This window comes from Lepus europaeus, chromosome 13 (genome assembly GCF_033115175.1).
Source record: "Lepus europaeus isolate LE1 chromosome 13, mLepTim1.pri, whole genome shotgun sequence".
Lineage (NCBI taxonomy): Eukaryota > Metazoa > Chordata > Mammalia > Lagomorpha > Leporidae > Lepus > Lepus europaeus.
This window is the reverse complement of record NC_084839.1, coordinates 23,948,770-24,008,065: the sequence shown is the minus strand read 5'-3', so window position 1 is coordinate 24,008,065 and position 59,296 is coordinate 23,948,770. Positions and strand designations below refer to the sequence as shown.

The following is a 59,296-nucleotide window of genomic DNA, read 5'->3' as shown; positions in this document are numbered from 1 at the left end:
GGTGCATGGCCAGAGTACGTGTTGGATGAACAGTTCTGACAAGGCCAGGGTTCAACCAGGCCACCTTCCAGCCCAGGAGTGATTTTCCTCAGGCCTGGCACTGCACAGGACCCTTTGCAGAATAGTCAACAGGGCCACGTGCTGGCTCTTTGAGGTACAGGTGCAGGCACCCTATCTTGGGGCCAGGCTTTTCTAAGCAAAGGCAACTGTTGGTATTCCCACTGCCGGCCAGCCCCTTGCCCTTCCTGGCTGGCTTGGGGGTGGGCAGTGCCCGCGTCTGCCCCCACCCCCAGCACTCAGGGCTACCCTCCGGGAGCAGCAGCCTGCCGGGCAGGGACCTCCCGGAGGAAGCCATTGTTCTGCCCCTGTTGTCGTCATCGCTGGGACGTGCCGAGAAGCCAGTTTCTCCTGCGTAGGGCCTATCCTCCAGCCCTCCCTGGCCGCGGTACTCTCGTACTCTCACTCTGTGGCGCTGACTGGGAAGCCCCAGGCCCGACGCCGAGCTTAGAAGGCCGACAGCGCTGGGCGGGACGTGCCCAGTGCCCCGACATCGCCCAGCAGACGTCTGAGTGTCACCCTGGCTCAGACTCGGGTCCACAAGGTGACCTTGGATGGTGGCTTCCCCTCTCGCCGCCAGAGTTCGCTCCCTCTGGGATCCGAGGACAGCGCCGAGGCCCCACGCCCCTAGAAGAGGTTGGAGGGCGAAAGCGCCTCTCCGTCTCTCGTCCGGCTGGGCTTCGGCGGAGGGAAAGGGAGGCGGGCGAAAAAGGACAGGCTCAGCCCGGCGGGGCGTGGGCGGGGCGCGGCGCGGCGCAGACCCTGGCGTGCGTTTTCTGCCCGGCGCCGCCGCGCAGTGAGGTCCCTAGCACCTGCCGCCCGCGAACCTTGGCGCGGGCCCAGCGGCACTCTCCCCCGCCGGAACAGCCAGCCCGCCGCCCAGCTTGCCTAATCCGTTTAAGCCTCACCTCCTCCGCGAAGCTCTCCCGGGTTCCCCATCAACCACTCTATCTGGCACATGCTCTTTTTTTTTTTTTTTTGGACGTGCACATGCGATCTTATTGTTTGGAACAACAATGTCTAGGGTAGGTGTCTATTCGCAGGACACGCAGTGTGCTCTGAAGGATGCGGCCGCTGGGTTCTTTGCCTAGGCTCACTAACCACTCCCACCCTCCACGTTTCCCCTTGCCCGCTCCCTCTCTCCCCTCCTCCTACGGGCCTCCTCTTCACAGACTGTCACAGTTCAGATGCACAATCCAATTCTCACCCCCTCCATTCCACAGTGGCGGCAGGTGCTAGAGGCAGGAAGAAGCTTCCACTCACTCCGACTTTGCTGTGAGTCCTGGCGGTCCCCGGGCTTCGGTGAGGCTGAGCGAGGTGGCCCCAGGTCCCCGAGGGAAGGCGCTGCAGGTGCGGGAAGCAGGAATTACCTGCCGCTAAGCCGACTCAGCGTCCCTCCAGAAACAGGGGCTCGTGCCCCAGCCTGGGACCGGACCGTGCGGCGCCTCGGGCCGGGCCGGGAGGGAGGGAGGGGGGGGGACGGGGCTCCACTGCGGGCCGCCACGTCCTGTTCACGTCTTCCTGGGACTCAGTTTACTCACCCGGAAGGTACGAGCAACGATGGGTTGGAGGAGAGTAGGAAGCCTACTGTCGCTCAGCTCCTTGAATTAAAAATAAACGGTGATTGGCGGTACGGAGCGCGGCCGCGGAGTCTGCTGGTGCATTCGTACCCCAGACTCCACAGAGGCCCCGGAGTTCTCCCGGACGCGTCACCACGCACCCGCATTCTCTCTGGTTCCCGGCCGTCACCTGCTTCTGCCTCGGCGCGAAGGCTGTGGCCGCGGGAGACCGGGTGGCTGGGCGATGCCCCCGCGCAGGCCGGCGAGGGTGGGTGTCCCTTGGCCCAAGGTTGGTGGGGACATCCCCAGCCTGGAGGAGCTCCGCTTGTCACTGATGGGGGGAGCGGGGCGGAGGGCGAGACTAGTTCTCGGGGGGAGGGGCTACCGCCACGGGGCGTTTTCTAGAACCCGGGTAGTGGGGCGCTCCCGCCGTCCCCACCGGACTCGGGCGCCGGGCCATGGGGCTCGGGCCATGGGGGCGGGGCTCCCGGGGCGGGGCTTAGGCGTGGGAGGGAGGCCGGGGAGCTTGGAGGCGGGACTTGAGGAGCTCGCCCCACGCTGGGCGGGGCCCCGGCGGCCGCGGGACCTGCGGTTCGGAATCCGCGCGCCACAGTCGCCGCAGTTCCCTCCACACCGGTGGCCCCACGACCCTGCGGGGAGTTACGGGGGTCGGCGGGCCGCTCGGACTAGGCGCGGGGCCGGCCCCGCCTGTGCCCCCCTCGGTGGGGCCTGGACGGTCGCGGCAGCGGCGGGGACATGGAGCCCTCTCTGGCGGCAGGGGGCTCGGAGACCACTCGCCTGGTGAGCCCCCGGGACCGTGGCGGCGCGGGCGGCGGCCTACGCTTGAAGAGGTAGGGCAGCCCCGGGGCCACCTCCGCCATCCGCCCGTCTCGCTGTCTCCCCGGCGCCGGACCCCGCCGGCCGCCCCAATGCACCGCGTTTCCCTTGGCTTCGCGGCGCCGGACTCTGTCCCCTCCAGCCCCGACCCCCGCTCTCCTACCCCCACGGCCCGTTCCGCCTGCTCCTGGCCACCCCATTCCCTTCCAGTCCTTGGACTTACCAGGAGCGACTATCGCTCCGTCGGGCCGGAGCTCGAGCCGGCTGCCCCGATGTCCGCATTGCCCGGCCCCGGAGCGGGCGCACCTCGCCGCCGAGGCCCCCGGCCCTTCCCCGCGCGCGCCCGGGCTCCGGGCGCCCCTTCCAGCTGCAGCCAGCTGTGGGCACCCGGACCGGAGGGAGGGCCCGGCTCGGCCGCGGGTCTTCCGGGCGCCTGGGAGGCGGCGGCCGCGGGGAGGCGAGGGGGCGGCAGGGAAGGAGCAGGTGCGGTCTGGGCGGCGGGGGGTATTCCCGGCTCCGCACAGACGGGGCCGGGGGCGGCGAGGTGTGAAATGAGGCGCGAGCGGCGGGGACAGCGGGCCGGGGGCGGCCGCAGAACCGCCCGCGCGCCCCGCCGGCCGCCCTGCCCCTCGGAGCTGCCGCGCGGGGCCTCCCGGGCCACCTTCCACTGGCCATTTTGTGTATGGGGCCGACGGTCCGTGAGTCTCCGGAATTTGGCAGGGTCTTCGGCTTTTTTCCAATCTCCCCGTTTGTCTCGCCGCCGTTCTCCTTTTGTCTCTGACGTGGATTCCGATGTTTGGGTGGGGGGCCTTTAACCTGGGTGGGTGGGGGGAGCGGGAGAGAATTCTGCTTCCCGCAGGGGACTGCAGAGGTGGGCAGCTGTGGGGCTCGCCTGGCCCCAGGGTCTCTTCTCCGTATTCTTTGGTTGTGCTTCAGCCCCTCTCCCTCCCCACAACACCCCTCTCCCCCACACAGCATTGTTTGTTTGCTGGGGGTTTAGAGGGAGGAAGAGAGGGAGAGGGGGGAGAGAGAGAGGGAGAGAACAGGAGAGAGGAAGCCGCCTTTTCTCCTCTCTAAGCAGAATGTCCCCCCACTCACACACCCACACACCACCACCAAGCCTTCTTTAGTGCCCGATCTATGCAGAAAAAGGGGGCAGCCTGTTGATGGGTGGCTACCTTGATGACTGGCTGGGCTGTGTCTGCAAGGCCCGGGAGGGGGCTTGCCCGCTGCCCAGAGCTACCCAGAGCTACCCAGCCTCTGCCTGCTCTTCAGACCCGCGTCTGGGACTCCCATCCGGTCTCCATTCTCGTATGACCATTGGTCACCCAATCCTGCAGCATTTTCTGGAAGAGGCTCTCCCCGACTCCCCACCCCTCCTCTGAACCTCTGCGCAGGGAGCCTCCGGCCTGGTCTGGCCTAGACCCCTCCGTCTCCTCCCATCAGCAAGGTCATCTGAGGGCTGGGGAAATAGGTGCTGAGTCCACCACGCATCCGCCTTTGTGTCCCTCTGAGACGGTCATTTCCTCCTCGGCCCCTCCCCCTGAACCTCTCTGAAACCCTGGCTGCAAACCCTGTGGATGTTGCTTCCCGGGGGCCAGAGCACCTCCTCCACCGCGGCCTCAGCTTCTCCTCTGTGTGCACGTCTTCGCTGTCCAGTTGTTGCCCCCATTAGAGCTGGTCACTCCCTGCCCTGGGCCCCCCCCCCCCATCCTTTGTTCATAGCCTTCCTCGCACCAGCCTCTCGCTGTGTAGTCGGTCGTTCGCTGCACATCTGTCTCCCCCCACCCCTAGACCAGGCTGCATTGTGTGTGCCTCACCTGCCACACCTCACTGAATGAACGAGGTTGCGTTTCAAAGCCACCCTCATCTCCCCAGCCCCTCTGGAAGTACACCCCACATCGCAGCCAGTTCTGCCCCGGAACAGGAGCTTTTGAAATGGAAGAGATGAATCTACCTACTAGCACTTGGATTTTCCCTACTCACACCCCCCTCCAACCTGGGCTCACCTGGCTGGCAGCTTCTCCTGCTGGAGGGCCCCAGGCACCCCTCCCCCGCTCCACTGTGCTCGCCTTTCTACCTGGAGCCGTCGCTTTCACCCATGAGTGTTCTTGTCCCACCTCCAGCAGTATGTCAAGGGCGGTGTTTTCTGTTTAAGTTCTTTATTCTGTGAAAGAGGCTGTCTTAGCTGGGGCTCAAGTGGGACGGTTGTAGGGGTGAGAATTGGGCCAGAATGGACTTACAGCTCAGTCAGCCAGAGCTCAGCCTCTGGCCTCCCAGGTGAGGCCCCAGCTCTGTTCATTTGTCAAGGGAAGCTTAGAGTAGTTTGCAGTTGAGGTGGTAGCTGCTGGGTGCTTATGGTTAGACTGAGGTCCAGTTAGTGTCCACTGGACTCCAAACCCGGTGCTCCTACCACCATCAGCCCCAGCTGTTGAAGTCTGCACCCCCCCCCTCCCCATGGCAACCCCAGCTCTGGAACCTGGCCAGTTCTCTATACCAGGAATCTTGGGGCTTTCTGGGTCCCAGTATTCTACGCCCTGTTAAAGGGACGCATTTCAGCTGCGTGGCTAGAGAGGGAAGGGGTCTTGGCAAGAGGCTCACCAGGCCAGGCCCCTGTGCTGAGCCCACATGCTGTCATAGCACCTGCCCTCCAGGCTGCCTCCCTGGCACACCCACCTGCTCTTTATCAAAACCCTTCTCATTCCCTGACTTTCTGCATAGACTGAATCTCCAAGCCCCGAGGGCACTCACACTGCCCTGACCCATGTGCTGTAGGACTGGGGCACACGTGTGTCTTGTTCACTAGACGCTCCCAGACTGCTCCTTGTGCATTCCTTGTGCCTGTCGGAAGAGATCCCCTTGGTTGGGGTCTGGCCTCAGCTCTGCCACAGAAACTGCGTGGGCTCCCTAAGTCCACTCCCTGTCTCAGCCTCGCACTTGTCCTTTATTTGATGTCCAACTTCGCCGGCTGCAAGGTGGTTCCCAGCTGTGAGGTTCTCTGGCTGTGTGTGGAAGGAAGCTGGCCCCCATGTCTCGTGGGTCCTTTGTCCAAGCTCCCATGTAGGACCAGGCCTTGGGAAGGGTGCGAGATGCCCTGGGGGACTGAGCACCTGGGAGTGAGCAGGTCAGCCTGCTGACCAGGGCTGGGCCAGGCTGAAGCCAGGAGCCTGGAATTCCATCTGGGTCTCCGATGCTGAGCCATGTCGCCTGCCACAGTTTCTTCACAGAACCCTCAGAGCCCCTCCCCGAGGAGCCGAAAGCTGTGGAGATGGCCTTCCACCACTGCCACAGGGACCCCGGGCCGCCGCCGGGCCTCACCTCGGAGAGGCTGCAGGCGCGGAGGCAGCTGTACGCCGCCTGCGCCGTGTGCTTCGTCTTCATGGCCGGGGAGGTGGTAGGTAAGTCAGCCCCACCTTCCCGGCACCTGCCTTAGCCCCGAAGGCATTCCTGCGTGCCCAGGTCTCAGGAAGTAGGAGGCAGGGGCCGGCATTGTGGCACAGTAGGTTAAGGCACCACCTGTGATGTTGGCATCCCATGTGAGCACTGGTTCGAGTCCCGCCTGCTCTACTTCTGATCCAGCTCCCTGCTAAGGTGCCTGGAAAAAACAGCAGATGACAGCCCAGGTGCTTGGGCCACCACCACCTGCCTGAGAGACCCAGATGGAGTTCCAGGCTCCTGGCTTCCGCCTGGCCCAGCCCTGACCGTTGTGGTCATTTTGGAGAGTAAACCACCGGGATGGAGGATCTCTTGTTCTCTCTCTACCTCTCTCCCTAATTCTGTCTTTCAAATAAATAAACAAATCTTTTTTCTTTCTTTCTTTTCTTTTCTTTTCTTTTCTTTTTTTTTTAAAGCAAGTGGAAGGCAGTGAGGGACAGAACACAAAGACCCAGGCCTAGGCCTGGACCAGTGGATGGGGCTGACTTCTCACTGTTAACTGGTGTTTAAAAACCCCATTGTCTGGTTAGTAAAGTCAAACGTGTCATTGTGGAGAAACTAGACAATGCGGCTGAGTGAAAAGAAACTAGAACTGCCCATCCCCCGAGAGAGGCGCTGTTCACCTTTGGGTCCCTGCCCGTGCTGTGCTGTGTACTGTACACCTTACAGGTGGGTATTTGGCGCACAGCCTGGCCATTATGACTGACGCCGCCCACCTGCTGGCGGACGTGGGAAGCATGATGGGCAGCCTCTTCTCCCTCTGGCTCTCTACCCGCCCAGCCACCCGCACCATGACCTTCGGCTGGCACCGCTCAGGTAAGGCCCTGGCGTGACCCAGTGGCCGCCCCCATCTTGCCAGAGGGACCCTCTTGGGGTCCTGAGCAGGTCTCTAACAGCTCCTGTCCCCCTGCAGAGACTCTGGGGGCTCTGGCCTCTGTGGTCTCCCTCTGGATGGTCACTGGCATCCTCCTGTACCTGGCCTTCCTTCGCCTGCTGCACAGCGACTACCACATCGAGGGTGGCGCCATGCTGCTGACCGCCAGCATCGCAGTCTGTGCCAACCTGCTGTACGTTCTAGCATGGGGCCATGCTCTGTGCACCTCAGGGCAAGGGCTCCTCCTCCTGGGTGGGAAAGCTGGCTGCCTCCTCCCCATCAAACCTGGATCCACCCCACTGTGTGTCCTAGCATTGCGGGCAGGGGCTGGGATCGGCCCCTAGACTGAGAGCCCTCTGGGTATCGGGGCTGTCCTCACCCCCACCCCATGAAGGAGCAGCATCATCCCTTGTTGTCCATGCACGAAGTGGCTCCCGACGGGACACCAGGTGACTTGGCCGAGCCAGTTGGCTGTTGAAGTAGCAGGGCCAGGATCCGAATCCACGGCGCTGGCGCTATGGCCAGTCTTCTTTCTTCCAGGCTGCGCTATCTGTCTGTCTTGGACCATGCTGTTTTCTCCCTGGGACTGGGAAAATAGGTGGAGACAGGGCTACTGGGGAGGTGAGAGGAGGCGGCGTGGCAGGGGCAGAGGAGGCCAGGAGCCGGCCGCCTGCGCTGAGCTGCTCTGCCTGCCCCGCAGAATGGCCTTTGTGCTGCACCAGGCTGGCCCCCCCCACAGCCATGGGTCCCGGGGGCCAGAGTACGCGCCGCTGGAGGAGGAGTCTGCACAGCCCCTTCCCCTGGGGAACACCAGTGTCCGGGCAGCCTTTGTGCACGTGCTGGGGGACCTCCTGCAGAGCCTTGGGGTACTAGCTGCCTCCATCCTCATCTACTTCAAGGTACTGCCTGGGGCCTGCCCCAGCCTGCCTCCCAGCAGCTCCCATCCATCTTTCCCAGCACGGTTGGGCTGCCCCTCCCCACTCTGCTCCCACCTTCCAGCCCCCTGGACTCTCCCCGCCCTGGGGCAGGTGCCCTCTCCCCTCTGCAGGGTGCCCAGGGCCCCCCAGGTCCTCCTCTGAAGGGCCCGCTTCCTGAACTGAGGGCCCTCTCCGCAGCCTCAGTACAAGGCGGCTGACCCCATCAGCACCTTCCTCTTCTCCATCTGCGCCCTCGGCTCCACGGCACCCACCCTCCGAGATGTTCTCCGCATCCTCATGGAAGGTGAATCAGACGCCAGCGCTCCCCACCCCGGGGCCCCCTGACCTCACTCCACTTCAGGTCTCCAGAGAGAGTGTGAGGAAAAGGCCTGGGTTATGGGTCTATTGCGAGAGGAAGAATCCAAGCAGAGGGGGCTGGGGTGGGGGGTGTCCCAGGCTAAGTGAGCACACATGGGGAGGAGGAGTCTGGGGTGGGGCTGCCCTGGGAAGAGGGGCTCTGGCAGTAAGGCCTGGGGGTTTTGCTTGCAGGCACCCCCCGCAGCATTGGGTTTGAACCTGTGCGGGATACCCTGCTATCCGTGCCAGGAGTCCGGGCCACCCACGAACTGCACCTGTGGGCCCTGACGCTCACTTACCACGTTGCCTCTGCACACCTGGCCATCGGTGAGTCCGCAGCGGCCCCACCCCACTCCGACATGGGTCAGGAGCTTGGATTAGGAGGACTGGTTCAGTCTGTCTTGATCTTTCTGTCTGTCTCTGTGTCATACACACACACACACACACACACACAGGTTGGAGACCAAGGGGCCTGGGCACCCGTGTTCTGGGGAAGGTCACCCTCCCTGAGGCAGCACAGAGAACCCGCGACCCTTTAAGTGATTGCCAGTCCCTGCAGGTCAGGTGATGGGCGCACAGCACATCACTGCAGTGGGAATCGCATCCCTGTTGCAAGTGGTGATTATGAAATCTGTATGGCAACTAGGAAAAATGTTTGTGGCATAACGCTGAGAAAAAGCCCAATATAGAACGATATCCACATTACGATGCCACTGTTAAAATATCCGTGGTGACTCAGGAGCTGACAAAGGGTTTTTGAGTTTCTTCCAGATGCAAGAAGCAATCAGGGGCATACAGTTTGCGTGCCAAAAATACAGTCTGTGAGATATTTGCTGGTACCCAGAGGGGACCATGGGACAGAAAATGTAACATCTGGATTGTCCTGAGCAGTTGAGGTGGCGGCTGCTGTGGAGGGGTGCCGCAGGCAGAAAAGGAGAGGGAACTAGCCGGGTCGGGCGGGTCGGGCGGGGCGGGCTCAGCCTCAGTGTGTCAGCGTGGCTGGTCGGGCGAGCCCCTCCAAGCCCCTCCCACGCTGGCCTTGACAATTCCTGCCATTCATACCATGCAGCGAGAAAGCAAGCTCCCCATTCACGCCTGGCTTTCAGGCCGTGCAGCCCTTAGGCCCCTTCCCTCCGGCCTTATCTCGGCTGAAAAGGCGGCTGCCTGTGCTGGACTCTCCCCGGGGACCAATGCTGCCTCTTATCGCTCCCCCACAGACTCCGGGGCTGACCCTGAAGCCGTCCTGGCTGAAGCCTCATCCCGGCTCCACTCCCGGTTTGGATTCTCCAGCTGCACCCTGCAGGTGGAGCAGTACCGGCCTGAGATGGCCCAGTGTCTGCGGTGCCGGGAGCCCCCCCAAGCCTGAGCCGCGGTCCCGCCCTCACCCCACTGCCAGGCCCAGGACTCAGCCCCGGACTTGCAGCACCCATCTCCCTGATCACGGAGAAGGGGCTGAGCTGGGCCCATACCCCTTCCTCTCTCCCTCCTTCCACCTGCCAAACTCCCCGGCCCCAGCCCCAGCCCCAGGCCCAGTGGGCAAGACCAAAGTGTGCGCGTGGGGAGTGGGCCGGTGCCAGGCTGCACAGCTGGGGGTTCAGGAGCATGGAGGGAGGTGGAAGCCCCACAGTCCCTGCCCCCCAGGTCTCGGAGCCGTGAGCTGTGCAGTGCGCCTGTCCAGGTGGCAGGCTGGCCGGCTGGCCGGCTGGGGCTTCTGCCTGTCTGTGTGCTGTCCGTGTGCCTATGCCTAGGGGAGGTTAGCAGGGGCCCCCTCCCCACATGGCTCTCGCTCTGTCTATGCAGGGGCCCCAAAGCCTGCACTTTGTCCCTGTGTCAGCCCGTGGTTTTGTCTCTCTGTGTGTGTGTTTCTTGGTGCTGTGGCCTGTGTGTGTCTGTGCCTGTGTGGCTGTGCTATGGTGTCTATGGGTGTGCTCTGACCACATGTCCCTTTGGGGATGTCTGTCCATCCCTCCGTTGGTGCTGTGCCCTCAGCCGTCCCAGAGAGGGGGAGGACTCCGCTGCAGCTCCACCAATAAACTTGTATCTCACCACATCCTCCGCAGGGGGACGGGAGACCCAGTGTGTCATTTGGGAGCTGGAATGACCTTCCCAGCTTCCCTGCGGGACGGAGCCTGAGTGCTGGCCTCCAGGAGCGGCCCCTGTGCCCTGGGCTTGGTTGCAGGAGAGCCGGAAGGCAAGGAGCCAGGGTACCTTCACAGTCATTCCCGCCAAAGGCTCCAGCAGGCCAGGGTGCCTCGGGCTGGCTGGAGGGGAGCTGGGGCCTCTGGGGAGTGGTTGGACCCCAGTGCTCACGTGGGCTTGGTCCTCAGGCCTGGGAGTGGGGACGCCAACCCTGAGCCCAGGTGTGGGCTTGGGCCCCTGCGGGCCTCTTTTACACCCAGGTCCCCTTTGTCTTCAGAACCATGGATTTGGACAGATTGGTTCTTACGAACCAGTCTCATCAAGGAATTGTTGATTTTCTCTTTAAAAAAAATCAAGCCCTTTGTGCTTCGACTTCAGAGCCAGTGCTTTGGATGGGCAGGAGTTACCCGGCCTCCCCTCCCCGGGCTGCTGTCACTCCAGCCTGGAGCAGACACTGACAGACGTCTTCATGAGCCCATGTTTATGTCTGTGATGCCCCCTCCCAGCCCCGTCCCATAACAGAAATGTCTTTATTGTAAAATTATTTTGCTCATTTCGAGGGTCCGACAAAGGCAGCGTATATGAAGTAGCAAGTGTGTATGAAGGGGACAGCTTCCCCTGTCCCCTGCTCATCAGTGTCGCTGGCGTCTGTTCCTCCCCACCCCCACATCTTTGTGCACATCCCACCACTTCTGCACAGCAACATGATGAGATCACTTTATAGGTGAGGTCGTGTAACCTGCTTTTAGGCCCCAACTGTATGTCCTGGCCTCATCTTGCCAGGTCAGTACATGAAGACTGTACTGCTTTTCTTAAGGCCGATCGGCCCCATGACCTGTGCAGCCGGCAGCCTGGCCCGGTCAGGCTGGGCCCAGCGGCCCTGGCTGTGGTGAAGCCTGCGGGCTGCTCACTCAGGCCGGTGGCAGGCAAAGACACCCCAGCTGCTTGCCACGCTTTGCTAGTTCCTGATACTTTCTCATTTTCCGTCTCATTGATTACAGGCCCTGAGCGGCAGGGTGGGGGTGGGGAGAGTGAGGAGTGGAGGACAGGAAAGGAGGGTGGGGAAGAGGACGATGCGGGCAGTGGGCAGCTTCAGCCATGGCTCCGTCCTCTGCGCTGGCACTGGCCCCTTTTGCACTTGGGGAATGCTGGGAGATCAGGAGCCCCCGGCACATCCCATCGCCTTCGCCCCACAGCCCTGCCAGGTGAGCAACAGGAAGCTGAGGCCCCCGAGAAGGAAAGGAACTTCCTCAAGTCAGCCAGCAGTGACGGCTCAGCGCCGAGCCCGGCGCTCGCCCACGTGTGCCTCAGCAAACCTGAACTTGGCTCCTCTCCGGCACCTGCTGCACCTGCTCGCCCAGTGCCGGGGCTCGGGTCAGGCTCCCTGGTTCCGACTCTGCCTTCTGCTAATCCTGTGGTCTTAGCTCCCCCCCCTCTCTGCATCCCAGCTTTCTTATGGGCAAAGCCGTCGGAGTGACTGGCCTGGTGTATGGAGGGCAGGCATGAGAGCTAGCTTTGGGGTTGAATCCAGGGTGCGGGAGATTTCTGGGGAACGAGGGCCTAGTGCAGGGACAGCCACTGACGTTTAGGGAGCCCACAAGGGACTGTGGGGCAGGCAGTGGTAACTGCACCTTCCAGGTGAACGGGCCTACCTGCCCTGGTCACCCGAGCCCGGCAGTCAGTGGGTTCTGTCTTCGGGAACTTCCTGGCCCCTCGCCCTTGCCGCTTGCCCCTTGGCCCACCTCAGGCACTGCTCTGTCTGTTAGGGACAGGGGTGGGCAGGGGGATCAGGAGCACAGCCCCCTTGGGAGCCCAGGCACCTCTTATCTGCACAGCTGCCTGCCTCCCCCAGTGGCCCACAAGCCAGCCCCTCCACGCTTGCCCAGAGCCCCTGCCCTCTGGGATGATAAAATACGCCCGTGGGGGGAGGGGGAGGAAAAGGGCTGGGCGAAGGGGAGGGGACAAAGGGAGCCGTGGGAGGGCAAGGCAGGGCTGGGCATATCCTCTTGGCCTCTCCACAGCAGGTGAACTGGGGAGGAGCAGACCAGGAGGGGGCCAGAGGAGAGGCCAGCCACAGTGATGAGAGCCGGGGCTGTCCTGCCACCCACGCAGTTGGGGGAGTGGTCAAAGGGGCGCCTGAGGCCCAGGGCCAGATGGGAAAGGACAGGAGGGTGCAGATTCCAGGGCCTCCTGCTAGAGGCTGGGCCCTGCCTCCCCCATGGGCTGCTCCCGGGGGGAGTGCCAGAGGTGAAGGTGATGGACTAGGTGGGGCCCCCACTGGAAGCCACCAGGTGCCAGTGCTCTGTCCATCTCCTGCCCCTGCCTGGATTCAGGGCAGGCCCCACTGAAGGAGGAGCCGAGGGCCCTCTCTGACTGAGGGGAGCAGCGCCCTCCTGAGGCCTGTGCCATGGTAGCAGCCAAGGCAGCCAGAAGTCTGGAGGAATCTCAGGACCTAGGGCCTCTTTCCTGCAGATGCGGCCCCTCTGTGAGGAACTGTGTTTAAGGGTTTTATAGCTGAAGGGCTCCAACAGTTCCCAGGGACCCCCCTCTCCCCGGGCTGAGTGCCCCTGGCCATCCCATCAGCACCGGCTCAATGCCTCCAGTTGCTGGGCAGTTCCCACGCCAGTTCCCAGTGAGGCCGAGCCGGAGCTGCCCATTGCAGCCGTGAACACACGCGATCCTCCAAGTGGGCCCTGCTGCTGGGATGGCGAGGGAAGGTATGTGGGCAGAGGGGGTGGGGAGCAGGTCTCTGGTTGCGGGGGCCTGAGCCTCCCTTCCCTCTCCTGCTGCTGCCTGTGCGCTGACCCAGGCCCCTCATCCCAGTCAACCTGCACTCCAGCTACTACGGCAGCCCGAGGACAGGAGAGGCAGCCCACACCCAACTCCGTTCTGTTCCTTGTGACCCCAAAATGATGGGCTGTCAATCTGAAAAAGGATTCTAAGAACCTGGGGAGAAACACAAGGGAACCAAACCCAGAGAATAAAAAAGACAAGAAGGCGTACTAAAGGGAGCCGCTTCCAGCGTTGCAGCACAGGCTTGCTTGTCCCTGACCACGAAGTCGGCCTGCTTCTCGCCATCCCCCCTCCCTGTCCTGCCAGGCCAGGCCCGGGCCCCACAGGGCTTCTGGGAGGTGCAGCGGTGAGGCGGGGGCGCCCTGCTGAGGGCATACTCCTTGCCTCGGTTGCCTGTCCAGGCCCAGTGCGCAGCCGGGCACTGGGTAAAGGCCCTGCAGTGCTGCTGGTGAGGCATGAACGGACAGAAGGACGCGAGCAGATGGACGTGGGGCTGGCAGCCTGTCCTCGGCTGTTGGGTCAGTACAAAGCCGAGACATAGCCCTCCTTGGCCCCAGCACCCAGCAGTGGGCCAACAGACCGGCTTCTCAGACGCTGGCTTCCTGGGTGGCTCTGCGGCCGCACTCGATGGCTGAGCAGTCAGGGGCATCTCAGGGAGGCAGCTGCTGGGCTAAGGCTCTCAAGGGTGGCCGCCTGGACAGTGCCGCCTTGGCCCGCCACGCATTCACCATGCCGGGCTTCCTCCAGGGCCCTGCTTGGGATGCTGCCCTTACTCTGTGGGTTCACTCCGGCACTCCCCAACTTTCCTAGGCTCTTCCGGTCCCAGTCCCCACACTTCTGTCTTCCTTGCCTCCTGACAAATGGCTTCAGCCCCTAAAGTGACCCCGAGACACGTGGCAGCCACCTCCCTGCCACGAAGCATCGCACCGACAGCTACTGTGACCGCGTCCTTGCTTGGACTCCATCCTCTTCGGCCCGCTCCCAAGGGCTCCCCCGTACCTCACGCTCCCGAAATGCTGGGTCTGGGAGAGCCTTCTCCCGAGTTCTCCTGCGGCCTCTTCTGAGTCCGGCTTTAGCTCTCTCCTCATTTCTCCCCACTTCCATTCTCTAGGTGAGCTAATTAAGACACAAAGATTTTAAAAGCTCCAATTACTTTTCCATTGATTTGAGCTAACCAGTGTTTGCTGAGCACCTGCTATGCGCTCAACACTGCTCCAGGGCTTGGGATGCGGTGGTGATGGAGGGGCCCGTTCCGCACACATCGGTGCTTTTATTCAGCGATTCCGTACCCAGCTGCAGTCCCCTAGCTCCGTGACACCTCCGTAAAGGTGGCCCACAGCACCCGGTAGGAATCACGGGAAAATGAATCCATCATCCCCCACCCCAGATCGGCCTCTGGCCCACTGTCATCAGCCTCCATCCTCCCAATCTCAAGGCCCCACACCACGGACTCAGTTTCCACTCTCCTGGCCTTGGTATCTTGTCATCACCCAGAACCTCTTCACCCAGCTCCTGCATCTCCGCTGCGATTCCAGTCGGCTCCCCCAGGTGGCGCAATGCCTCCTGGCCTTGCTGTAGCCTTCCCTTCACTCATTTCATCCGGACTCAGACCGTTCCACTGTCTAGATTGCCACAGCATCACAGGCACCTGTCAACATGGGGAACCTAACCCTGCCCTTCCACCTGCAAGCCCTGAGGTGCACCGACCTGCCCTCACTTCCGTTCCCTTGGTGAATGAACAGACACAAAAAAGCTTCAACTACCTGTACGTGGATGCTTTAGTCGCCAGCCGTTTACTGAGCTGGCTGCAGCCGGTTAGCCATCGCAGGAGCAGCATGCAGGTGCAGAGCTCCAAGGGGCTGCCTAGTGCGAGGGAGTGTCCTCCTGCACTGGACGGCCAAGGGTTGGGGTGAAACAACTTTGCAGCAATGCTAAGCACCATCACGTGACCTCCCTCTTGGAAGTGTGCGAGTAGGGGAGTGGAATTAAAGGAAAGGGTCATCTAAAAATAAATGTCAAAGAATGCTACTACTTGTGCTTAGAACAGTGCTTGGCACATACTTAGAGCTGCTTTTTCTTTTTTTCTTAAAGAAATATATCAAATCTTACCTATCAGGAGGGAAGGAGATCAGGAGATTGTTAATAGTTAATGACAATCACACAGAACACAGGAAGCTATTCCTCGGTGGGTGCGATGCAGGCTGACACTGGTATCTTGTTTTACCAAAAGGACTGTTTCTGTTTTTATATTATTTATTTATTTGAAATAATTAGAGAAAAGGAGCATCCATCCGCTGGTTCACTCCTAAAATGGCTGGGGCCAGGAGCTTCTTCTGAGTCTCCCACGTGGGTATAGGAGCCCAAGCACTTGGGCCATCTTTACTGCTTTTCCCAGGCACATTAGCAGGAAGCAGGATTGGAAGTGGAGCAGCTGGGACTTGAGTTGTTGCCCATATGGGATGCTGGAGTCACAGGCGGCAGCTTTACCTATTATACCACAATGCCCGCCCCAAAAGGGCTATTTTTGTCTTTTGCAGACAGCTTTTATTTATCTTCAAATTAAAAAATATATATATTTGAAAATCAGAGGGGCCAGATCTTCTGTGCGCTGGTTCACTCCCCCAGTGCCCACAAAAGCTGGGGCAGTGCCAAGCTGAACTCAATCCAGTTTCCCCTGTGCATGGCAGAGCCAAGTACTTGCACCACCCCCTGCTGCCTCCCAGGCTGAAGCTAGAATTGGCAGCGGAGCCAGGACTCAAGCCCGTGTGCCCTGACAGGGGATGTGGGCATCCTAGGCAGTGACTAACTGCTGAGTCAAATGCCCGCCCCACTTCATTCTATTTCCCAATGTAATTAGCCAACTTCTGGTTGTAGGGGAAAGTTGATTCAACTTGGCGCTGTGTTATGATTAGGAGCGCCAACGACAGGATCAGGGCAGGAACACCTCCCACCACTTCACAAGCGAGGAGAACGCTTAGCTGCTGGCAGCAAACACGGCTCACGCTGGAGGACGGGGCTCTGAGTCCTGTGACAGACTCCCGAGTACGCACTGGGGAAAATAATCCCTGACACGTTCACGGAGCTGCAGCAGAGAATCTGCAGCTCTGGAAAGAAGCGTTCTCTAAGCGACTATTTTCCAGCTCATAAAGGCCCTCTGGTACCGGAGACAGAACCAGCCAGGATCGGGGTTTGCAGACTGCAAGGGGCTCATAGTGAGACTGGAGAGATCACAGCTCTGGCGGACTCGGCCTTCTGCCCAGCTCCCACCTGTGGCTATAAGTGAACACTGAAGTCCACATCCAGACCCTGGGGGTCTGACTCCCAATCCCAACAGAAGCACGTGGGAGCCCCTGCCGGGCCAGTGTCTCCTGACCCACACTCGTGATCCCGTCCTCAGGTTCATGCACCTGCCAAGCTCATCCTGCACTGCCTCCTGGGCGGACCGCTTCCCCACAGGGGACCGTACACTTAGCTTCTGCTGCTTAGCCTGGTTTCTGATGCTCTAAAGCCAGAAATGACCATTCCCTTTCCATTTTTAAAAGAAGGGTGGATTTGAAGCCAAGCTGTGCCGTGTACATCTCGCCAGCCACCCACTGGCTTCTCTGAGCGTCTCCTCTATCAGACGGCTGCAGGGTTGGGGTGCCTTGGAATCAGTGTGTACACAGAGCTCCTCCGCAGACCAGGCTGTCAGGAGTGGGCCTCCTTCTCCATCTCTACCATGGGAACAGTTCCCTGGGAAAAAGCCAGTTCTGGCTGAACGGTGCTGCAGCAGCACGGACCACTGGGAAGCAGTAGGTGTCTGGGAAGAAGTAGGTGTCACTGGATGCCCTTTTTTTTTTTTTTTTTTTAAAGGTTTATTTATTTATTTGAAAGAGTTACAGAGAGGCAGAGGCAGAGAGAGAGGTCTTCCATCCACTGGTTCACTCCCCAAATGGCCACAACAGCTGGAGCTGGGCTAATCCAAAGCCAGGAACCAAGAGCTTCTTCTGGGTTTCCCTTGCAGGTGCAGGGGCCCAAGCACTTGGGCCATCTGCTTTCCTAGGCCATAGTAGAAAGGTGGATCAGAAGTGGAGCAGCTGGGACTGGAACTGGCACCCATATAGGACGTTGTCACTGCAGGCAGTGGCTTTACCTGCTACGCCACAGCACCGGCCCCCACCGGATGCCTTTGACTTGAGGCTATGAACTGAGGGCGAGAATCACCTTGCTTGTTCTTAGACTCCCACTGCACAGGGTGCTTCGTACCCAGCAGGTGCTAAGTTCCAGTTTGCTGGAACAAGACAGATCTTCCTGTGCTACTGAAGATGAGGGAATGAAGAGCTGCTTGCTGACGTCCTCCCCACAGCCACAGGAGCTGCTCTGCACACGCTCCTCCCCAGGGCCCAAGCCGAAGTGCTCCTTAGTCCCAGCCAGGCAGAGGCTCCTGGGCATGGCGGCAGGAGGGCTCCACAGCGACAGTGGCTGGAGAACTCCAGGGTGAGGTGCTTTTAAAAAGTTATTTAAAAGGCAGAGGGACAAAGAGAGAGAGAGATCTTCCATCTGCTGGTTCACTCCCCAAATGCCCACAACAAGCACGGCTGGGTCAGCCCGAAGCCGGCACTCCACTGGGGTCTTTTAAGCAGGTGGCAGGAGTCCAGGCACTTGGGCCATCCTCCACTGCCTTCCAGGCACTTAGCAGGAAGCGGACCGGAAGCAGATGGGCGGCTGAATCCTTGAAACTCTGCTACGGGATGCAAGTGTCCCAGGTGCCTTAGCCTGCGGTGCCAACGCCCACAGGGCCAAGTTGAGGACACAATGGACAAGCGAGAAAGAGAGGCAGGAGGAAGGGCCGGAGCCCAGCGCTCAGCCTTCCTTCCACTGGGACCCGGGCGTCCTGCCAGCACCCGGGAAGAAGGCAGAGCTGTCTGCCAGGACTCCGCGTGCGACTTAACCGAGGGAGGAGGTTGGACCCTGGCTCTGATCTCAGTGTGACACGGGACCACATGTTCCTGCCTGAGTCCTAGGAGCCACAAACCAGCCCAGGCCTGCCCAGTGGGCCTGTGTGTAACCTGGGAATCCACTCTTGATTTCCTCACACAGAGCTCTGTCTACTGCACTCGGCACCCCACGCCCCTACTCACGAGGAAGCAGGACCCAGCGGCAGCTCAGCCATTTATTAATAAGTCAGTACAAAAGTGGCTGCACAGCGGGGTGCAGCTGCGGAAGCAGGGCCGGTGGGGCCCCCAGCGTCTGCGGTGCGCCCACACGAGGCAACTGCATGTGAGCTTCTGGATGCTCCAGACCATCTACCACGAGCGCTGCCCCCGTGGGGGGCACTGGGATTCCTTCGCCAGGCCTTAGAAACGGCCCAGCACGGTGGCTAACAGAGCCATGCGGATGTACATGCCGTTCTCGGCCTGGCGGAAGTAGGCCGCCCGGGGGTCCGAGTCCACCTCCACGCTGTAAGAGAAGCACGAGGGTTACAGTCCAGCCAGGCCCCGGCCCCCGGCCGGCCCCGTTGGTCACTGAGGGTCACCTTATCTCGTTGACTCGGGGCATGGGGTGCATCACCACCATCTTCTTCTTGGCCCGGGTCATGATGTGGGGAGTGAGGATGAACTGACCGAAGCACTGCAAGGCAGGGTGGGGTCCCTGTTAGCGCCTCAGGGCAGGGCTGGCCACAGAGGACCCAAGCCAGCTCCACAGGGCGCCCTCTTTGCCCACGCATGGCCCCGCCCAGCCTGTGCTCAGCCTCGTGGCACTCACAGATTCGTACTCCTGGGCGGAGCCGAACCGCTCCTTCTGGATCCGGGTCATGTAGAGCACGTCGGTGTCGGGCAGCGCCTCCTCGATGCTCTCAAACTCCTCCTGGGGGGGCACGGGGAGCCGGGTGAATGCAAGGATGGGCTCTGGCCGCCCGAAGCCTGGCCCCCAACCTCCGGGCTGCACCCCGAGGGTCTCACCTGATTTGTGCCGCGGGACGCCACAAAGTCCCACACGCTGGATGGCATGCGCAGGCTGGGGGGCGCCACGTAGCGCAGGCTGACGCGGTACTGGGTGAGCAGGCAGGCCAGGGAGTGCACAGTGCGTCCGTGCTTCAGGTCCCCCACCATGGTGATCTGGGGAGGAACCCAGTCAACAACAGGACCCCAGCCTGGGCAGCCCTGGCCCCCGGCTCAGAGCCCCCAGCAGGCCTTCCACTGGAGAAACCGGGCCCGCCCTCACCGTCATGCCATTGACAGTGCCCAGCTCCTCCCGGATGGTGAAGATGTCCAGCAGGGCCTGGGTGGGGTGCTCGCCAACCCCATCCCCAGCGTTGATCACCGGCCTCCGGCAGTGCTTGGCCGCCAGCTGTGGGAACGAGACGAGGAAGATGCTGGTGCCTGAGGCTCAGGCCTCTGCCTTACCCTTCCTGGTCCCCCCGCCTGCCCAGCCCAGTGAGATGTACGGTCACAGAAAAGCCTGGGCAGAACTGCCCCATGTCCCCATCTCGGGACCCGGGCTGGCCTCACCTCCACGGCGCCGGGCTGGGGGTGCCGGAGCACGACGACGTCCGCGTAGCAGCTCATGGTCTGCACCGAGTCGGCCAGCGACTCGCCCTTCTGCACGGAGGACGTGGCCTCCGAGAAGCTGAGCACCGCGCCCCCCAGGCGTGCCATGGCCGCGGCAAAGGAGCTGCTGGTCCGCGTGCTCACCTCGTAGAACATGGAGGCCATGACCTTCCCCTGGGGAGATGGCAGGTATGAGGGGGGGTGTGCGCGCCACCGCCGTCCCTGCCCCACCCAGGCCCCCCTGTGGTCTGCCGCGACCTTGGGGGTTCCACCACCGCTGCCTGACTCCCAAGAGCCCCTGACCTGGGAGCGGGGACACCACGGCGCTCTCCTGTAACTACACAGCACAGGCCAGATGGCCGCGCTCGTGGGCAGAGGGGCAGCTGCCCTAGTGAGGAGGGAGAACACAGGGAGTGTGTGGCAGAGCAGAGGGCCATGCTGATGGTGCAGGGTCTGCAGTCATGAGGGGACCTGACGGCAGGGCAGGAAGACCCACTCTGACTGCGGCATGGCCGTCCCTGTGGGGAACTCTGACCGCGGCACGGCTGTCCCCATGGGACGGCTGTCCCCAGCCCTAGGCCCTGACCCTGACCTTGAGGATGTCGAGGCTCCTCTCCTTCTGCACCATCATCCGCAGAGTGTGTGCCACGTTGAACAGGTGAGACATCTGTGAGAGACCCCGCGTCAGCCAGGGAGGCGGTGCGCGGCCCCCAAGGCCCTGCCCCAACTTCGCGAGTCCTCAAAGCTCTGGGTGCCGTCATTCTCCCTCCCCCAGCACCTGATCCTTGGTGAACTGCTTGACAGACAGGATATGTTGGCCCACTAGTGAGTGCAGCAGGGGTGAGGTCTGGGGGTGCAGCAGGCCGGGGGCCCCCAGGTTCTGGGGCGATGCCTGTCTGGGAACTGGTGGTGGAGGGTAGCAGGTGCCATCGGGGGTTCCCATCAGCTCTGCAGTGAGGGGTGGGGCAGGAGAGGCTGGTCAGAGGGCTCGCCCATCCTGGGCCAGATGGCAGGGCTCCTCGCGGGGAGCGCGTGTCAGGGGGCGTCTCTCACCTGGCTCGGCCGCTTTCCGAGAGGGCTTCTCCTTGGGATCCTCAGCTGCAAAGGGGCCAACAGGGCAGGGACGCGTTTGCGGCAGAGGTTTGGCACAGGCACAGCCCGGCAGTGCACGGGTTAACCCACCTCCCACCTCGGGAGCCATAGCGGGTTAGAGGAGGCCAGGAAGGACAGCAGTGGCTCTGGGGACAGACCCAGGATGCCCCCGGGGGCTGTGCTGTGTGGGAACACGGTGCCCTCCCAGGGCCTTCCCAGTTGGCAAAGGGGTGGTAGGCAAGAGAACAGCCAGGCTCACACCAAAACCAAAACCAGGGCTTTTTACCCCACACTCTGCAGCCCCGGGGGATCCCAGCTCCCAGGCGGAGGAACGTGGCTGCCCACAACAAAAAAGGGCCTGTGAGAAGCGGCGGCGGCTCATCCGGGCAAGGGCAGGGGGCAGGGGGCGGGGGGCGGGCCTAGGGTGGGGCCAGGGAGACAAGGCCAGGGTCACAGGCAGAGAGGAGGCGCCTGCCTCAGCGAGCCTGGATGCCGGGTGGGAGAGGACCGTCCCCAGGCTTCTGAGTCATGGGAACAGCGCTCCTACCTGGCAGCCCTGGGTCGGAGGCCCTGTGGATCCGGGGTGGCAGGTGGAAGCGGCTGTCGGGAAGCCCTTGGATGCCCCGTCGGGGCCTCTCCGGGGTCTGCAGGGGCAGTGTTGGCGCCATGTTTTGATGAGTCGCGGACCCAAGCCCACCTCAAATCCCGTCCCTCAGGGAAGGCCGCCGCCCCCGCGCCTGCCCTGTGGCTCCCAGTATCTCCCCCAGCGCCCATTTTCAGGGTGTTGTCTCAGGCGGTAAACTGCTCGGCCGGCGACAGCACCCCCAGAGCGACTTGGCTGCCTGGGCTGGGCGTGGCCGTGGGCTTGCATTTCTCAGGGGAGCCCCAACACCGGCAGCTACCCTCACACTGCACGGAGGCAGGTGGTAAGGAGTCCACTGTCAGGCTTGGAGCCTTCTGCCCCGGACCAGCAGTCACGGTGTTCAGCTGCCCCCCCGCCCCCCGTCTCCTCCAAGTGGCCCTGACCCAGAAGCAGTGCAATACCGTGGTTATCTCACTGGAGGCAGGGGCTGGGGGCTGGAGCTGGGGAGCAGCGCCCTGTGGCCACTTCCGAACGTCCTGTCCATAGCCCGGAGGCACCAGCACCTGCAGGCAGGGGGCAGGGCAGGTGAGTGCGGATGGAGCAGAGCGCGCTAGGTGCTCTGGGAGCAAGGCCCTGCAGATGTGCTGGGAAGGGAAGCAAAGGGCAGCGATGTGGAAGAAGCCGCTGAGGACCGGTGGTGTCACACACATACCTGCCCGTCGATGTAGGCCACCTCCCCTCGCAGCACCACACGGCGGACGGTGCCCTTCACCTTCTGCCCTTCAAAGGGAGTCCAGTGGGCCTTGGAGAAGGGCATGTGGCTGGGGACTGTCCATTCGTGCTCCAGGTCCACCTGCCCAGAGGGTCATGGGTTAGACTAGGGAAAGGCCATGCAAGGGAACAGACCCCGGGGCTGGAGAGGCCGGCTTGGGGCCCTCGTGCCGCACCTCCACATAGGTGTCCTCCTGGGGAGGCAGGTGGAAGATCCTCCGTGGATTGTGGTGCAGCCGCTGCAGCAGGTCGTCCAGGCTGAGCCGGCCCTCACTCACGGCTGTCAGCAGCAGTGGCAGCATGGTTTCCAGCCCTGGGAAGCCAGGGGGAGGCCTGGGCCCGCACTTCTCCTCCAGGGTGTGGGGGGCTAAGGGGAAGAGAGCATTACCTTGGGGCCGGGCACCTGCCCGTCGGGAAGCCATATTGCCTTAGCACTGCACTTCCGGCAACCTCCAAGCCCCTCGCTTGTGCTCCAGGGAGTGAGCTGCTGACCCTCGCTGGGGTCCATGGCTCCTGCCTGTTTTCTCTGGTTCATACTTGTGCTCTTCTGCCTGCCCACTCCCACCGGACCCTCCCCCCCGGTCACAGACCAGGCACCACATCCGAGCCTGGGGGCTCATGGGGCCCATCCTCTGGCAGGCGCTGCCCCGCGGCTTGAGCTGGGCAGAGCAGGTGCCCGCTGGACCCTCTCACCGTGGTCTGAGGCAAAGCAGTCGATGACAGCCATGTTCTCCCAGAGGGCCTCCACGTCCTGGCGGGAGCCAAGCTCGGGCCGCACCTCGCCCTTGCCAGGCCCCAGGCGTTCCAGGTCATCGCGGCTCAGGAACAGGTGATGTGGTGCCACCTCGCAGGTTACCGGCAGCCCTCGCGCTTTCGCAGCTTTGATCAGCAGGATCTGGGGGAGAGCGCGGAAGTCCAGAGGCGGCACCTTTCACCCACCCAGCCCTGCAGAGTCCCCATGGCCAGGATCCCTTCTGGGAGAGCTGCAGCCAGCGGGCCAGGGAGGCTGGCTCTACGTCCTCCTGCCCTCCCCTGCCCCGAGGACACCCTGACCTTCGGCATCACTGGGACCAGGACCCTGACGCATGCTCACCTCCTCCTTCCGTGCCACGTGACAAATGTGCACCGGGCGCTCGGTCAGCTGAGCCACCATGAGGACGGCGGCGACGCTCTGCCGCTCTGCGTGGGCCACGATGGGGAGGTGGGCAGGCCACGTCTCGAAGTGCTGGGTGTGGAGACAGACGGTGAGGGAGGCCCTGCTTCTCCGCACACCCAGGGCCGCCCGCCCTGGTCCTCCTGGGTGCATCCCCCACCTCCATCCACTGGGCCACGCTGTCCAGCCGCAGCTCAGAGAAGGTCTCGTTGAGGTAGAGCTTCAGCCCTGCGGCAGACCCAGCCACGGCGCCCAGGGTCCCTGCATTTTCGGATGAGGCTCCCAGGAACAGGGCAAAGTCACAGCGGGCGCCAGCCTCTGCCAGCTGGAGAGGACACACAGGAGAGGTCACTGGCAGCTAGGCCCACACAGACCACCCTGGCACCAGAAGCTCTGATGGCAGGAAGCAGGAGTGCTGCGGCTCACCTTCTGGGCCAAGGCCAGGGCAGGTGCATCGATGATGGGGGGCCGGGTATTCGGCATGGCGCACACCATGGTGACGCCCCCAGCCAGGGCAGCAGCGGTGCCCGACGCAAAGTCCTCCTTGTGCGTGCCTCCTGGCTCCCGCAGGTGCACATGGACATCGATCAGCCCTGGCAAGATTAGAGGCAGATTCAGAAACGGGAGGGACGCTCACCAGGCACTGAGTTGGGGTGGCAGGGAAGTTAGCGGCAACCAAGGTGGGGAGGGGGACAAGGCTGCTCACTCGAGGGCTCTGTGAACCGAGGAATGAGAAAGCTCAGAGCAAGGTGGGTTCTGGGCCTGAGTCTACACAGTCCAGTGTACAGAGCAGGCCCCACTGAGGGTGGCTGCACCTGCTGACCCCGGTGTCCAAGCCAAGCCCCCGCCAAAGCTGCCCTTACCAGGTAGGCGCACAAGCTTCTGGGAGGTCATGCAGTCAACGTGCACCTTCAGAGGAGGGGCGGGCCCGATCTGGCCCAGGGCCTGCAAGGGGAGGGCACGGCTGGCTCTGACGGAGGGGCAGGGTGATCCTGGGAGCCGTGGGTGGGGCCTGGCTTTCCCCTAACCCATGCCCCGCCTCTCTACACCCATGCATCTTCACCGTGAGCATGGCCGTCTCACTGGACACTTCCCGACCCCCAGGAGGTCATGCTCCCCACCCCCACCACCAGCGCAGGGCTCTCAGCTACCTCCACAAAGAGTTTGGTGCACTTGATGTCGATGATGAGGGGCACGGAGAAGTCAGCGGCCAGGCGGCGGGTGCGGTAGCCCTTGGTGACAAAGGAAGAGAGGCGCCGGCCGCCAGCCCCACGCATGGACAGGTTAATCACCAGCTCAAAGTGATTCTCGGCCAGCTGCTCCAAGATGCTTCGCTGCGGCGGGCACTCCCCATCCACGGCCTCCTCGAAGTGCCAGTCCACAGCTGTTACCTGCCAGCCGGGAGCCAAGGTCAGGGCCAACCTGAGCCTGGCAGGGATCAGGAAGACCGTCTGGAGGAGGGCAGCAGGCCCGAGAGCCCACGATGAGGAGACGCAGGACCCAGAAGTTAGGGACCGGGGGCTGCCTCTATTAGTTATGGGCAAAAGGTCATTGCTTGACAGCAGAGAATCTGGACTGCGTGAAATAGTAAGACAGGTTGTTGCAAGGACTGGGCAGCAGGAGCTCACACGCAAGTCCATGCAGACAAAATGCCAGAAGGAAAATAGCAGAATGTTAATAGCGGTGGAGCCTTCGCAAGGCACTGTATTTCTCTTAAAAAAAAAAAAGTTAATTTTTAAAATGTGTCTGAAGGGCAGAGAAACAGAGACAGAGACCTTGCATCCACTGGTTCCTCCCCAAATGCCCATAACAAAGTAGGCTGGGCCAGGCCAAAGCCAAGAGCTTGGAACTCGGGCTGGGTCTCTGACACAGGTGGCAGGGACTCGAGGACTTGAGTCCTCACCACTGCTGCCTCCCAGGGTGCACCTTAGCAAGCTGGAACTGGAAGCAGAGGTGGGTCTTAAACCCGGGCACCTGGACACTGGATATAGGTCTCCCAAGTGGCATCTTAGCTGCTGCACCAAATGCCCTCCCTCCTTCCGGTCTATCCTACTTGTTCACATTCAATACACATAGAACACATATCACACACACTCACACACACTCTCTCTCCCCCAGGACAAAGACAAACGCAGGGGCAGGCTGTCGGGGCCGTACCTTGACGCCGTGCTCCGTGTAGAAGTCAGCTGTGCCCAGGCTGGCGTAGAGGCTGTAGCCCAGACTCTCCAGCAGCCGCACGGTTGGGAGCAGCTCACTTTTGTTCTAAGACCAAGCGGGGCAGTGAGGAGCTTGTGCTTCTCCCGCCTCCCACCTCCAGGTCAGCCCCGGCCTGGGGAGCAGAGCCTCTGCCAGGGCCCCGGTACCTTGTAGCTGCCAATGGTGAGCAGGATGTTCTTCTTGGGGATCTTGAAGCCGGTGCTCAGCATGGCCTTCAGGTAGGCCTCGCAGCGGCTCTCCCCAAAGCAGGCCACCTCCCCAGTGCTGGTCATCTCCACACCCAGCACCACGTCTGCCCCCGCCAAGCGAGAGAAGGAGAACTGAGGCACCTGAGGGGCAGGCGAGAGACCGGGCCCAGTGTGAGGGGAACAGGCGCCCTCCCCCTGCTGCCGTGTGCTCCACTGCTTCCCTCAGCCTCTGCTCAGCCCCGCCCGCCCCTTCCCTGCAGCCCACTCCTTTAGCCCCTGGATTCTGTACGTTTATCACAGGCTGTTCCGTAACACAGTGAGCGGGAGCCCAACTGGAGAGGAAGCACTTATGGATCGTGTGCTTACCCGCAGGAACCCAGTTATCTGCGGGCTGTGAGCCGAGGGAACCCTCCCCAGGGTCTGTCCGCCTACACCGGGGGTTGGGCCTCCTCACCTTCACCCCCACGACTCCAGAGCCAGTCATGAGCCCCACAGGTTCCACCTTTTCTCCCATGATGACCCGTGTGGCCAGGGCTACTAGGTCCACACCCAGCGTCTTGGAGACAAAGGGGAAGGACCGGGAGACACGCACGTTGCATTCAATAACCTTCAGCTGGTCGTCCTGGGGCAGAGAAGGGCCGGTCAGACCTCTGGGCAACCGCTCCACCGGCCTGGACGCCCCCCTCGCTTGGGGTGACTGCCAATCTCACAGCACTGTGGGCGTCTCTGCCGCCCCTCCCTCCAGGCTCGGGAGACAGCAGGGGTCCTCAGGAGACACACACTGTGGGGTTTTGTGGCGCTGTGGCCAGCACTGAGCGTGAAGGAGCCGTGGCCTTCTCGCCCCTCTCTGGAGCCTGATTACCTTGGCGATGAGCTGCAGGTTGAAGGGTCCTGTGACCTGCAGCTCCTGCCCCACTGCATGCACGATGGCTTTGATCCGCTCCAGGGTTTTGGCGGTGATGTCCTGTGGGGGCGTCACCAGCGTGGCATCGCCCGAATGCACACCTGCGTTCTCCACGTGCTCAGAGATGGCGATGGCTGCCACCACACCATCACAGGCCACGGCGTCCACGTCAATCTCCTAGTGGGGGGACACACACAGTGTAGGGCAAGGCCATGTCTCCCTCCCTCCAGTGGCCCCAACACAACCCACCTTTCCAGTGCACGGCACCTGCAAACCCAGGACCACAGGGAGGGGGCTGCCCCGGGGCTCCTTTGTCTGCAGACTCTCACCTTGGCCTCCTGGATGAACTTGGAGATGACCACGGGGTGCTCCTTGGAGACGGCTGCTGCGCTGCTCAGGAAGCGCTCCAGGTCCCCATCGGTGTAGGCCACGTTCATGGCAGCCCCGCTCAGCACGTAGGAGGGGCGGACCACACAGGGGTACCCCACGGTCTGACAGAACTGGCGCGCCGACTGAGGGAGGCAGAGGGCTTAGCTGGCTGGCCACGCTCCTGCACCGACACCACCCGGCCGCCCACGAGGCCCGGGCCCCCGGCCCACCTCTAGATCGCTGAGCTCCCTCCACTGGGGCTGACTGATGCCAATGGTGTCGAGGAGCCGAGAGAACTTGAATCGGTTCTCAGCAGAGTCAATGGCTTCAGGGGAGGTGCCCAGCACCCGGCACTGCTGCCGGTGCAAAGCCATGGCCATGTTGTTGGGCAGCTGCCCGCCCATGGACAGGATCACACCTTCGGGGTTTTCTAGCTCATAGATGTCCATCACCACCTGTAGTGCGGCGGGGAGAAACAATGGCAACCAAAGGGGTCAGGGGTGTGCGCCTTCCTGTGCCCTGGCCCCTCACTCCAAGCTCCAAAAGACTCTTGGGTCAGGCAGCTTGGTCCTGGCCACCCAGGCTACAGGGCAGCCCCGGTCCTTCGCACCTCGAAAGAGATCTCGTCGAAGTACAGTCGATCGCACATGTCATAGTCGGTGCTAACGGTCTCCGGGTTGTAGTTCACCATGATGGTCTTGTAGCCCATCTGCAATAGCGGGGAGAAGACAGTCAGCAATGGGCGGTGGGGGGAGAGCCCGGAGGAACCCAGCCAGAGCCCCTGCTTCAGAGCGCCCACCCAGCTTCCTAGCTGGGGAGGGAGGAAGTCCAGGTGCTGGGGAGATGCAGCCCAGAGCTCTACGACAGAAGCAGTGCGGCCCGATGGGCGTCCGGCCAGTGCCAAGCACAGCTGCAGAGACGCTGGGGTGAAAGGTCAACCCCCAGACCTTTCGCAGCTGCTGGATGCAGCCCACGGCACACCAGTCGAACTCGACGCTGGAGCCGATCCGGTAGACGCCGGAGCCCAGGACGAGGACATGAGGCGTCTGGAAGGTGAGGTCGTGGCTGTTGCCCCAGTAGGTCAGGTACAGGTAATTCGTCTGGGCTGGCCACTCGGCTGCAACTGTGTCGATCTGTTTCACTGCTGGGCAGATCCCCAGCTCCTGACGCAGCTTGCGAACAGCCAGCTCTGTGCTAAAGGAGACGCAGGGTCAGGGACACGGGCCCTGGGGGCGAGGTCCCAGGGCAGGGATCAGGGAGGACAACACCCCAGGGATCGAGGCTGGCCGTCTCCGAACTCCCCACGCCCTCCCTCTCCCTACATTCTCAGCCCGAGGCCCTCACCGCCCTCTCTGACCTCAGAACGGCAAGGGCAATCTGCTTGTCTGAGAAGCCGAGGCACTTGGCCTGGTGCAGCAGGTTCGGCGGCAGAGGCTGCCCTCGGTGCTGCTCCAGCAGCTGGGCGTGTGCTATGATGCGCTTCATCCGGTGCAGGAACCAGCGGTCGATGCGGGTGAGCTCGTACAGGCGCTCCACCGAGTAACCCGCCCACAGGGCAGCGGCCACCACAAAGATCCGCTTATCTGTTGGCGTCTCTAGCTCCTGAAGGGGAGCAGACAGACAGGAGGACACAGAAAGAATTGTGCGGAGGTAGGAGGGGTCAGAAGGCTAAACAAGCGGTGGACGCTTGGCCCTGTGAAGACACCCGCCCCCCCTTGCTGGAGGGCCTGATGTCCACTCTAGACCGGGGCCTTACCCCAGCTCCTGCTAAAGCAGACCTGGGAGGCAGTGCCTGCAGCTCAAGTGCTTGGGTTCCTGCCACCCACGTGGGAGGACTGGGTTGAGTTCCCAATTTCTAGCTTTGACTCAGAGCAACTCCAGCCATTGCAGGCATCTGGAGAGGGAACCAGGGGATGGGAACTCTTCCTCCTTGTCTGTCTCTCATGAAAACAAAGAAATCCAGAAAAAAGAATGCTAAGCAAACACATTCCCACCACACTGTCATGGCAGCATGTTCAAAAGCCTGGGAGCTTGGGTGACTTCTACCGTAGTAGGAGAGGGAGGTTGTGTGCCGGAGCACAGGCTGTGCACTCAGAAACCTGGCAGACTGTGGCCCCTTGCTGGCTTTGAGCAACTTCCAGAACCTCTCCAAGCCTGCTGCCTTATTTGCAAAAACAAGTCTAATAGTCCATCCTCATGGTAACACAGAACTCTCAGCCAATGTCCAATGACAACTACTGCTACTCTCACTGGTAACCAGCTCCTGGCCCAGGGCACAGAAGCAGGGTGCGCTTGATGGGTGCTGCTCACCATGTCACTGACTGGCTTCACGGTGTGATCAAAACCCACACAGTTCTCATCCACCATGCGCAGGGCCTTCTGGAAGGCCTCCTCGAAGGAACGCCCAATGCCCATGACTTCACCTGGCGGAACAGGAGGGAAGGAACGAGGCCTGAAGACAACGAAGGAGGCGTGCGCTGCCCAGGGCACCCACGGTTGGTCACGTTTCTGGGAGGTTCTCACATCCAGCACCTGTCCTGTCCTTCCACACAGGGTGGGGAACTCGACCACAGGTGGAGTAAGGCCTGTGAAATCATTTGGCCCGCATGTGGCTCTCAAAATTCACTACTTCTATAGCAGGCCGGCTTTTAAGCCGGTAATTTTGTATGGTCCATGAATGATGTTCTATTCAAATGGCCCTTGGCAGAAAAATAAAGGTTCTCCATCTCACTTCAGAATTCTGAAGAACTCTGGCTCATAAGACGATCCCAGCTCCCTGATCCACCCAGAGCCAACTGTACTTAGAATAATTTGCTTTTCTCCCCGGACTTTCCCCATGTGCACTAAGCATCTTGCTTTCCTTGTCACCAGCACGTCCCCACGTTGCTGTGTGCCCTCACACAGCACCAGTCTAATTCCTGCACGGCTCCCCATGACTGGACTGCTGACTTGAAGAAGGACGGCCAGCTTTGCAGCGTGGGCCGGTACAGGGGAGGCCGTGGTGTTTTCCGAGGTTCGGAAGAAAGTTCCAGAAACACACAAGGGCGACAGGGAAGACAAACCTCACGGCCCTCGCTTTCTCTGTGCTCGACAACCCAGCCTTCTAAGACGTGGGCGTGATCATTCTGGGTGATTTTTGCTGATGGCAAGATCGTATTTTCCTTTGGCTAAACGCTTTCCTCATTTGTCAGTGATTCGTGTTTCTTACTTGTGTAATAAAACTTGCACAAAGCGAGGGCTCTCATCTGAAGAACACCTGAACGGATAACGACGCCTAGCTGTCTCTCGGCCCGGATTCGGTCTGTGGTTGTCCTGCCTGTGCCCCACCTCCTCTAGCCCTAATTCCATGATGGCTCCATTCCCATGTTTGTCTTCGTTGTCATGTAACAGAAATTCACTCCAGAAGGAACCACTTGGCAGTCTTGGAGGATTTCTGAAGATTCGGAAATAATTTCTGAGCGGAGACATCCTTGTTTAAAGGCCACCAAGCTTGCAGTGGAAACGAGCACACGATGAAATGCTCTACCCGTCAGGCTGGCCGCACCCCGTCTGGGACACCGACCTGCCTGCTTGGATTGCATTGCTGTAAAGGACAAACTACCACAAAGCAGCACGCTCACCCCACCCCCCCACGCTCTGCCGCCGCTGCCTGGATGACCGTTCACTGGCCCAGCTCTCTGAGGGCTTGCCCGGACCCTAACTCTATGTCAAAAAACATCTTGATCAGCGGACGACTGCGGAGGAAAGTGCCAGAGCAGCGGTGTCAGGAACGGCTGCCTACGGCCCTTGCTCAGATTGAGAAGGGCTCCCAGGAGAACGGCGGTGCCCGCTCCCCTGGAGCACCACTACTCACACCAACACAGCGAACGAAGTGTCCCTGGTGTCACAGGCAAGTGACGAGGCCACGGGGATAACGCCAGGAGCTATGGGAGGAGCTCTTAGGACTGTCTCCGAAGACAGGCAACGTGACGGGACAGAGGACACGCAGCAGGGAACCGAGGCTGGCTCTCAGTTCTTGGCTGTGCCACAACTCCCCTCTGGCCTGCGGTCAAGCCACTTTCTTCCTGTGAGCACCCCAGCACACCAATTTGTAACCCAGGAGAGGATAGGCGGTCAGAGCGCTGGCACCCCATTCCCGGGAAGTCCGTATTCCAGGGCAGACTGTGGAGGACTTCCACTGTCCTCCCTTGTAATGTCCCTGTTAGCTCCAAGAAACCCCTTCCGAGCGCCCAACGCGGGAGCTGGAAGGCCATGCCAGGGAGCTCTGACGGTCTCCCGCCTCGGCCCTGGGGCTCCCGGGGTGTGGTCTGGGCCCGGCTCTCACCAACACTCTTCATGCAGCTCCCGATCTTGGTGCTGACGCGCAGGAACTTGCTGAGGTCCCAGCGAGGAATCTTCACCACGCAGTAATCCAGGCTGGGCTCAAAGGCTGCCGTTCCCCCCGTCACGGAGTTCCTGGGGTGGTGGACGGGGTCAGCCTCGAGGCGGCCTCTCCACCCCCACAAACCTAAGCCAATGCCCTCTCCACACTCCCCGTCCCGTGAATACGTTCTTCCACTCCCCACTCTCTTACCACCAACGATTTCTCCCCCACCCCTGTACCTGAGCTCAGGCAGAGGAATGCCCAAAGCCAGCTTGGCTGCCACGTAGGCCAGTGGATAGCCCGTGGCCTTACTGGCCAGGGCGGAGCTGCGAGAGAGTCTGGCATTCACTTCGATAATGTAATACTGCAAAGAGAACAGAAAAAGGATCACCAGGTTCCTGGGCTGGAGGCTCTGCCTAGGAAAAGCAAGCCCTCCCCACCAGGATGGACGCCAAAGGGCCCTCCCGGAGGTCCCAGCCTACCACGGAGACCCAGCATCCACTCCAGGGTCCTCACAGCCTTGAGGAAGAGGCGACAACACAGCCGGGAGGCTCACCTGTTCAGACTCTGGGTTCAAGGCGTACTGCACGTTGCACTCCCCAACGATTCCCAGGTGCTGGGTCACCTTGATGGCTGTCTGCCGCAGCAGCTGATACTCCCTGTCGTTCAGCGTCTGGCTCGGGGCCACCACGATGGATTCCCCAGTGTGGATGCCCAGTGGGTCCAAGTTTTCCATGTTACACACCTGTGAATGAGAGCGAGCCCCAAAGGGTGGTCACTGCCAAGGGGAGGTGGGAGGCCGCACCCTGGGGGCCTATTATCTCTGGGGCTGCCCCTGGCCAGGGTCCGACCCCGAGTCCTAGAAGACCTCAGCCCTGGTCTCTGGATGCACCCCACTCCACCCCCAGCACTTACCGTGACACAGTTGCCGTAGGCGTCTCTCACCACCTCGTACTCAATCTCCTTCCAGCCCTTCAGGGATTTGTCTACCAGCACTTGGCTGGTATGGGCGAAAGCTGGGGCCACCAGAGCAGAGAGTTCCTCCTTATTGGAAGCGAAGCCAGAGCCCAGGCCACCCAGGGCAAAGGCTGCCCGGACCAGCACGGGGTACCCCAGCCGCTCGGCAGCCGCCTGGGCCTGCAGGGAGTGGGAGAGACACACACACATCATCTCCTGCTGTGGACCCAAGGCGCCCAGGATACAAAGATGACGACACCACCTGCCCTGTGCCCAGCCACATCCCGAACCTGTTCAAGAGAGCTCGCCGCCTCACTGGGGGCCACATGTTCCCCGATCTCTGCCATCCGAGCTGCGAAGGCCCGTCGGTCCTCAGTCAGCTCAATGGTCTCCACGGGCGTGCCCAGCACCCGGACCCCGTACCGGGCCAGCACTCCGGCCTTGGTCAGCTCCACGCCACAGTTCAGAGCTGTCTGGCCGCCGAAGGTCAGTAACACGCCGTCCGGGCGCTCGTTGCGTATCACCTGCGGTGGGAGAGGGACGTCCCAGGCACTGAGTGCCCCTGGCCTGTTCAGAGTCCCCTCTGCAGGCCAGCCCCACGCCGGTCCTACCTGGGTCACATAGTGCGGCGTGATGGGAAGGAAGTAGACCTTGTCGGCCAGCCCCTGAGAGGTCTGCACTGTGGCAATGTTGGGGTTGATCAGCAAGGTCTGGATGTTTTCCTCCTTCAGGGCCTTGATTGCCTAAGACGACAGGAACGCTCCGTGAGCCCCGGGGCCAGCACTTCCCCCCCTCCCCTCCCCCCAGCTAACTTCCATTCCTCACCACCTCAGGTCTCCATACATCCCCCCAACCCGGGTTCCTCCCTCCACCCTGGGTTCATGCTTTGGCCCTCTCTCATCCCTAGCCTCCGTCCACTCCCAAGGGCCAGGCACCCAGAGGGTGGGGCTGGCCATTCCCTACCTACCTGAGAGCCCGAATAGTCAAACTCTCCCGCCTGGCCGATGGAGAGGCCCCCTGAGCCCAGGATCAGCACCTTTCGTGGTGGTGGGGGGCCAGAGCCTGGGGTGGGGACCCCAGGGGGACACAGGCGCTCAGCCAGCCGCTCGCGAACTGTGGAGGTAAAAGTCACAAATTGGCAGAGCTGAGTGGGATCTGAAGTCTCCTAGATTCATGTGTTCACGGAACAAGCGAAGCAACTGCTGTGGGTAGCAGAGCGAGGACCAGAAGCCAGCACTCGGGTCTTTAGTTTCAATGGAAGCAGCACCAGGGATCTCGGCTTGGCTCACCCCACCCCTTAACCTCCCAAACAGGAGCCTGCTGGGGGACAGCCATCTGTGTCCATCCTAGAGCCAGCTCGGGCCTCAGGTCCACAAGCCAGCTCTATCTAGGGCCTTACCTGTCCGGCCCCCAGGGTTCCCGGCTGAGGCCTCTTTCACAGTTTCCAGAAAGATATCGAAAAGCAGCTCCATATCTGAAGGGCCGGCTTGGTGCTCTGGGTGAAACTGGACACTGTGGAAGAGATCGGATCATGAAGCCCACGCTGGTCACTGGCAGCCTCGGGGTGGGCAGTGGACAGAGGACTTGGGTCTGCTGCTGTGCTTAGCTTTCTCACTGTCGAGGTCCCTGGGGCTTTGAGGCTACAGACGCCCAGCCCCAGGGCCCCGACAGCGCAGGCTCACCTGAAGAAGGGCAGGCTGTCGTGCACAATGCCTTCATTGGATCGATCATTGGCGTTGGTGAAGAGAGGTGCCCAGCCTGCTGGCAGCGAGTCTGTTTCCACGGCAAATCCGTGGTTCTGGGATGTCAGAAAGCAGCGCCCAGAGCCCACCAGCAGGCAGGGCTGGTTATGCCCTCGGTTCCCATATCTGGAGATGGAAGCAATGCCAAGTCACAGGTCCCTCAACCTCCCTTCATCGCTGTACCAAAGCCAGCTCTCGCTACCCTCGCTAGCCCCCTTCTGCTCTTTTGATTCCAGACACCCCACCCCTCATGTCACAAGTGTGGGCCCCGGGCAGCATTGTGGCGTGGCAGGTTAAGCCACCCTCTGCGATGCCAGCTGGTATCCCATATGAGTGCTAACACCCCTGGGAAAGCAGCAGAAGATGGCCAGTGCTTAAGCCTTGGGCGCCTGCACCCACGTGGGAGACCCAGAGGAAGCTCCAGGCTCCTGGCTTCAGCCTGGCCCAGCCCCAGCCACTGTGGCCATCTGGAGGAGTGAACCAGTGGATGGAAGACCTCTAACACTGCCTTTTAGTTATATAAATCAATCTTAAAAAAAAAAAAAAGAAACCAAAACAAAAAAGCTTGGGTCCCTTTTTCCCCCCGGCAAGTCCCACCTCATCTTGTAAGTCTTGGCCCCAATCGCTAGGGCCAAGAGCTGGTGTCCCAGGCAGATCCCGAAGACAGGTCGGGGGTTAGGTTTAGACAAGACGCGGCTCAGTGTGGACACCACACTGGGGTAGGAGGCAGGGTCGCCTGGGCCATTGCTTAGGAAGAGGCCTTCATACTCTGGAGTGGGCAAAAAGATCAAAACGTCAAAACCAGGATTTTCACCAGCACAGACACAGCTGCAGCCGACTCAATAGAGAGCAGCAGCCCTGGCCTCCCCTTCTTCACTGCAGCTGGGTCAGAGATCGCCCACCCAGGCCTCTGCTCTGAGGTCCTGGACCGGCCCCAGCTACTCACCCTGGCTGTCCAATGCCGTGTCCCAGGGCACCACAGTGACTTCGGCCCCGCGCCGGCAGAGGCAGCGGATCTGGTTATACTTGAGGCCACAGTCCAGAGCCAGGATCCGAGGGCTACCTCCTGCATTGAACACCTGTGGGGTCTGGGGGACAAAGGGTGACAGACGGCAGCCATGAGCAGCAGGTGTAAGACATGCCCAGATCAGCCCCCTCCTGATTCACCCCTGCTGTGTGCCACACTCTCCCCCTCTACCTCTGTACCTTAATGGACACCTCTGGGACCAGAGGGCGGGCATTGGGGTCCAAGAATGGCAGGGTTGAAGGATCTGTCCCATCCTGGACCAGCTTCCCCAGCAGAGACCCTTGTTCCCGTAACTTCTTCGTCAGCTCCCGGGTGTCCACTCCTGGTAAGACAGCCCAGCCTTAGAGAGGGCATCCCCCGACCTCCGTCACACATGAGCACTTCTGCTCAGGACCCTAGGCCACGCACAGCTGGGCCATCCTGACGGGAGCACTTTAGCGTGAGGTATTCTTGCCAATAAAACCGCATGGGAATTCAACCAGGACTCTAGGGCTATCCATTTACAGGAAATAGTATCAAGGGGGAAAATACAGTAAATGACACCACAGGAATGTAATCGACCCAGTGCCAACTACGGGACACTCCTAAGGACAGATGACCCGCTTTCAACACATATCACAAAGTCCACAGACTGTACATCGACCAGACACCACGTGGGGGCCTTGTGTAGAACCAGATTTAAGTAAGAAGAAAAACATCATTATCAGGGACATTTTAACCATTGCCTGCATATTTGCACGATACTACGGAATTACTAACATTTTTGAAAGTATAATATTATTGTGGCCATGTTTTATAAAAGATCCCTTTTTCACAGATACTGAAGTATCTGAGGATGAAATGATACGATTTCCTTCAAAATCATCTAAGACTGGTAGAGGTATTGATAAGGTGAGATTCACTGTCCACGGAGCCTTACGACGCCAGGGGTTCATTACACTGTTCTCTCTCTGGTACGATGGAAATCGTCGACCTCAGCGATAGTTCAGTTCCCCAGCCCCAGACTTTCCAAACCTTCTACCCCAACCTTCCCCAGCAGACGACACCTGGATTCTTCCCACCCAGGTGGGCCGCGCTATGCCGACACAGCTGTGCTGGGAGTCACCGTACCTTGCAGGCCCGGGATGCCATGCTGCTGCAGCCACTCGTGCAGGGTGCAGGCAGCGCTCCAGTGGCTCGGCGTGGGGCAGCACTCTCCCACCACCAGTCCTGCCACGTGGATCCCCGAGGACTCAAACCACTGGAGGGAGGGGGAGGAGATGGTGAGCATCCCATCGCTGAGAATCTCCTACAGCCCGTTCCCCATTGGAGTCACGGAGCCCCAGACTCTGCCGTTGCTTTAAGAGACCATCACCTTGTGCTTTTACAGAAAGCTGCTTTACCAACCGTGCTAGCCCTGGTGTGAAACGCTCAACACCTGGGCCCAGGAGGAACTACAAGGCTGTGTTCTCTGTCCCTTCCTTTTACTTATCCCACACTGAGATCACAAATCTTCCCTCCTAGGAAACCTGTGCCTCTTTAAAGCTCATCTAATTTCATTCCCACACCTCTTTGCAACTTAAGTATTTGTGTCTCTACTGCCAAACTGAACCCCAAAGCAAGGTGCCTGGCACGTGCTGTCAATCAGGCATTTTCAAAGTGCCCGCCAGGTGCAGCCAACAGAACAGCTGTGGGGAAGAGGCAGTGAGCAACAAAAGATGAAGTCCCTGCATTCACCAGGTTCCATTCAGGGAACCAGAAAACTGACAAGGAGACATGGAAATAAACAAGGTATTTATTACTGAGCATGATAAAAAATCGTGATAAGTTAGGTAGGTATGGGGCCAGCATTGTGGTGTAGCAGGTAAAGCCACAGGCTGCAATGCCGGCAACCCACGCAGGCACTGGTTTGTGTCCTGGCTGCTCCACTTCCAACCTAGCTCCCTAGTAATGGCCTGGGAAAAGCAGCAGGTGGCCCAAGTGGTTAGGTTCCTGCTACCCACAGGGGAGACCTGGCTCCTGACTCCTAGCTTTGGCCTGACTCAGCCCTGGCCATTGTGGTCACTTGGGGAGAGTCCCAACTGCTCCACTTCCTATCCAGCTTCCTGCTAACATGTCCAGGAAGGCAGCAGATGATGGTCCAAGGACTTGGGCCCCTGCCACCCATATGGGAGACCAAGTGAAGTTACTGGCTTTTGGCTCTGGCCAATCCAGCCCTGGCTATTGCAGCCATTTGGCAGTGAACCAGAGGATGGAAGATCTCTCTCTTCCCCATTCTGTCACTGTTTCTAACAAATAAATCTTTCTAGAAAAAAAAATAAAAGAAAAAAGGGGGTAGATATTTGGCTCATCAGGCACGATGCCAGCTGGGATGCCTGTGCCTCACATCGGAATGCCTGTGTTCAGTTCCCGGCCCTGGCTCCTGGCTCCAGCTGTCTGCTGAAGCAGACCCAGGAAGGCAGTGCTGAAGGCTCAAGTAGCTGAGTCCCCGCCACCCACGGGACAGATCTGGATCAAGTTCCTGACTCCTGGCTTCCTGCTCTATCACCTCATGTTGTGGACATTTGGTGAACCAGTGGATAGGAACTCTACCTCTCAAAAAAAAAAAAAAAAAAAAAAAAAAAAAAAATCATGTAAATCTGTTCTTCAAGAGATAGGATTTAATAATTAAACAGGAAGTTTCTGTGGGAGGGAACAACATATTTAAATTACATCCAGCTCCATGGTGAAAGGCGTAAGGGAAGATGGGTGCTGAGCCTGCTCTTCAGGGACCTGAGAGCAGTGGGGCAGTACCCTCCCCAGCCGGCTGCGCAATCCGCACACGTGCAGGTGCGCTGACAGCGCGTCTCTCTCCCTCCCACCTCAAAAGCATCGTGTTGGCTGCTGTCTGTAGGGAGGACGTGCTCACCTTGTCTCAGCGGTCTATTTTATAAACTCCATTTTGGCCGTGTGCCTGGAGCTGGTGAAGCTGACAACTGACGTGCCAACCAAATTCACAGGATACTGCGTTACAAACTAGAGTGCAGTGCATTGAAAGACTTTTGATGGGGGCTGGCGACTGAAGCCACTGGATGCCGGTTTGTGTCCCAGCCACTCCACTTCCGATCCAGCTCCCAGATGATAGCCTGGGAAAGGCAGCAGAGGATGGCTCCAGTGCTTGGGCCCCTGCCACCCACGTGGGAGACCTGGATGGAGTTCCTGGTTCCTGGCTTTGGCCTGGCCCAGCCCTGGCCGACGCAACCATCTGGGGAGTGAACCAGAAGGTGGAAGAGCTCTCTGTCTCTCCCTCTGTGACTTTCCAAAATAAGTAAATAAATAAATCTATCAAAAAAAAAAGGTTTATGATGAAGACAGTGGTTCCTTTCATAGAGCTAACTCTCTCCAGCATCAAGGTGACTGGGAAGGCAAATTAAGAATTCAGGGTTCGAGACCCGGCTGCTCCACTTCCGATCCAGCTCTCTGCTCTGGCCTGGGAAAGCAGCAGAAGATGGCCCAAGTCCTTGGGCCCCTGCACCCACGTGGGAGACCCGGAAGAAGCTCTGGCTCCTGGCTTCAGATTGACACAGCTCCGGCCGTTGCAGCCAACTGGGTAGTGAACCAGCGGATGGAAGATCTCTCTCTCTCTCTCTCTCTGCCTCTCCTTCTCTCTCTGTGTAACTCTGACTTTCAAATAAATAAATAAATCTTTAAAAAAAAAAAAAAAGAATTCAGGGCTAACAAACCAGGAATTCAGACAAAACAAGTTTTGAGGAATACTAATGCCTTCCTCAGGCAGGGCTGGCTCAGGCTAGAGCCAAGAGCCAGTAACTCCATCCTAGTCTCCCATGTAGGTGGCAGGGGCCATCATCTGCTGCCTTCCCAGACACATTAGCAGGGAGCTGGGTAGGAAGTGGAGCAGCCGGGCCTTGAACCTGCACTCTGATACGGGATGCTGGCATCACAAACCGTGGCTCCCGCAGCCTTCCACTACCACCTTAAGACTTGAACTCCCACAGGGTAACTTAGTTTCCAAATAGCAAGGAAGAGGGGAAACCTCACCATAAAAAGAAACTGAGTTTTCTTATGAGGGGTAAGAATACCACTGACATGTAGAAAGCCAGACAGGACGAGGTATGGGGACCCAGGTGTCCCCCGTTCTGCAGGTAAGCTCCACCCACCGTCACTGGTGGGGTCTCAGTGTCTTTGCCCCTAGTTTATGTCAACTGACGCAATGCTCCCAACACGGGACTCCACTGCTAAAACACTTCCACTGGTTGGACTTCAAGGCCCTCTGTGTCCACTGTTACCCAACCTTTCTGCAGGATTTTTTTCCTTATTTTTGCAATCTTGGCAAACTGGGTTAACACCCTTGCCTCTTCCCCTCTTGCCATGCCTTTGCTAAATACCCACTCTTCTCAGCTATGCCTGGTGTCCTGAAGACCCCAACACAGGGGGCAGCTCTCTGCCCCCAACCCCACTCCGAGCCCCGCGCTCCATGCCGCCCAGGGACCTTTGCGACCCCCAGCCCAAGGACGGCGCTCTGCAGCGGGTACCCTCCTTCTCCCCGGGATGCCCGGCCGGGTGCCAGCGCTGTCACTACACTGAGAGGTCACAGCGCCCAGCCGGCAGGCACGCAGCGCGAGCACGGGGCGTGGCTACCTTGCTCAGGCCGAACTCATCCTGCTCGTCCCGGGGGATGCCGTAGTTGCCGATGAGCGGGTACGTCAGCACCAGGATCTGTGCTTCGTACGAGGGGTCGGTGAGGGCCTCGGGGTAGCCGACCATGCCGGTCTGAAACACTGCAGGACAGAGGCGGGGCTGGGCTCGCGCAAGGGCACCCTTCGCACCCCTGCCCCGCGTGCCCTGCGCGGGCTGCCCAGCGGGGCTGCGGCCATGGCCCCCGAACAGGGCCGGAAGACGGCGGGGTCCAGGCAGGAGGGCTGGGCGGAGAGGGGCAGCATCAGCGCGGGGCGATGAGGTCGGCGCCCGCCCGGGCTTGCTTACCTACTTCGCCGGCCGTCGACACGGCGGCCCCGAAGGGCTGGCCCCGCAGGACTGAGCCATCTTCCAACACCAGGGCCGCCATCGGGACGGAGCTGCGGCGTGGGGGAGCGCGGAGGCGCGGGGTGCCCCCTGGAAGCACGCGAAGCGGCGCGCCGGACCGGTCCACGTGGCTGCCCGCGCCGGGCGCCGGAGAGAAGGCGGGCGCTGCAGGCGCTGAGCCCCGGGCGCGCTCGGCGGCGGCAGGCACTGCGGCGGCGCGGGCAGCCGGCGGCGCGGGGCGGGGCCGGGCGCGGAAGGGGCGGGGCCGGAGGAGGCCGCCCCCGAGAAGCACCTCCCACCCCCAGCAAGAAACACAAAGGCAGGAAGCCCTTCCTAAAGAGAGAGAAGAAAGTGTTTATTCTAACAGCAGCACAAATGGAACCGGGCGGGGGCCCGCGCTTGACACTCCCGGAGGTGCAGTTCCCCGCCTTCCTTCCGACAGCAGCTTCAGCCTGGAGGAGCCGCCACGGGCCAACCGCGCAGATCTCCCTGGCTGGTGGTCCTAGAGCAGCAGAACACCCCTGTGGTCAGGAAGTCTTGGCTTTTCGGCGCTGGGTCCCCCAAAGCAGGATAGAGATGGACAGGGTGGTGGATCCCAGAATCCCGAAGAACATAAGCAGTGAGAACGAGCCCTGGAACAACGGGTCAAAACCACACTCACTCCACATCCGAACCCAGCTTTCTCCTGTATACCCTCCCCGTCTTCCCGGGCACCTCTACAGCGCTCCTCCCCCAGGGAGTCTGCATAAGCCCCTGACCTATGGCTCTGCTTCCAGAGAGGTTCTTACCATGTATGCCTCATCCCCAACTGAAGGCCCAATTCCTCACCTGGCGCATACACTTGTATCCATGGAAGCCATCAGCACACACACACTGCAAGAAACCCGGACCATCGGGGGCGCAAGATCCATTCTCAGGGCACATTTCTGGGAGACAGAAATAGAGAACATTGCTGGATTTCATCAGGTGTATTTCTGAAACACCTTTTCAAGTTAGGTTCTCTCAATCATTTCTAGGTCAAAGGGAGAGGAAAGATTACAGCTCATCACACCTAACACAGTAGAATGTTTAAGATCTTTTCTTTCCAAGGGTCATTAGAGCCTCAGAACTCATAACAAAAGGCATTTAGGCACTTTCAGCTTTCTGCTCTGAAGTGAAGTGTACAAGGAAGGAAGGTGAGGTGAGCCAGCGTACCTGGGTCTCCAGTGCTGTTACAAAGGTTCTTTTGCCCTTGGCAGGTTTGGTTGTCTGCGTAAGAGGTGATGTTGTCCCAGGCACTAACACCCCCAGGACAGCTGACATCCTGCGGCAGTACCCTGAAGACAATACAGCGGTCATAATATGCAGCCTACACCTGCTGAGCTCGTGGCACTGCCCCCTTTGGTTCTCTCTCCATCTTGTCCCCATACTCACAATGTCTGGAGCTGTGTAAAGCCTCGGAAGGTGTTGGTCAGGTCACCCTTGAGGGGGTTTGTTTGCAGCTCTCTGCAAAGCACACACCGTTAGCGCTCTGCTCAACGAAGACCCTGCTGACATTCCCCTAGCTTTCCGGAGTGGTAATGCAATTCTCATCCTGACTTTCCCCATTTTGGACGCTGATACCCACAAAGACCTCCCCATCAACCTTTAGCCGTTATTCGCTTTCTGGGCAGAAGGCACCTGACTACTTACACGATGACAGCGCTGTGTGCCTGAGTGAAGTTTGGACCAGGCTGCTTCAGAGAACAGTTCTGGAGATCCAGCCTGAGGAAACAAAGTGCAGTGTAATGATGTCTTCCTTCTCTTCTTCCATGGCAAGGTCTGTGTCTGTCCACGCAACCCCCTCTTCAGCTAATACCACTTGAATACAGCAGTGTTCAGAGTCACAAACCAGATGCCGAGGTTGACATTTTAAGCTTGCATTACCCACTACAGTCACCCCACTAGCTATCCATGGCTACTTTAACCTATCAATCCAGTGCCTCCCTCGCACTGGCCACATTTTAAGTAGAAATGTTAGTAGGCACTGTGTTGGTAAGTACAGATATGGAACATTTCCATGGTTACTGAAAGTTCTGTCGCACAGCACTGCTCTCATCAGTCTGCCTATGAACATGTGCACAGACTGAAGAAATTAGTATTTGTGTAGAATAGTGAATCTCAACTATATCAATCCTCAGATCCACAGTACTCCTTTAAGTGGAAAAAAAAAAGTCATATAAAAGAGAGTTTTTCCAAGTCCATTTTCTACCATAGACTGGTGACAAACTCCTGGACATCAAGGACTATGCCACATTTAAATTTTTTTTCTGCAATACCTGTTGTTGTCTATTCCTTTATCCTACAAATATTTACTGAGACACTCTAAACTATAAAAATTGGGAGAATATAAAAAACATGTAACTCAGCATCTTAGCCCTTTACTGGCATACAATATAGAACCAGATGGTCATCAAAAATTACAATCTGGGAAAAAAAATCCACAGGACCATACATAGACTGGTATGGACATTGAGGATCAGAAGTTAAAAAAACCAAAAAGGCATCACTCTGAGATCATTCACCAAAGGTGTTGGAATTGCAGATCTACTATGTCCTAATTTGCTGGAGGATGGCAATTTGGGGTATGGAGAGAGGTGGGATGCCTTGGGGGTGTGTGTGTGTGTGTGTGTGTGTCAGTCTGACTGGAGCTGGACCCTCAGGGAGAGTTTGAATGGCTGAGGAATCGGGATAATGTTGGAAAAGTGTGTGGGGACTGGTCTGAGGTGCTTCATAGGTTGACCTTTATCCTGAGGGCAACAGTTCTAAATATTAAAGCAAGAAAGTGATGACGGTAAAGAAAGTGGAATACAGAGACCCATCCAGGGAAAGACGAGGATGGAAGCCAGACATAACATCTGGAGTTGGATGTGAGGGTACTCTCAGGGGATTTAATAAGAAGCTGGAGGTACCCACAGGCCCGTGGGGCCTGGAGGGGTCGACAGCCCTTAGAAGGCCTGGCCTGGGCAGACCCCTGCGGAATGGGTGCAGCTGAGGCACCGAGACCCCAGCAGACTCTCCGTGAGTGCAGAGAAAGGCAGCAAGGCCAAGGAGTGAATCTGAGAGACTAACCTGTACCAGGAGGCAGAGGCAGAACTTGTCCCAGCACAAATATAAATAAACCAGAAGAGGCCGGCGCTGCAGCTCACTAGGCTAATCCTCCGCCTTGTGGCGCCGGCACACCGGGTTCTAGTCCCGCTCGGGGCACCGATCCTGTCCCAGTTGCCCCTCTTCCAGGCCAGCTCTCTGCTGTGGCCAGGGAGTGCAGTGGAGGATGGCCCAAGTGCTTGGGCCCTGCACCCCATGGGAGACCAGGAGAAGCACCTGGCTCCTGCCATTGGATCAGCGCGGTGCGCCGGCCACAGCGCGCTACCGCAGCGGCCATTGGAGGGTGAACCAACGGCAAAAGGAAGACCTTTCTCTCTGTCTCTCTCTCTCTCACTGTCCACTCTGCCTGTCAAAAAAAAAAAAAAAAAAAAAAAAAAAAAACCAGAAGAGGAACAAGAGCCACAGAGCAGCGTCTTGGAGGATGGGGGTGGATTTCATGGAGACACACAATAAATAACCCAAAGACTTGATAATAAGCACACCAAAGCTCTTTTTAAAACAAAATCATAAATAAAAGCCTTAAAAAAAAAAGCCACACAAAAATTAGGACTTTTACACAGTTTCATCCATAAAGAAACACAAGGCTGTGTTTATAACAACCTTGTGCTAGGACACATTTAAAAGTTTGAGAACCATAGTTTGGATGCCTCCAGCTAGGCACCAGCATTCATCCGCAAAGCCAAGCCGGGAAGCCGCCAGCGTGGGAACCGTTCCAGCCTCCAGGGATGGCCTCCGAGCCCTCACCCCACGATGGCGCCCGTCGGACCCAGGCAGCAGCGCGCACGCAGCGTTAGCCCCGGTGTCTGCTCACAGAAAACCGCCACTGCGGACACGTTGTGCACACCCCCTGGACACTGGCTGCAGATCTGCAGGACAGAAACACACGTGTTAGGATTCCAGACAGAAAACGGAGAACAACTGGGTCCAAGAACTGACCGCCAGTACCCCCGAGCCCCTGTGACCAGGCTGGACCAGGACACGCCAGCCCTTGGGTGCCACAGCTGGCCAGGGAGGGGATGTCTTTGCTATGCCCTCTCCAGAGCCGCCTCCTTCAGCCAGCCCCACCCGGCCGTGTGTAAAGGGGCTGCGGGGACACCGAGAACGCATCAAGCTCCGCAGAAGGTACCGTCCAACGGCACCAGTGCGTGGACATCGTGCCCGAGAGCCAGAGACCCGTCCGTTGGAACAATGATTTAAAGTCATTCAAAGATGAAGCAGCGAGGAGATCAAGTTTCAAAGGCCTTTGAACGGGGTGACGGCGCGAGCGCCCGAGGCCAGAGTGACGTGAGTGTCGCCGCGAGCCGGCCCCGGCTGCGGTACCGCGGCGGCCGCCTCCAGGGGCGAAGCCGGGGCGCTAGGCCGGCGTCGGGGAGGGGACTGCCGCGGGCGGGCGGGCGCGACACACCGGCAGGCCAGCGGCCCCGCTTCAGCCCGACCTCAAACTTGCTCCTGTACCTCGGGTAGCGCCACAGCCCTTTCCACGCCCAGAGCGAGGAGCAGGGCCGCAGCCCAGCGCACCGGGCCCGTACGACTGCCCGGCTCGCGAAGCGCCATTTTTCGCCTCCTTCGACCTTTTCAGGGCCTCGCGAGACCACACCGCGGCCCCGCCCCCGTCCCGGGGCGTGGCTTAGTCGGCCGGGTCCTGGCGGCCGGGGCGGGCTGTGAGTTCCCACTGGTTGCGTGGGGGTACCGCGCGTTTCCGTGCGCCCCAGTTGTCGTTCTGAGGGGACTGGCGAAGGCGCCTGTGCAGACTGCGGGATCCTCCAGCCCCGCGTTCCCCGCGTCCGGACGCCACGGTGGCGTCCGCGCAGCGGCTCGAGTGCCTTCAGATGCCCTCAGTAAACATGGCGGCCAGGCGGGCCGGGGGCGGGGCCTCGCTGTCACCCTCCCTGTGTTTTGCTGCCCCGGCTCTCCGGCGACCCACGTGTGGAGACCAGGCAGGTGGGCCGGGAGGGTGTGGACCAGTGCGGAGAGGCTCGGCCGAGCGACGTCAGGGCGGGGGCGGAGAGGCGGGGTGGGACGGGACCGGCAGGCCCCCGGCGCGGGGACTGAAGTGCGAGCGGCGAGGTGGTGAACTCGGCACGTGCGGAGGGAAGGGAAGAAGCCGAGAAAGGAAGCGGTAAGGGTGATGGACGAGCGAGTGGAGGGCGAAGGGCACACTCCGGCGTCCGGACGCGAGCCTGGGAGCGCCCCGGGCACCCTGTCCCTTCCACCTCCGTCCGAGAGCGCGCAGCGTCCCCGGAGCCTGGCGAGGTGGAAGGGGCGGGAGAGACTCTTCCCTCACTCGTCTTCCTTGCTTTTCCAGGAAAAGGGAGCGATGCTGAACTCAGGTAGAAGCGGGGGACCTTCCTAGTGCTGGCCGAGCCACGGAGGTGAGGTAAGGCGGGGTGGCGCGGAGTCCTGACCGCGGGGCGCTGGGCGAGCCGGGCTCGGGGACCGGCAGGGCTGGCTTGGTCAGGGTCAGCCGGAAGCTCAGCCGAGTCGACCGAAGCTCATTTGAGTAGCCGCTCCAGGCTGTGCTTCCGCGGACCCCCGGGATCTGCCTGGAGTCTCCTGGATTCATATTTGCATCTAGCTGGCTGGCGGATTCTCTGAGATGTTCGTAGCCATTTGCGTTTTAGTGAGGGTCCGGAAGCCTTTCATGTCTCGACGGATTCTAAGGGACAGTTGGTCCTGCTGTGGCCCCTTTGGGCCCTGTAGGGTCGGAGCAGTCGGGTGCAGCGTGTGACCACAGGGCTTGGGCATCTTAGAAGGAACCCCCACCTGGCTGTGCCCTCCCCATGACAGGTAGCTCCGTTCTTGGCTCCCACACCCTCAGAGGCCTTAGGGTTCCATCAGTGCAGCCTGTTAGAAAGCCGCTGCTCTGTTCTTAGAATGGTGTCTGAGGAGGGCTTTGTTACTCGGTCGGGTTTTTCTTGTCTTCCTGGCTCTCTCCTGCCATCCAGAAGGATTCTCAGTACCCCATGCAAATAGAATTCTTTTGTCTCTAATATTCTACTTACTTGAAAGGCAGAGTTACGAAAGGGCTTCCATCCCTTCCATCTGACCGGTTCACTCCCCACATGGCCACATTGGCCGGGGCTGGGCCAGGCTGGAGCCAGGAGCTTCATGCAGGCCTCCCACATGGGTGCAGGGGCTCAAGCACTTGGCCCGTCTTCCACTGCTTTCCCTGGTGCATTAGCAGGAAGCTGGATCGGAAGTGGAGCAGCTGGGACTCTTAATCCAGCTACAGTGCCCACCCCTGCAAATAGAATTCTACTAGGAAGCCCCAGCAGCAGACGGGCTCCATATCTTTTTCTTTTTCTTTTCTTTTAACATTTATTAATTTATTTGAGAGGCAGAGTTACATACAGAGAGAGTAGTCTTCTATCTGCTGATTCACTCCCCAAATGGCCACAAAGGCTGGAGCAGGGCTGGTCTGGAGTCAGGAGTTTCTTCTGAGTCTCCCATGTGGATGCAAGGCCCCAAGCATTTGGGCCATATTCTGCTGCTTTCCCAGGCCATCAGCTGGCATTCAAATTGGTGCCCATATGGGATGCCAGCACTACAGGCAGAGACTTAATCTGTGCCGTAGCCCTTGCCCCTCCCCCCTTTTTTGAAGATTTATTTATTTTGGAAGAGTTGGCTTCCATAGCCTTGGCAGCTCATGACAAGAGCCTCAGGTGATCACTGACGTCATATATAAAAGTGTCAGTTGTTAAATCAACAGCAGAAGTCACTGTGCACTTGCTCCCCATGTAGGACCTCTATCCTTAATGTGTTGTGCTATGAGAATTAACGGTAAAACTAGTCTTCAAACTGGACTTTATACTTTGTATGTCTGTATGGGTGCAAACTGTTAAAATCTTAGTATAGACTTAGTATAGAGTTGATCTTCTGTACATAAAGATAATTAAAAATGAATCTAATGAAGAATTGGATGGGAGAGGGAGTAGGAGCTGGGATGGTTTGGGGGTGGGAGGATGGGTATGGAGGGAGAACAGCCATAATCCAAAAATTGTACTTACGAAATTTGATAAATAAAAGCTTGCTATAAAAAAAATATTAACCACAAAGGAAAAAAAGAGTTGCAGAGGGAGAGAAGTCCTCTGTTGGTTCTCTCCCCAAATGGCCAGGGCTGGCCAGGACAAAGCCAGGAGCCAGGAGCTTCTTCCCGGTCTCCCAGGTGGCTGCAGGGAATCAAGGACTTGGGCCATCCTCCGATGTTTTCCCAGGCAGATTAGCAGGGAGCTGATCAGAATGGAACAGCCTGGACTGGAGCAACTTAACCTGCTGCGCCACAACACAGGCCCCCAGGGTTTCCATTTCTGTCCGCTGTGTCATAGTCAGTACTGGGACAGTTTTTGCTTTCTCCAAACCCTGCCTGTCCATATCCCTTTAGTGCAAGGGTGGGAACTTATGGCCCACGGGCGGATTAAGGCCTTCAAATCATTTTAAGTTGATAATTCTGTATGGCCTGTGAATGATGTATAAATGTCCAGTGGCTCCTGGCGGGAAAAAGGCTCCCCACGCCTGCTTTAGTGCCACCTGTTCTTATTTGCAGACATCTCTCGCTCTCCTGTCGTTCCCGGAATCTCTATCATAGCATGAAAAACTTGCCGAGGAGGAATGAGAAAACTTGGGGTGTTGCAATGTGCAGAGGCCCAGGGCATCTTTAGGTTAAACCAGAGTGGCCTGTTGGAACCTTGCTCTAAGGACTCGCATCTGTAACTCTGTAGAGCATGTGATCCAAGGCCACTTGCTCAGGTTTCCACTCTTCATTGGTCCCGGGAGGTTCAGTTCAGGTGTGGTTTATGTGAGACTACACCTTGCCAGCCACACGAGATCTGCCCGAACAGTGTGGGAGAGCCCGAAGACAGCTTGGTCTTTCACCTAATGGGCAAGAGTAGAAGACAGTTCATGTTAATCTGGGTCTAGGTTAGTTGAAATCTAAACTGTGTTCCATGAATGACTGATTACAATTAGCAATCTGCTCCTGTGCCAGTTCTGGGAGTGCTGAGGGCAGGGCCTCCAGTGAATCATCTGTCAGAGCCACAGACAGCACTGTTTCTCCCTTGTTTTGAATCCTGCTGCTTTCAGCCTTAAGTAAGTTATTTGACCTCCGTAGGTCTTGGTTTCCTTTGAGAACTAGAGAGTATTCATGTTTGAACCTGAGCTGTGGTGTTTGAAAGTGTTAGCTGCTGCTATTTCTTTACTTTATTACTGCGAATGTTTATAAGGCACTTAGCGTGCTGCTGGGTGTATAGCAGATGTTCAGAAAATATTACCTGGGGCCGGCGTTGTGGGACAGCAAAGCCGCTACTTGCAACGCTGGCGTCCTGTGTAGGAGTGCTGGTTCCGAGTCCTGGCTGCTTTGCTTCCGATTCAGCTTCTTGCTAATACACTGGGGAAGGTCGCAGAGAATGGCTCAAGTACGGACCCCGGTGGGAGACCAGGGTGGAGTTTCTGGCTCCTGGCTTTGGCCTGCCCAGATCAGGTTGTTGCCACCCTCTGAGGAGTGAATCAGTAGATGAAAGGTCTCTGTTTCTGTCTGCCTTTTAAATCAGTAAATCAATAAATCTTTTTTTTTTTTAATCAAGATGTTAGTTGTCATCGTGTTAGGTTATCTAAATACATGGTATTCTCTGGTATCTCTCTCCCATAACAATAAGTACCTCAGGGGGTTTCCTCTGTAGATAGGGTGGTATCTGTGGAGGGTAGATGGAGAATCACTAGACCTGGCTTCTAATCTGGTTCCTGACTCTGATTGGCTGTACCTTTGGAAATGGCCCTTGAGCCCCAGGGGCCTTAGTGTGAAGTGAGGGGTTGTAATAGTCATCTCCAAAGGTTTACGTTTGAAAAGCTGCGATCCCATTCCTGCTCACCTGCAAGTTGTGTGCTCTTGGAGTGTTCACATTTCTCGTGTAGGAGTTGGAAAAGCAGCTTTCCTGTCCTCTCTCAGGGCCTCCTTCCCAGCTCTCTAACATGCAGGGTTGCCAGAAGTTACTTAGGCTGAGAGCCTAATCCATGGAGGAATGCTGGTGAACATGAGCTACCTCCCTGCATTCTGGAGCCTCTGGGGCTGAGTTGGGGGCTCTGGGTGATGGGGCCGTTTGGGCTCCAGGCATTGGTTCCCTGAAGGGGCCAGAATAAATAACGGAGCCTCGCCCCACCCCTAATTCCAGGTCTTACCTCAGCCACTGGTCCAGCCAGACCCTCAGTCTCTGCCCAGCTCCCAGGCATCTCTGCTCAGAAGAGGGATTGTTTCTCAGGTAGGTGTCTGCTGCCCGCAGCATGATAGGACTGTTCTCGCGAGATGTTCCTCTTGCCTCCAGCTTCTTGGCCAGTTTGCTTCTCTGCAGAGTGGTCCTAGAATCGTAACTCTGAACCCCCTCTCATCTTGCCTCTCACTTCCGAATCCAGTGTGCTCGCTTGCTGGACTGCCGTTGACCACGGTGAGGCAGGTGGAAGGGCTGACAGGCAGAGGCTTATCTGGTGGTTATTAGGGAGGATGTTGAGAAGGGGACATGGAGCAGTTGACCTGGGGGTGTCTGGAATGGAGTTTGGGGCTGCCATGGAACCCCATGTACTGAGCTCACTTGTACTGAGAAAGGGGTACCTTCAGCATGGTGACGCTGGGGGTCGTGGGAGGCAGGGCTAAGGCCAGGGTGAGCCAGGGAAGCCCTGCTGGTATTAGTCTCCATTCCTCCTTCCCTGCTGGGCTGTGGCGCCAGGCTGGCTCTGATGGCTTAGTACATTGTAGTGACTGGGTCCGTGCCTGCAGGTCGGGGGAGGGAGTTTCTCTGAGAAGGAACTTGGGCTAGACTTGATTTTCCTTTGGGTGGAGATTTAGTATCTATTATAGTCCTGCACTCCCAACATTCCTTGCCAAGTTAACTGTCTCCTGACTGTCCCTGCTGCTTCCCCCCTCAGCTGCCTCCCTGCAGATCCACCCCAGGACCTTCAGGGGCAGTCACCGCCATGCTGGCTGGTCCCAGTGTGACGGGCCCGGCATGTGCAGGGGTGCGTGGCCAGGAAGGTAGGATGGGCTTGATCGGGAGCTGATTCTTTTGCAGCTCACCCTGGACCATGTCATTCGGTGCACCAGGAGGAATCTGAGACTGTGTCCAGAGTCCAGTGTATAGCCGTTGGCTGCCACTGTCCAGCCGAAGGATAGCCCAGAGCCCGGGTGCAGAGCGCAGACACCGTGAGGATGAGCATGGGGGAGACCACCTCAGCTCCCCTCACCCCAACCCCGGACTCGGATGTGATCACATCCACTTTCTCCCTCGTGGACTATGTGGTGTTCAGCCTGCTGCTGGTCTTCTCCCTTGCCATTGGCCTCTACCATGCTTGTCGTGGCTGGGGCAAGCATACTGTTGGCCAGCTGCTGCTGGCGGACCGCAGAATGGGCTGCCTCCCGGTGGCTCTGTCCCTGCTGGCCACCTTCCAGTCGGCCGTGGCCATCCTGGGTGTGCCATCGGAGATCTACCGCTTTGGGACGCAGTATTGGTTCCTGGGTTGCTGCTACTTCCTGGGGCTGCTGATCCCTGCACATGTCTTCATCCCCGTCTTCTACCGCCTGCATCTCACCAGTGCCTATGAGGTGAGCAGGGAACGTAGGAGGGAGCTGGGGTCCCGGATCTCCTCCACCCAAGGAGAGGGACAGAGAATTCCCTGTTGTTTCCTAGTTCTTCCTGGTGAGGTCAGAGTTGAAGGGAACAGTGTGCGCAGATGGCCCAGAGTGGAGATTCCCTCAGGCCCCTGCCTCTTGAGGGCAGTTGTGTGTGAATCCTGTGGGATGGAGTCAGGATGAATACTGTTCTCTTTTCCCTCTACGCTCCTGCCCAGTACCTGGAGCTGCGGTTCAATAAGGTGGTGCGGATTTGTGGAACTGTGACCTTCATCTTCCAGATGGTAAGGGGAGTGAGGGTGGAAGTGGAGCTGGGACGTGGTGGGGGCTGAACACAGCCATGCTGAGGGGGTGGAGCATGCCCCGTTCTCCCACTGGCAGGATTGCTGCAGCCCCCAGAGGCGTCTTGTGGCCCTGCCTTCCGATGCCACAGTGCTGGCAGCAAGCCAGAATTTGGGAGGGGAAGGGAGAAGGGAGTCGGATAGGAGACGGAAGCTGTGGGGATGTTGGAGCTGAGCTCCATCTTCCCTCCTCTCTTCCTGTTCTCATCCCCTCTCCTCACATCCTTTTCTGCCCCCGGCAGGTGATCTACATGGGGGTTGTGCTCTATGCACCATCCTTGGCCCTCAATGCAGGTGAGGAGTTGCAGCCCCGGCTCCCAGCCATGGCAAGCAGAGAAAACACCACTAGAGGGGGCCCATAAAAAGGCAGTGTGAAGAAAAGAACCTAACTTTGACCAGGAGCTAGTGTACAGCATGGGCCATGGGGTTGGTGTCATGCAGGGTAGAAGCAGGCTTGGGCACCTCCCTGGAGAGCTGGACAGACTACTGTGCCCAAGTGGTGAATCAGCACCTCTTGCTGGAGCTCTGCACGTGTCTCCTTTCCATTGTGAATGATTTATTTCATCCCATGGCCAAGTACTTCATCTCTACGACATGGAGTGGCTGCGCTCACCAGGGCTTCTCTAGCCACCCACCACCCCACCCCCCCCCGCCCAAACCTCTTCCAGGGATCAGACCGGGACTTTATCTGCTTACAGTGACTGGCTTTGATCTGTGGCTGTCAGTGCTGACCCTGGGCATTGTCTGTACAATCTACACTGCTCTGGTGAGTGCAGGAAGCCCCAGGGGGTGGCGGGAAGGGATCGTGTAAGGAGGGGAGTAGGAGGAGATGGGCTGAAGCGCTAGGGTGAGTGAGATGAGATTTAGGGACGACCCGTGAAGGTAGAGCATGGGGTGGGAACTAGGCCCCAGCACTTATGCCCCCAGTGACCATATAGCGTCCTCACTGCCGTCGTGGTGTCCTCCCCAGTGGCCACTCTGAGAGACATGTGACAGGTGTGCTGTCTTTTCCCCCACAGGGTGGGCTGAAGGCCGTCATCTGGACAGATGTGTTCCAGACACTGGTCATGTTCCTAGGGCAGCTGGCGGTTATCATCGTGGGGTCAGCCAAAGTGGGCGGCTTGGGGCGTGTGTGGGATGTGGCCTCCCAGCATGGCCTCATCTCTGGGATCGAGTAAGTCCACGCCGTCCCCTGGCAGGGGTCTCCGGTGCCTGGGAGCGGAGCCCATCCTAGAGCCTGGTCTCAGGGCTGTAATAACAGGGCAGGCTGGGGAGCCTGAGGTGCAGCTCTGCACAGGTGATCCAGGGGCCCAGCTGGTATTCCCCACGGGTCTGGGTGTTGCCTGGCTTGAGGCTGGAGAAATGGAGCCTTCCTCCAGCTTGCTGTGCGTGTGTGGAGTGTGCCTGGCCTCTTGCCCTCTGTCCCTTCCTCGCCCCTGCAGTGGTGTCTCTGCTCTGCACTCCGCTGACCTCTGTTGCCAGGAGGACGGGAAGGCTGAGTGCGTCTGGGGCTGTGCACAGTGACTGGCTGGCGTCTGTTGCAGGCTGGATCCTGATCCCTTTGTGCGGCACACCTTCTGGACCTTGGCCTTCGGGGGCGTCTTCATGATGCTCTCCTTGTATGGGGTGAACCAGGCCCAGGTGCAGCGCTACCTCAGTTCCCGCACAGAGAAAGCGGCTGTGCTGTGAGTGCTGGGGCGAGGGCAGGGGCTTCCCCACAGGCAGCTCGGGTGGGGCTGGATGCCAGGGCGCGCACTGACCCTTTGGAGTCAGGACAGAAGTCCCCTTTCTGGAGGCTTGGGGCACATGCCCAGGGTGTCTGCTAACACTGGCTCTCTCCCTGGCTCTGGCCTCTTGTACAGCTCCTGCTATGCGGTGTTCCCCTGTCAGCAGGTGGCCCTCAGCATGGGCTGCCTCATTGGCCTGGTCATGTTCGCCTATTACCAGGAGTATCCCATGAGCACCCAGCAGTCTCAAGCAGCCTCTGACCAGGTGAGGAGGCTTCCCTGGCCCCCTGCTGTGCCAGTGAGGGCCAGCCCGGGCCCCTGAGAGGAGCGGCTGGATGGGGGCCATGAGGACTGAATGGGCGATGCAAGGAAAGTCCGTTCTAGCTCGTGAGCTCCCAGCTGCCAGCACCACCCAGTCACAGTGCTCGCCCTCCGGAGCTGTGGGCCCGGGATCCCTACTGCACCACAAGCTCTGCGGGGAGCTCTCACCCACCTGGTCTCTTCTGGGCCTCCTGAGAGCCTCATTTTCAGAGGAGAAAACAGACTCAGCTGAGAGAGGCGGAGCTGGTGTGAGCCACTCTCTGTGGAGCCCCTTTTCTCGCCACTTGCTAAGGGTCACTGGGGTCAGCAGATACCTCTGGGTTCTCCAGATTGGCGGGGCAGGTACGGAGGGGGCTTCTCTGCGGCCCAGCGGTAAAGAGGGCCGTGCACCTGTGCTCTGCTTGCAGTTCGTGCTCTACTTTGTGATGGACCTGCTGAAGGGCCTGCCGGGCCTGCCGGGCCTCTTTGTTGCCTGCCTCTTCAGTGGCTCCCTCAGGTATCCCTCAGGCTGGGTGCAGCTGACCCTGCTCGGTACAAGGTGATGGGTGAGTGGGGAAGAGGCTCGCCAGAGTTTCTCACTGAGCCCGGCCATCGGGAGGATGCGGGACAGCTGATCACCATGGGACGGAGCATGCCCTCTCCCAGAGATGCCCCCGTTTTGGTTAAGGGCTCATTTATGGTACTGAATCAACCTACTTGAACCAGATTTACCCTCTTATCATGAAGGACTAGTGTCCTTGGCTTCTGGCCCACCTCTGCAGTCCCCTGTGTCCCCTGTGAGGCTGGCATTGTGGCTGTGTATGTCACCTCTCCCACCTTTGGGGCACTGGTCTCCAGGGAACCCTTGGGAGTTCTGCCCCCTCGGCTCCTGGGCTCAGTGCAGCTCTTCATTCCCACCCTTCCTTCCAGCACCATATCCTCTGCTTTCAATTCGTTGGCAACTGTTACAATGGAGGACCTGATTCGACCCTGGTTCCCTGAGTGCTCCGAAACCCAGGCCATCATGCTTTCCAGAATCCTCGGTGGGATTATGCCTCCACACCTCCGCAGTCTCGTTCTCTCTAAGATAGGCACTGTCACCAGTCTCCTGTAAAACACCTGCTTCATCCCGGGCTCCGCACTTGCCTGATGAAGCACACAGCCTTACGCTGCCATGGCTGTTGACCTCTCGGGCATTTCCTGGGAGGTCTCTGAGTTGTGGAGGGGTGAGGACAGGTGGGGGAACAGCTGCCAGGTGTCACTGTGGTTTGGCTGGGGAGGTGGCTTTCCTTTTCTTGTGTTCACTCATACCGTTCCCCCTTCTTGTTTCCCCCAGCCTTTGGCTATGGGCTGCTTTGCCTGGGCATGGCCTATATTTCCTCCCAGATGGGACCTGTGCTACAGGTAATAGCTTTGGAGGGGAGGCAGCAATTTTAGAAAAGGGGGTTCATGCACTTGAGAGACAAAATGACAGTGGGAGGGAGAGAGAACTGTCCATTGGTTCACTTCCCAAATGGCTGCAACAGCAGAACTGGGCCAAGCAGAAGACAGCCCAGAACTCAATCCAGGTCTCCCACGTGAATGGCAGGAGCTGAAGCACTTGAGCCATCACCTGCTACCTCCTGGGACACATTGGTGGGAAGCTGGATCAGAAGCAGAGCAGCCAGGATTCTTTTTTTTTTTTTTTTTTGGGGGGGGGGGCGTGTTTATGTGTGTGTGTTTATTTATCTGAGAGGCAGAGTTACAGACAGAAGGAGATAGAGAGAGAGAGGTCTTCCATCTGCTGGTTCAATACCCAAATGACCACAATGGCCAGATCTGGGCCAATCCAAAGTCAGGAGCCAGGAGCTTCTTCCAGGTCTCCCACACAGGTGCAGGGGCCCAAGCACTTGCACCTTCTTCCACTGCTTTCCCAGGCCATAGCAGAGAGTTGGGTCAGAAGTGGAGCAGCCAAGACTCCAACTGGTGCCCATATGGGATGCCGGCACTGAAGGCAGCTGGCCCCGAGCAGCCAGGATTCTAACCAGCACTTCAGTTTGGAATGTGGGCATCACAATCAGTGACTGAACCCACTGCACCACACCTCTTCCAGAAAGTTTAAGGGAAGAAGGAATTGATGGAAAGAGGAAATTGAGGACAGCAGTTCTATTGGGCGTATGCGGGATGGATGTCAGAAATTCCCCCTGTGATAGGCCACCTTTAGCTGTAGACAGGCTCAAGTAGCCATTTCTGGGGGTGTTGCTGGCGAAGAGAGATCTAGGGTCAGCCTCAGCAGAGACCACAAGGGACGTTCCCTCACTCTTCCTTGTGTGTTCCGGCTGTTCCAGGTGGAAAAGGCAGATCTGCTGGGCGGGACTCTGCGGCAGTGGTGGGCAGCTCTGCTCTGTGAGGCTGGGGCCTCTGAGCCTGTGTTTTCTTTTTTTCTTCAACCCTTATCTACCAGGCTGCACTCAGCATCTTTGGCATGGTCGGGGGTCCGCTGCTTGGACTCTTCTGTCTCGGGATGTTCTTTCCTTGTGCCAACCCTCCTGTGAGTGATGCCTCTGCCTCCATGGTCTTACACAGAGGGACGGGTCTGGAAATGGGTTGGCAGGCGCTCCCCAGGAGTGCTGGGGGCTGGTGTGAAGGTTGGTGGGGTCAGCCTTGTGACAAGAGTGCACTGTGTCTCTGGGCAGGGTGCCATCGTGGGCCTGTTGGCAGGACTCATCATGGCCTTCTGGATCGGCATTGGGAGCATAGTGAACAGCATGGGCTCTGGCTTGGCACCTTCTCCTCCTAATGGGTCCAGCTTCTCCCTACCCAGCAATCTGACCATCGCCACTGTGACCACCTTAATGCCCTCGACCTCCCTCACCAGGTGAGATGGGGCTCGCTCTTTCACCTTGAGGGTAGTAGCTCTGCTTTGAGGGATTTCACAGGGGCCTTGCTGAGGGGTGGGCTAGCAGGGACCTCAGGGAAATACTGAGTGCGAGGTCCCAAGGTCGTGCAAGCGGGTGGAGCCTGGTGTCCTAGGAGTGTCCTGTCAACCAGTTGCTGATTGTCCTCTGTTCTCCCCAGGCCCACAGGGCTGCAGCGGCTCTATTCCCTGTCCTATCTGTGGTACAGCGCTCATAACTCCACCACCGTCATTGTGGTGGGCCTGATTGTCAGTCTGCTCACTGGTGAGGACGGGGACTAGGGCACAGAGGAGTGAAAAGGGGGCGCTGGGGACTCTGCAGCCTGGACGGAGGGACCCTGCCCTTCAGGGCTGTGGGTGTGGGTACTGGGCTGCCCACGGAGATCTAGGCTGGGGGTGGAGGGAGCTGGGACCTCCTGGGCCCTACGGAGAGCAGAGGGCCCCTCTGGGTATCTGGCTCTATCTACATATCTCCGGATGGGTCCCGAGAGACTCAGAAGCGCCTTTGCCTTCAGGAGGAATGCGGGGTCGGCCCCCGAACCCACGGACCATCTACCCAGTGCTGCCCAAACTGCTGGCCCTCCTGCCCTTGTCCTGGCAGAAGCGGCTGCACTGCACAAGCCACTGCCAGGTAGAGCTGCTGACCCCGGAGCCCCGGCCTACCTTCTCTCCCTCTCCCCTCTGATGTCTGGGGCCTGTGCTTACCTCTGCCCACAGGGCCATGGTGTTTGGGGGTGCAGAAGGACCCCAGGCCGCTCTGCCCTCCTCCTCCTCTTCCCTGTGCTCCCCACGCTGTGCTCCTCTGTGCTCCCCTCCAGCAGGCATCAAAGCAGGACCTCACGCCTTCTCAGCAGAATCCTCCCCACCCCTTATCCTATTCACCAGCTCCACCCCCTCTGCTCTGCGTGCTCCCCAGGACCTCCCTGTGGACACCGAGCTGTTTCCAGAGAAGATGAGGAATGGGGCACTGAGGACCAGTGGCGACAAGGAGGCCATGACTGAGGCCAGCCCAGTGCATCAGGGAACCAGCCCCACCTTCATCCTCCACGAGACCTCCTTGTGATGTGGACTCAGGACCCAGCCTCTGTCCTCGCTGCTAGAGCACAGCCCAAAGCCACCCTGCAGTTCGGAGAGAAGCCACTGGGTGTGTCCGCAAGATGGGCCTGGAGCACGGAGCCCACCCACAGCACCCTGTGTCCGAGGTCCCACCTGCTGTAGAAGCTCTCGCATCTTGGGCAGGGCGGTGGGGCAGAGACTCTGCGGTTCCTTGTCAGTCTGTTCTCTTGGGGATCAGAATTTCAGGGGAGCAAAATTGTGCCAGAAGTAGGGTAGAAGCAAATCCTCCGGGGAAGGGAATGGCTTGTGATCCCACATAGCCTGGGCCCTTAGAGGTGAGGAGAGGCAGCAGTTCCGTTACAGCTGCCCTGGGGCCCAGTTGGACCAGGTGAACCATCCCCACCAGAAAGCTGGAAGCCACAGAGGGCCTCGTGGTTGCATTGAGGTTGTCCGTGACACCCATGCCTCTCCTTACCGGTCGCCCTTTCATGAGAGGGACCTCGTGGTGTTCTGGGCTACTTGGAATGGGTAGCTGTGCTCATCTCCTTGGTGGGGAGGCAGATTTTCCATCTGCCTGTCCCCACCCTCCACCTCTGAGCTGGGCACGTAGGGGTCAAGTGGATGTGGCTTCAGAAAACCAGGGCCGCGACCGAGTCCACTGTGAGGTGTGCCGTCCTCTGCTCCAGGCCACTTGGTGCCACTCTGTCATCTGTGCTCCTGTTTTCTTTGGGAGCTGCTGCTTCCACATTACCTTTGTTCCTGGGGAATAAACTGCTGTTGAACCTGGAATGTGGGCTCCTGTACTGTCTGCAGCTACTTCTGTCCACCTGGCCCTTCCCCTGGAGAGGATCAGGAGCTGCCTCCTGTACACGGGTGACCTGGAGAAAGAGAGGACTTGGGAGCTGGTGCCATGGCTTCACAGCTCCGTGGCTGCCTTGGGAGTAGGGGGCAGCATTGTGTTCATTTTTGGGGAGGCTGTGACCTGTCCTGTTGGACTGCACTGACCTTCACCAGACGAGACCTTTCTGCTCTGAGAGCTCACTTTGGGGTCTAAGAGATGGGCTACTGCTTGTTCTTTTTGTTATATATAAAAACTATTTGTTTAAACTTTATCTAAAAGGCAGGAGGTAGAGATCTTCCATCTACTTGTCTGTCTCCCAATTCCTGCAACAGTTGGGGCTGGCAGACTAAAAGCAGGAACTCATAACTCAATCTGGTCTTCCAGCATGTGTGGTAAAGGCCCAAGTACTTCAGCCATCACCTGCCGCCTTCTAGGGTACGCATTAGTGGGAAGCTGGAATCAAAAGTAAGTTGGCATTTAAACCAAGGCACTCTGATATGGGATGTGGGCATCCCAAATGGCATCAACCCCTGGGCCAAATGCCTGCCCCTGTTTTGTTCATAAAAATAGAACATTCTGGGGCCAGTGTTGTGGCACAGCAGATTGAGGTGCTACCTGCAACACTTGGATCCCATATGGGCACCAGTTCAAGTCCTGACTATTTCAACTCTGATTCAGCTCCCTGCTAATGCACCTGGGAAAGCAGCAGAAGATGGCCCAAGTGGTTGGACCCCTGCTATCTACATGGGAAACCTGAATGGAGCTCCAGACCATGGCTTTGGCCTGGCCATTGTGGCCATTTGGGTGGTGAACTAGTGGGTGAAAGATCTTTTATCTCTCAGTAACTCTGCCTTTCAAATAAATAAATAAACATTAAAAAAACAGAGCATTAAAGCTGGACTTGTATGGTCTTGTGAAGAACACCATGGCCCTGCCTTTCCACACCCAGTGTCTGGCTAGCTGCTCAGGTTCTCTAGGCCTCTTTAGCAGAGGCCCAGTGTCAGGGTTCATCTGAAGGTTCAGCATGAGCTGTGGTTGCCTCCCCATGGTTCCCAGTCACAGTCCAGCTCACCTACATCCTGTGCTGCACAGGGCTGGAACGTGCTGTGTCTCCTACCTCCAGCTTGCTGGGTGACCTCCTAGCCCCCAAACCACCCTTTCTCCCTACTGCTCTGACCAGGAGCAGGGTTTACCATGCTGAACCCATGTCCCAGGCACTCCTACTCCACCCACACCTCACTGTGGCTCATGATGACAGTGAAAGATCCTAACGGGCCTTCAACCTGCTGCATTGAATTTTTTTCTGGTCCACAAGGTCTTGGAATTGAAAATCAAGACTTGGGGCTGACATGGTGGCATAGCAGGTTAAACTGCTGCCTGCAGTGCCAGCATCCTATGTGGGTACCAATTTGAGTTTTGGCTGTTCCACTTCTGGTCCAGCTCCCTACCAATGTGCCAGGGAAAGTAGTGGAAAATGGCCCAAGTGCTTGGGCCCCTGCCCACCCATATGGGAGTCCTGGAAGAAACTTGGC

At 59.0% G+C, this 59,296-nt stretch overlaps 4 protein-coding genes and 1 long non-coding RNA gene across 10 annotated transcripts; 2 read left to right on the top strand and 3 right to left on the bottom strand.

Annotated features, from left to right (window-relative positions):
• Positions 1-1,273: 1,273 nt before the first annotated feature.
• Positions 1,274-9,538, top strand: SLC30A3 (solute carrier family 30 member 3). The gene is made up of 8 exons (XM_062210166.1): positions 1,274-1,332; positions 5,670-5,851; positions 6,558-6,704; positions 6,802-6,955; positions 7,463-7,661; positions 7,878-7,983; positions 8,229-8,363; positions 9,254-9,538. Exons 2-8 carry the CDS (start codon positions 5,722-5,724, stop codon positions 9,400-9,402), a joined length of 1,020 nt encoding a protein of 339 aa, XP_062066150.1. The 5' UTR covers positions 1,274-1,332; positions 5,670-5,721; the 3' UTR covers positions 9,403-9,538.
• LOC133773027 (uncharacterized) lies at positions 1,281-1,934 on the bottom strand. Its single transcript, XR_009867851.1, has 3 exons — positions 1,778-1,934; positions 1,599-1,658; positions 1,281-1,401 (listed from the first exon to the last, which is right to left on the bottom strand). It is a non-coding gene; the product is annotated as an uncharacterized LOC133773027 (long non-coding RNA).
• Positions 9,539-16,829: 7,291 nt separating the features above from the next.
• On the bottom strand, positions 16,830-39,982 carry CAD (carbamoyl-phosphate synthetase 2, aspartate transcarbamylase, and dihydroorotase). 2 transcript variants are annotated; one of them, XM_062209137.1, is made up of 45 exons: positions 39,827-39,982; positions 39,482-39,621; positions 35,975-36,104; positions 35,044-35,186; positions 34,784-34,925; positions 34,435-34,606; positions 33,778-33,963; positions 33,495-33,607; positions 33,063-33,208; positions 32,707-32,838; positions 32,386-32,619; positions 32,054-32,275; positions 31,695-31,883; positions 31,378-31,502; positions 31,100-31,230; positions 29,086-29,198; positions 28,133-28,377; positions 27,723-27,969; positions 27,386-27,484; positions 27,006-27,230; positions 26,736-26,918; positions 26,365-26,583; positions 25,957-26,124; positions 25,461-25,643; positions 25,255-25,359; positions 24,249-24,488; positions 23,961-24,042; positions 23,524-23,690; positions 23,258-23,422; positions 23,038-23,169; positions 22,638-22,839; positions 22,121-22,311; positions 21,886-22,026; positions 21,635-21,736; positions 21,138-21,234; positions 20,877-20,927; positions 20,552-20,596; positions 20,277-20,446; positions 20,091-20,165; positions 19,460-19,672; positions 19,173-19,298; positions 18,911-19,066; positions 18,714-18,815; positions 18,484-18,578; positions 16,830-18,407 (listed from the first exon to the last, which is right to left on the bottom strand). In XM_062209137.1, the coding sequence occupies exons 1-45, from the start codon at positions 39,906-39,908 to the stop codon at positions 18,305-18,307; spliced, it is 6,729 nt and encodes a 2,242-aa protein (XP_062065121.1). In that variant the 5' UTR covers positions 39,909-39,982; the 3' UTR covers positions 16,830-18,304. The 2 variants fall into 2 exon arrangements, with proteins under 2 accessions (XP_062065121.1, XP_062065122.1); XM_062209138.1 differs by lacking the exon at positions 20,877-20,927.
• A 217-nt stretch (positions 39,983-40,199) lies between these two features.
• Positions 40,200-44,576, bottom strand: ATRAID (all-trans retinoic acid induced differentiation factor). The gene is made up of 7 exons (XM_062209136.1): positions 44,447-44,576; positions 43,736-43,857; positions 41,537-41,608; positions 41,279-41,350; positions 41,060-41,181; positions 40,694-40,791; positions 40,200-40,497 (listed from the first exon to the last, which is right to left on the bottom strand). Exons 1-7 carry the CDS (start codon positions 44,543-44,545, stop codon positions 40,393-40,395), a joined length of 690 nt encoding a protein of 229 aa, XP_062065120.1. The 5' UTR covers positions 44,546-44,576; the 3' UTR covers positions 40,200-40,392.
• Positions 43,870-58,613, top strand: SLC5A6 (solute carrier family 5 member 6). 5 transcript variants are annotated; one of them, XM_062209135.1, is made up of 18 exons: positions 43,870-44,275; positions 45,297-45,363; positions 49,156-49,242; positions 50,047-50,576; positions 50,822-50,887; positions 51,187-51,238; positions 51,643-51,710; positions 51,964-52,118; positions 52,489-52,629; positions 52,807-52,936; positions 53,400-53,488; positions 53,902-54,014; positions 54,308-54,375; positions 55,415-55,501; positions 55,647-55,828; positions 56,029-56,132; positions 56,383-56,498; positions 56,784-58,613. In XM_062209135.1, exons 4-18 carry the CDS (start codon positions 50,184-50,186, stop codon positions 56,928-56,930), a joined length of 1,911 nt encoding a protein of 636 aa, XP_062065119.1. In that variant the 5' UTR covers positions 43,870-44,275; positions 45,297-45,363; positions 49,156-49,242; positions 50,047-50,183; the 3' UTR covers positions 56,931-58,613. The 5 variants fall into 5 exon arrangements, with proteins under 5 accessions (XP_062065119.1, XP_062065116.1, XP_062065117.1 ...); XM_062209132.1 differs by having other exon boundaries at positions 45,297-45,368; XM_062209133.1 differs by lacking the exon at positions 43,870-44,275 and adding an exon at positions 44,635-44,932 and having other exon boundaries at positions 45,297-45,368.
• The last annotated feature ends 683 nt before the right edge of the window (positions 58,614-59,296 follow it).

What these genes read in the sequence shown, in the direction of transcription:
- SLC30A3 (XM_062210166.1), top strand. Translation starts at nt 5,722, where the DNA reads ATGGCCTTCCACCACTGCCACAGGGACCCCGGGCCGCCGCCGGGCCTC. An exon ending in CTTCGGCTGGCACCGCTCAG is followed by an intron (nt 6,705 to 6,801) that starts GTAAGGCCCTGG and finishes GTCCCCCTGCAG; the next exon opens with AGACTCTGGGGGCTCTGGCC. An exon ending in CCATCCTCATCTACTTCAAG is followed by an intron (nt 7,662 to 7,877) that starts GTACTGCCTGGG and finishes CCCTCTCCGCAG; the next exon opens with CCTCAGTACAAGGCGGCTGA.
- CAD (XM_062209137.1), bottom strand. Translation starts at nt 39,908, where the DNA reads ATGGCGGCCCTGGTGTTGGAAGATGGCTCAGTCCTGCGGGGCCAGCCC. An exon ending in CCTCCAGTGAGATAACCACG is followed by an intron (nt 21,235 to 21,634) that starts GTATTGCACTGC and finishes CTGCCCCTGCAG; the next exon opens with ACCCCGGAGAGGCCCCGACG. An exon ending in GCACTGTCAATGGCATGACG is followed by an intron (nt 19,067 to 19,172) that starts GTGAGGGCGGGC and finishes GTTCCTCCCCAG; the next exon opens with ATCACCATGGTGGGGGACCT.
- ATRAID (XM_062209136.1), bottom strand. Translation starts at nt 44,545, where the DNA reads ATGGCGCTTCGCGAGCCGGGCAGTCGTACGGGCCCGGTGCGCTGGGCT. An exon ending in CCGACGGGCGCCATCGTGGG is followed by an intron (nt 41,609 to 43,735) that starts GTGAGGGCTCGG and finishes TTGTTTCCTCAG; the next exon opens with GCTGGATCTCCAGAACTGTT. An exon ending in GATACAAGTGTATGCGCCAG is followed by an intron (nt 40,498 to 40,693) that starts GTGAGGAATTGG and finishes CCGTTGTTCCAG; the next exon opens with GGCTCGTTCTCACTGCTTAT.
- SLC5A6 (XM_062209135.1), top strand. Translation starts at nt 50,184, where the DNA reads ATGAGCATGGGGGAGACCACCTCAGCTCCCCTCACCCCAACCCCGGAC. An exon ending in CTCAAGCAGCCTCTGACCAG is followed by an intron (nt 52,937 to 53,399) that starts GTGAGGAGGCTT and finishes CTCTGCTTGCAG; the next exon opens with TTCGTGCTCTACTTTGTGAT. An exon ending in TTCCTTGTGCCAACCCTCCT is followed by an intron (nt 55,502 to 55,646) that starts GTGAGTGATGCC and finishes GTCTCTGGGCAG; the next exon opens with GGTGCCATCGTGGGCCTGTT.